At 32.7% G+C, this 59,148-nt stretch overlaps 5 protein-coding genes across 10 annotated transcripts; 2 read left to right on the top strand and 3 right to left on the bottom strand.

Annotated features, from left to right (window-relative positions):
• LOC109358177 (V-type proton ATPase subunit a1) lies at positions 4,245–16,281 on the top strand. The gene is made up of 18 exons (XM_019602263.1): positions 4,245–4,553; positions 6,036–6,080; positions 6,531–6,653; positions 6,849–6,956; positions 7,286–7,399; positions 7,550–7,723; positions 8,057–8,194; positions 8,729–8,836; positions 8,989–9,096; positions 9,224–9,372; positions 10,263–10,416; positions 11,618–11,778; positions 12,366–12,572; positions 12,662–12,845; positions 14,090–14,173; positions 14,517–14,713; positions 14,799–14,858; positions 15,480–16,281. The coding sequence occupies exons 1-18, from the start codon at positions 4,410–4,412 to the stop codon at positions 15,682–15,684; spliced, it is 2,463 nt and encodes an 820-aa protein (XP_019457808.1). The 5' UTR covers positions 4,245–4,409; the 3' UTR covers positions 15,685–16,281.
• LOC109358176 lies at positions 18,335–27,422 on the top strand. 3 transcript variants are annotated; one of them, XM_019602261.1, is made up of 15 exons: positions 18,401–18,496; positions 19,189–19,288; positions 19,768–19,895; positions 20,217–20,370; positions 20,477–20,586; positions 21,351–21,434; positions 21,528–21,576; positions 21,660–21,736; positions 23,803–23,932; positions 24,113–24,192; positions 24,268–24,466; positions 24,581–25,748; positions 26,032–26,145; positions 26,224–26,969; positions 27,162–27,422. In XM_019602261.1, exons 2-14 carry the CDS (start codon positions 19,196–19,198, stop codon positions 26,793–26,795), a joined length of 2,958 nt encoding a protein of 985 aa, XP_019457806.1. In that variant the 5' UTR covers positions 18,401–18,496; positions 19,189–19,195; the 3' UTR covers positions 26,796–26,969; positions 27,162–27,422. The 3 variants fall into 3 exon arrangements, with proteins under 3 accessions (XP_019457807.1, XP_019457806.1, XP_019457805.1); XM_019602262.1 differs by having other exon boundaries at positions 18,335–18,496; positions 24,268–25,748; XM_019602260.1 differs by having other exon boundaries at positions 24,116–24,192; positions 24,268–25,748.
• Positions 28,175–32,663, bottom strand: LOC109358697 (ethylene-responsive transcription factor RAP2-7-like). Of its 2 annotated transcripts, XM_019603090.1 has the most exons (10): positions 31,696–32,663; positions 31,441–31,466; positions 31,292–31,322; positions 31,086–31,173; positions 30,856–31,001; positions 30,547–30,591; positions 30,328–30,431; positions 30,122–30,246; positions 29,480–29,593; positions 28,175–28,700 (listed from the first exon to the last, which is right to left on the bottom strand). In XM_019603090.1, exons 1-10 carry the CDS (start codon positions 32,196–32,198, stop codon positions 28,425–28,427), a joined length of 1,458 nt encoding a protein of 485 aa, XP_019458635.1. In that variant the 5' UTR covers positions 32,199–32,663; the 3' UTR covers positions 28,175–28,424. The 2 variants fall into 2 exon arrangements, with proteins under 2 accessions (XP_019458635.1, XP_019458636.1); XM_019603091.1 differs by lacking the exon at positions 30,547–30,591 and having other exon boundaries at positions 31,696–32,662.
• On the bottom strand, positions 45,583–53,931 carry LOC109357729 (DNA repair protein RAD51 homolog 2). 3 transcript variants are annotated; one of them, XM_019601753.1, is made up of 12 exons: positions 53,773–53,931; positions 53,593–53,706; positions 49,840–49,992; positions 48,562–48,665; positions 48,384–48,447; positions 48,209–48,264; positions 47,666–47,746; positions 47,504–47,563; positions 47,309–47,400; positions 47,114–47,236; positions 46,078–46,221; positions 45,583–45,869 (listed from the first exon to the last, which is right to left on the bottom strand). In XM_019601753.1, the coding sequence occupies exons 1-12, from the start codon at positions 53,854–53,856 to the stop codon at positions 45,844–45,846; spliced, it is 1,101 nt and encodes a 366-aa protein (XP_019457298.1). In that variant the 5' UTR covers positions 53,857–53,931; the 3' UTR covers positions 45,583–45,843. The 3 variants fall into 3 exon arrangements, with proteins under 3 accessions (XP_019457298.1, XP_019457297.1, XP_019457299.1); XM_019601752.1 differs by lacking the exons at positions 53,593–53,706; positions 53,773–53,931 and adding exons at positions 51,131–51,244; positions 51,311–51,469; XM_019601754.1 differs by lacking the exons at positions 53,593–53,706; positions 53,773–53,931 and adding exons at positions 51,131–51,244; positions 51,311–51,469 and having other exon boundaries at positions 47,114–47,233.
• Positions 54,829–58,055, bottom strand: LOC109357835. The gene is made up of 3 exons (XM_019601889.1): positions 56,881–58,055; positions 55,853–56,398; positions 54,829–54,962 (listed from the first exon to the last, which is right to left on the bottom strand). Exons 1-3 carry the CDS (start codon positions 57,817–57,819, stop codon positions 54,858–54,860), a joined length of 1,590 nt encoding a protein of 529 aa, XP_019457434.1. The 5' UTR covers positions 57,820–58,055; the 3' UTR covers positions 54,829–54,857.

The following is a 59,148-nucleotide window of genomic DNA, read 5'->3' as shown; positions in this document are numbered from 1 at the left end:
TATATATATATATATATTATGCCCTCACTCACAAAGTCAGTAATGGACTACTCACTCAATTCATCAGTCAATTTTGCGTTACCGGTTTGGGTCTTTTGGTCCTTCAATTTGGGGACATGTGGTCCCTTTTATCCTCAACTTCATCATCATCAATTATAATCATTGATCTATCGTCACTGAATTGTCTCACTCAATGAATGAATTCTTTTCCCACTCTACTAATTTCAATATCATCCCAATGCTTTTTTTTTATAATAAAAGCTCAATGTAAAATAAGGTTAGGATGACTCATTAGGATTTATTAGTGCAATAAAATTTTCACAACATATATATATATACATATATAGTTGTATATATAACCAAAATATAATATATTGAATACGTCTTATTTTTTATTTTAACCGTATAAAGTATGCATATTTCACCTTGCAATTTTTTATTTTTTCCTAAATTGGTGTAATCTCTCCACTGATATTTAGGAAGTAAGATTCTTGGAGTGGATGCCAGGTAACTACTTACGTATAGTATTATTTCATGAGTTTATTTTCTTCCGGAGTTATTACTTTGAGGAAATTAATTAGCAAACAATGATTGATTGCACTATCAGGTACCTTTAATTGAATCTTATGAAAATTTAACTTCGGTTATATGCAACTGATTGAAGGAAAAAAACATGTGTTTTAAAATGCATGGTCCTGGATGAGGTTATAGTTAAATAAGTTAAGGGACACCATTTCTTTCGCATAATATTGTGTCACTTCATATGATATAAGATGTGATTGGTTAGAAAAATAATTAATAATTAAATTTTTAACTTAAATATTTTTCTCAACCAATCATAATTTATGACACAAAATATGGTAAATAAAATGTGCTCCAATAATTTAATCATAGATTATGGGTGGGGCCGGGGATGTTGGTTGACCGGTCAAATTTATATGAAAGGAATGATAGAGAAGAAAGTTAAAGTAAGTGAGCATGTGATGGGAAAGTGTGGCCAACATCCCAAGGCACAAAACATCTGTTAAAGTTGTTTGTATTAGTATTTAATAAAAAATATGTATACACTGACAGTATATAAAATTTATACAATGAGTTATTCTTCATTGATGTTTAATTATTGTTGACTTTTCAAAAAATAATCCAAAAGAATGGTGAATGATAGTATGCATGTATATAAATCTTTACAGTATCAGTGTACAAATTTTATACTCTTACCATTTTTGTTTGTCAATAAAGAATTTAGCATTCTCACTTCCTGTCCACACCTTTTTTCCACAGAATCTTAACGAGTAGGATACGATGAATTTTCAAACTTCAGAGGAAATATAGTAAAGTGAGATATGAAATAATAATGAAAACTTTGAAGGGTAGATATGAAGGGAGGGTTGTAGTTTACATTTCACTTCATTGTGTAATTTGAAAGGAGGGGTGTGGTAGTGTTACTAAACCTACAAGGCATAGTTGTGTTGGAACTAGTATTAGAAATATTGTACTCATTACCGTACCTGTAAAAGTATAATTTAGTAATTCAACCAATCCTTTATTAATTTAAATGATTATACTCATCCATTTTCATTTAAAATTATATTTTTTTTATGAAAATAATTTAATTTTTACCTAAAAGTTGTTATAAAAATCAAATACACAAATACACAATCATTATCTTTGTTTATACTTCTAAAATATTGACAAACATTGAGTCACATATTTTTTTTAACAAATGTGATAAATAAAAATATTTATCATATTGTTTATTGTTTTTAATATATACACGGAAAAAAATCATCTTCAATAATGAATAAACAAATTCTTGATTTTCCATTTACAATTAAAGATATAAGTATGATATTGTTATATTTAAATAATAATAATGTTCTATCATTTTTTCATGTTGTTTTTTAGGTATTTGTCTTTCAATTAATGGAGAGAATCCATATACCTAAACACTACCACCATTACTGTATTAATAACCTGTATAATGTTAATAACACTGAATAAAACTATATATTAGTTAACAAATATAATAAATTTATAAATATAAATATTATTATTTCCAAAACCATGACTCAATTCGAAAGATAAGTTGTTCCAATGGTTATTTTCTTATTTGTTGGGCTTGCTTGCGCCAGCTCAAATTTTGTGAGCAATCACGCGTTCTGATTTTTCAATATTTGACGAGAATTATGTAAAGCTTTATGGCAACATTTTATTAGAATTTTGAAAAGGTTTATGGGATGCTAATTGAAATGCGTACAAAAAAACGTGAATCGGTATAAAAACTCGTTTTATAATCTTCATTCAAAATTTTGAACGCTCCACTTTCTTTGTTTATATATTTTGGAATGGGCCAATATATTATTGATCCATTGAAAGTTAAACTTTCAACGCAAAGCATTTTGTTGTTGGTCATGACAATTATGTGAATGTTGATCGTTTTGTGGGATTCAGAGTTAGTCCAAGAAAATGGGCCAATGTTAAATTTAGTCATGTGTGGCCCATGCCACTCCACAATAGATCAATGGGCTTCATTGCCAACATGGCCCTTTTCACACCCACCCTTCCAACTTGCACCCATTTTTTAAAGAAAAAAACTTAGATAGAGACGAAATCAACACATCATATTTGGAGACACATACATTTATATTTCTAAGTACTATCATTTAGTAATAGATCCTAATTAGGATTGATTTTTTAATATATTGTAATCATCTATTGACTATCTTTACATAGATATATATTCACATAAGTTTTTCTTTTTTTTAAAACTGAAATCTCTTAGATGAAGAAAAAATAAGGTGTGGGTTGAAAATGTGGGTGGCTAATGCCAAAAGAATCACTCCATACATACATAATAGGATTTTTTTAAGGCATTGGTTAAGAAGTTTAAAATGCAAAATTATCATATGTAAATTTTGTATTCAATAAATTACAACTTAAATTTTTAGATTTTTCTAAACATGTTGTGTTTTTTTAAGTTATTTAATCATTGTCATTGCCATAAATGAAATATATAATAAAAGAATGAATTGAATTATCAAAAGAGGATCCCTAATAGTCAATGAAGTTGATATAGTAATGAGTTATTAAATAAGTCATAATTATGATGGATGCAATTTCTCATTCTCCCTAGAAAACCCTTTTATGAAAATGAAGTTATCTAAATAGTATTTTAAGTATGTTTAAAGACTTACTCCCATCATTTTAATAATATTGAAGAGCTCAAATTTATATATTAAACAAAATTACATGACAATCATGTGATCCTTTGTTTACAATCTTATTTTTTTCCATTTGCTTTTGGATGTTTTGTTTGGTGTTACTAACAAAGACAGTTCCTCGTAATACAGGTTCCAAGAGAATTTTCAAATGTTAATAATTCAATTCCTAAAAACGTTAGTTGTTGAGAGAGCATGAACCGTCGAAAAATATTTGTTTTTTAGCCAAAAATAAAAGAATACATTTGATAGTACAAAAAACATGATCTTAATTTATGTTGATGGTGTTACTCTAATTTAGCACCCCTATTAAATTTTGTAACACTCTCTTGAAAATCACTAGGATATGATTCCATCATTTCTATCTTATATAAACAAATACTCTGAAACTCGAGCAGAACCTCAAATCGAGAGAGGTTATTTATTAGGTTTAAACGGTTAAACTGTCCGATCTGACCGAATGATTCCATATATAATTAATAAATTTTATCTACAAATATATATTTATATATAAATTTAAAACTATATATAATTAATAATTATGTATAATTATATTGAAGTAATATCTCTTTGTATTTTATGGACCATAGTAAATCAAAATACTAGAGCATTGTTTCATTTTATTTTTATTTTTAAGTGAACCGTCCGGTTTACTTCCAGGGTTAATCGAGTTTAACACTATCAGACTAGATTTTCCTCGGTTTAAAACTATATAACTCTCATAACCAAAATTGTTTTTAAATTTAATCATCCATTAAATAAGTGAGACTGTGTGATTTGATTCTCACAACACTCATATATACCATTTATACATTTATGATCACATCTTTATATACATATATATACACTAATGAAAAGCAACATTCTCTTATGTTATAAACTATTATAAACGAGCGCACCGCCAGCTTGGCTAGTTACCGTGAAGAACACCAATAGCGTATGGTGTAATAATTTATTTATGAATAATTTGCCTACTTTATTTATCTCTCACTCAGTTTTTGCTTAGAGACACAGAAATCTTCCGATTCTAATGTCACTTTGAATTGGGAAAGCAAATTCTCCAAAATAACTCTCTCTCTCTCTATCTATCCCACACGAGTAAACACAAAAGTAACAAAACGCACGTTTTTGGAATTACTCAGATCTAAGTAGGAGAATCTCAGATCCATTTTCTCTGAGTTTTCTGGGAAAATGGAAAAATTCATCGATAACTTGCCGCCGATGGATCTGATGCGATCTGAGAAGATGAGCTTCGTTCAGCTCATTATCCCCGTCGAATCCTCTCACCGTGCCATCTCCTATTTAGGCCAACTCGGTCTTCTCCAATTTCGTGACGTAACTATTCTCTCTTCTTCCACATCCAACGTTTCTCTTTTTCTTCTTTCCTTTATTAGTTATTGCTTTTGTTATCGATGTTATGTGTTTTATCTTCTTGTGCATGGTTGAATAACTTGTTTTATGCTTTTGTGTGTTTTCTTTTGCAACTGTTAGTTGAATTGAATGTGCGACTCTGAGAAATGGTGAAAATGCAGTAGTGTGGGATTAATTCAATGTTGAATGCAAATTTGGACGAATCTAGTGCTAGTGTTTTTGTTGTCGTGTTAGATCCTTCATGTATAGTTTATGCAATCCGATCCGGTGTTTAATTGTATTTTGATTTGAAGTGTCTTTAAGAGGTGAATTTAATAATGGTTTGAGACACGGGATGTGTTTTTAGCTTTTGGTTGAATTCAGTGTGTGATTCGATGTAGTACTACGGTACTAATTTCATGCAGAATGCAAATTTTGTAGGAATCTAGTGCCGGTGATTTGTTGGCAGGTTAGTGTGGTTGATTTGGATGTTAGATACTTTCTGTTGGAGAGATTATGCAAACTGATTCAATGTTGAAATGTGCTTTTATCTGGAATTTCTTGAAATGTTGAATATGATTATGATTTGAGACCTGAGTGGTAAGTATTTGGCTGCATTGTAGGTTTATTAAGTTAAGTGTTGGTTGCTTGGGTTATGGAGTACGTAAAATGTAGATGACAAGGCTAAGTTTGATGATTAGGAGTAGGTTCTAGGGACATGGAGTTTTCTCATCGTTGTTGAAGGTGGTTAATGCTTGTCTAATTGGTTCATAGATGATGACTGCAGTTTGAGATCCAACTACTAGATGACTGTTATCTGCTGAAACTTATTTAATTTGTTTTCCTTTGATGTTAGATTCTGTTAACTTATGTTCGAATGGTGATGATAATGGTGAATTCCACTGGTAATTTAGGAAAAGTTGACTATTCATGCTCATGTATCATGTGTTATTTGTGGTGTTAGATTTTTTTTTTTGAATTGTTAATTTTATTTATTTATTTATTTTGTAGAATGTTGTAAATTATAACTTATAAGAGGAGAGACATCTGAAAAAAACATGTTAGAATTGCTATCTTGAGAGCTGTAGTTCTTTTGGGTACAGATCCCAGGCTTTACATTATCTTGATATGCTGGATTTACCAAACTTGATGTCACTTTTATGATTCTGATCTTCTATCGTACATTTCCACTTGGAGAGAGTAACGAGTGTGAATGTTATTTGATTTTTCAATGTTGTATCTTTGTAATATCATATACTTGCTGTCCTATTGCACCCTTTTATAAGTTACTTTAGGTGGCAAAATTACAAGTGTATTAGGAAATATTCGAAGTTTGTTCAATCTTTTTTCTTTCCCTCCCCACACGCAGACTTGTAGAAGTACTTCTAGTCTGGATGTTGCTGGTGTGATTTTTGTATTGATATTCCACTGTTGCATTTTTTATGGACACTCTTTTCTCGTCTGCAGTTAAATGCCGATAAAAGCCCCTTCCAGAGGACGTTTGTTAATCAGGTAGTCTCCTTTTTACTAATTCGAAATCCTGTTGCATTATGAATGCCCTAAATCTTTCACCTTTTTGGAATGGTTGCTTATTAGTATATTTTGTGGGTACTATACTACTATTCTGCCGTTTGGATTTTGAGACATCAATATGGCCAGTTCTGATAACACCATGTCCTGGTGTCATTGCATTTAGAACATGATTTGCTTCTTCAAGTTTTTGAGGAGGTGTAGTATAATCAGTAACATAGGTTGCTTCATGTGAATCAGATTATGGTTATGCTGAAGAAGTAATTCAACTTCATTTTTCTTAAAAAAATTTTGTCTAGAATATGCGCTCTTCAATTTTCTTGTCTTTTTTAATGGACTGTATATATATGAAAAAATCAAAAGTCGTGATTATGATAATTTTGTCTATTATTGTTATTATTACTGATATTAACTGCATTTCTGTTTTGACAGGTAAAGCGATGTGCAGAAATGTCCAGAAAGCTACGATTCTTCAAGGATCAAATTAATAAAGCTGGTTTAGTGTCTTCCTCTCATCCCGTATTGCAACCAGACATTGATTTGGAGGATTTAGAGGTCTCTTTCTATTTTACAGATGTTTTCCATAAGATATGATTTTAGGGTTTGCATTCAAGTTAGATGTTATCATGCTGCCAGCATTGACATACTGCTGTAATTCAAATTGGTGATCAGCAGTTTGCCAGTTTGCTTGAGGATTTTCACTCTTGAATCTGACAATGTATGTTCTGTTGGATATTTTTTTAATATCAGATGCAGCTTGCTGAGCATGAACATGAGCTAATTGAAATGAACTCTAATAGTGACAAACTCCGGCAATCATATAATGAACTTTTGGAGTTCAAGATTGTATTGCAGAAGGTATTTTTTTTCTTTAATATGTTATGCTCAGCATATTTCCGGTTAATTTTTGAAGTTCTAGAGGTGTATATATGCTCCCTGTTATTTTGGTTGCATTAGCTTTTCCTGTTTAATGTCAGTGAGCAAATAATGCAGTTTGTAATCATAATTTAACATGTTTTGCCCCCTCTTTTTAGTTTTTGTTTATTTTATTAATGTATTCTGTCAATTATCAGTATGATAATTTGTTCTTAACTCACAAATGCAACTATGTTTTTCTAATGAATTAAATGTATCTATAGTGCTTTTTTGTACTGGATATATGATACAAATTGGTGGATAAAATTCAGGCTTGTGGTTTTCTTGTCTCAAGTCATGGTCATGCTGTTCCAGATGAGAGAGAACTACAAGAGAATGTATACTCTCATGATGAATATGTTGAGGCAGCATCTTTACTTGAACAGGTTCCTTGTAACCTCCTCTACCATCCTTGATATTTTTCTATTGTAGCCTCCTCCACCATCCTTGATATTTTTCTAGTGCGAGGAGTGCAAGTGCAATTCCTAGTGTTCTTTAAAAAATTTACCCTGTAAAAAAAATTGTTTATTTTACAGGAAATGAGGCCTGGACCATCAAACCAATCTGGTTTAAGATTTATCAGTGGGATAATTTGTAAATCCAAGATTCTTAGGTTTGAAAGGATGTTGTTTCGTGCCACAAGAGGCAATATGCTTTTCAATCAAGCATCTGCTGATGAACAAATCATGGATCCTGTTTCATCTGAGATGGTTTACTTCTTTCTTACTACTTTTAAGAAGACTGATAATTTGGATTGTTTATTTAATCTGTATTTATCATTGTGACCTATCCTATTCCCAGTTGGTTTATTTTTCCATTAATATATTCTCTGTCTAGAGGGTGAGCCTCGACGCAACAATAAGGTTGCTTGCCTTGTGACCTGGAGGTCATGGGTTCAAATATTAGAAATAGCCACTTTGCTTGCAAGGATAAGGTTGTGCACATCTGCCATTCCCAGACCTTCACTAGGTTGGAGCCTCGTGCACTAATCACCCTTTATTTCTCTGTCTGCATAATGACTCAGACCCAGCTTTTCTTTTCAGATTGAGAAAACAGTTTTCGTTGTCTTTTTCTCGGGGGAACAGGCAAGAACAAAGATTCTTAAAATTTGTGAGGCATTTGGTGCAAACTGTTACCCTGTTCCTGAAGATATAACCAAGCAGAGACAAATAACTAGAGAGGTAAGTGTGCTCACTACTCACCTTAGGAAGATGCTCTTCAGTTATGTATAATCTTCATTATAACATAGAGGCAAAATGTGCTCTGTATGAAATTGTGGTTTTTGTGGTTACAGTTTCAGTGAGAGATTTTTTTTGCAGTCGTATAAGCTAAATACTAAGGAACTTCACATTATCTTTGCTCATGAACTACATCCTTTTCTTTTCTAGTATTGTGGCATTGCCAAAGTATTCACATATTTAGTTTCCAGTTGAATAGGTTTATTCAGATGCTCCTTAATTTTTCAGTATGTAGTACCATCTTTTTTTGAAGGCGGTATTTTCCATGAAACTATTCATGGATATTAACTGGTATGAATGGGAAAAAGAGTAGTTTAACACTCAATTAAGGTCGATTGACTTGTTCTTTATGTTCTTGATGTTGCTTTATATTTCACCACTGTTTACTACAATATTTTTTTTAGAAACTGTTTACTACAAATATGGAAAGTTGGAAAATGTGGTTGATGGTTGAGAAGTTTTAGTTTTTGGGTACAGGTTTCATCACGTCTTACTGACTTAGAGGCAACTTTGGATGCTGGGATTAGGCACCGGAATAAGGCTCTAGCTTCTGTAGGGGTTCATCTAGCACAATGGATCAACATGGTAAGAGTTATCTTCTGTATGTTTCTTGTCTGAGATGTTTCCTCTCTGTTTCAACTGCAAAGTAGTCCTAATACCTGATAATCATGTGCAAACAATGGATATTTATTGTGAACCAATGACTCTTATCCTTATCAGTTATCATCTTGTCTTAGGTAAGAAGAGAGAAAGGCGTGTATGATACACTGAACATGTTAAATTTTGATGTCACAAAAAAATGTCTTGTCGGAGAGGGCTGGTGCCCTATATTTGCAAAAACACAGGTATTGTTTTTTCTCTTTTAATTTTATAAATTTTGTTGGATACTCACTGAATCCCTTTAATATTTTAATTGTGGAGGAATTGAGACATTATACACTAATGAAGTGCTTGCACTTAATGATTTTCCAGATTCAGGAGGCACTGCAACGTGCATCTTTTGATAGCAGCTCTCAAGTTGGCATAATCTTCCATCCAATGGATTCAGTGGAATCACCGCCTACATATTTTAGGACCAACATTTTCACAAGTCCGTATCAGGAAATTGTTGATGCATATGGGTGAGCCTAATATTATTGCATTCGGTGGCAACAACATGCATACTTTAATGTCTTGAAATGATGTTTTGGAGTGTTCTCTAGAAAATTATTTTTCTTGAAATTAGAAATGCATGACAATATGCTATGCCTCTGACTCTATCAATAGATTGATAAAAGTCTGATTAGTGTATGTAGAATTGTTAGAAAGAATTTTGACCTAAACGGTATACAGCTGAACCCACATAGAAGCTAGAGGCTTTGGCTGTAGCTAAAGGATTTTGACAATATTCATCTTGCGGATGGCGCTGGTAATTGTCTGATTAGTGTATGTTCTACGTCTAAGCTGTAGAGCTTATTTTTTGAGAATATAATTTTGAGGTAAAGCAAAATTAAAATTTTGCAAGTTCTTGATTATAGAATATTTTTTACATGAAGTTTCTTACGCATCCCCGGATGAAGTCCACAATTGGAACTGTCTTAAGTGTTGTTTGATTGAATAGATAAATGAGGTGAATAATAAAATTTTGTATATTAGGCATATAAAGAGATAGAAAAACTCAGGTTTCAACTTTCAACCTAATTAGTATTCTGCGGATTTTTGTTTACACATGGACGAACGAGCCTTTGTGGACAGAAAATGTCGGAGAGTTGATCCTTTCACACCTCTTTTCTGTTTATGAATGTGTTTGTTAATTTGAACGTCAGTCTAAGAGTATGTAAAACTTCCTTAGCTGTTACATCATGTGACATTCTTATTTTACGTATACTTTCTTTATATTGCTAGCACTTTTTCTTTTCTGGACTAATTCTAGGGATGTATTGTGACTGAAACAAGCTTATTAGCTATTACTTCCTAGGTTTATAATCCATGGCAACTGATAAGATTTCTAATTAGTCCATTTACTTGGCAGTGTTGCGAGATACCAAGAAGCAAATCCTGCAGTGTACACAACTATTATATTCCCCTTCCTATTTGCTGTTATGTTTGGAGATTGGGGTCATGGAATTTGCCTATTGCTGGGAGCATTAGTTCTTATAGCTCGTGAAAGCAAGCTCAACACTCAGGTAATTTCATTCTAACTGTGTCATAAACAATAAAGTAATAATTGAACTGTGGAAGGATTAGGAAAAAAGTATAATGGGCATGTGACATGTCTAGGTTCATCTTCAATGATTAAAATCTTATTTGAGATACATCAAATATGAACATTCTTCCTTTTCCTTCTAATTTTTAGAAGGATTGTAATGGTTAGTTTTCAAAGAATGATGTCAACTAAGCCTTTTACTGTTAGCTGGTGAGCATTCAATATATTTTACCTATGGGTGTCAAATGGATGGATTTGGATTTGGATCCTAATGGATGCCATCCACCAATCCATTAAATGATTTTTTAAATTATACAATCCATCCATATCCCAAATTAATGGATGAATTTCAATCCATTTGATTTTTTTGAGTTGAAACTAAAAACATTTTTTAAAGAAATTCATCCTTTTAAAAACCGCTATTTAAATAAAGTATTTTTTAAAATCATTTAAAAAAAATCACTTTTAAAGTTCGTTTTTATGAAAAATGTGTTTTTTAAGAAAAAAAGTGATTTTTTGTAAAAATTGTTATTTTGCAACATGCTACAAATGTGCATCCTTTAAGGTTCTACCTATAACATTTTTAATGTATATATATATATATACATGCTGTGTTTAAGAACAAACTTTTAATATTAACCACATTCACGTGTCCTACCATTGATATCTCTATCATATGAGCAAGTGCTATTAAGAATATAGGCTAATATGAGAATTTAATTCAATAAATAATCGAAGTAAAAACGAGAAGCACATACAAGAGGAGAAAGTGAGAGTCAAGATAGTGAAGAAAATTGAAAAGCAAAGGTATCCAATCCAAATGGATATCCATTGGATATAATGGATGAGTTTGAATCCATCCATTATTAAAACTATCTATTGGATTATATCCATTAACTTTAATGGATGAATTTAATTTTCTTGGATTTGGATGGATTGTGGATTATGGATAATTTTACCACCTCTAAATTTACCTTATAAATATCCTAGTGATGAGGTGGCAATTTTTTCACTCTAATGTGTTTTTTGTCCATACATATCTTGAAAATCAAAATGTTTTATTTTTGTAAACCTTTGTAGTAGTACATACGAGTTCAAGCAGAGACACAAATATCCTTTACTGTTGTCCTTCTCTATGTATTGCAACAAAATAGCTAACAGTTTCATTTGATTTCTACCAGAAACTTGGAAGCTTTATGGAGATGTTATTCGGCGGGCGCTATGTGCTTCTTTTGATGTCTCTATTTTCAATCTATTGTGGGTTAATCTACAATGAATTCTTTTGTGTTCCTTTTCACATATTTGGCGCATCTGCTTATAAATGCCGAGATAGTTCATGCAGGTGTGTTCAATTTGTCTCGTATAGAGTCTCTAATTTTTGTCCCAGTTCTCAATGTCTTTTATTTTCGTACCAAGATATATAATGCCTTATTAATGTAAGTTTCTCCTTTTAGTTTCTTTGAGTTGCCTTTATACAACAACGACCGAGCCTTCATCCCACTAGTTGGGTTCGGTCGGCTACATGGATTGAACAACACCATAATGTTCTTTCATAAAATATGTTCATTGACAAAGCATTGATCTCTAAATCTTTCTTAATCATTTCCGGTTTCCCCTGTGCTTTATTCCTGTTTATTTTGGGGATAATCACCACTTGCAGCTTTGCATCTTTAATAAATGGGCCTAACTCGTTAAATCTAGCTAATAGTTGTCTACGAACATAATTTATGGTAGGAGATTATGATATTGTTTGATCCAAGTAGCCAATGCCACCTAGTGGAAAAAGGCTTGGCTTTTTTCTAATTTTCGGTATTTATATTTGCTGAGAATCTACACTTTGGAAAGATTTTGTTACATTTTCTGTATTTTTTAGCTGCAAGGTTTTAATTGTAGTGCTGTGTGAATTGTTATCATTCCACCTTATACCAGGGATGCACATACTGTTGGCTTAGTCAAATACAAAGATCCATACCCATTTGGCGTGGATCCCAGCTGGCGTGGTAGTCGGTCAGAATTGGCTTTTCTGAATTCTTTGAAGATGAAGATGTCCATTCTGTTTGGAGTTGTGCATATGAACTTAGGAATTATGTTAAGTTATTTCAATGCTCGTTTCTTTGGAAGCTCACTGGATATAAGGTGTTTCACTCTTCTGCCTGGCCCATGCAGTTATTATTGTGCTATCCTTTTACTTGAATATTTTAACTTACTATTCATGCTACTATCAGGTACCAGTTTGTGCCGCAGATGATTTTCCTCAACAGTCTATTTGGGTATCTTTCCTTTCTCATTGTTCTTAAGTGGTGCACTGGATCTCAGGCAGACCTTTATCATGTTATGATATACATGTTTTTGAGCCCTACAGAGAACCTTGGTGAGAATCAGTTGTTCTGGGGCCAGAGGCCACTTCAAGTATGAATCTGATTCTTTTCTTCATTTTTGCATAACAAGTTGTTCTGTTTCCTGATTTCTCATCATTCTGAATTGCTTCTCATTATGTGCAGATTGTGTTGTTGCTTTTGGCTCTAATTGCAGTTCCGTGGATGCTCTTTCCAAAACCTTCGTACCAAGATATATAATGCCTTATTAATGTAAGTTTCTCCTTTTAGTTTCTTTGAGTTGCCTTTATACAACAACGACCGAGCCTTCATCCCACTAGTTGGGTTCGGTCGGCTACATGGATTGAACAACACCATAATGTTCTTTCATAAAATATGTTCATTGACAAAGCATTGATCTCTAAATCTTTCTTAATCATTTCCGGTTTCCCCTGTGCTTTATTCCTGTTTATTTTGGGGATAATCACCACTTGCAGCTTTGCATCTTTAATAAATGGGCCTAACTCGTTAAATCTAGCTAATAGTTGTCTACGAACATAATTTATGGTAGGAGATTATGATATTGTTTGATCCAAGTAGCCAATGCCACCTAGTGGAAAAAGGCTTGGCTTTTTTCTAATTTTCGGTATTTATATTTGCTGAGAATCTACACTTTGGAAAGATTTTGTTACATTTTCTGTATTTTTTAGCTGCAAGGTTTTAATTGTAGTGCTGTGTGAATTGTTATCATTCCACCTTATACCAGGGATGCACATACTGTTGGCTTAGTCAAATACAAAGATCCATACCCATTTGGCGTGGATCCCAGCTGGCGTGGTAGTCGGTCAGAATTGGCTTTTCTGAATTCTTTGAAGATGAAGATGTCCATTCTGTTTGGAGTTGTGCATATGAACTTAGGAATTATGTTAAGTTATTTCAATGCTCGTTTCTTTGGAAGCTCACTGGATATAAGGTGTTTCACTCTTCTGCCTGGCCCATGCAGTTATTATTGTGCTATCCTTTTACTTGAATATTTTAACTTACTATTCATGCTACTATCAGGTACCAGTTTGTGCCGCAGATGATTTTCCTCAACAGTCTATTTGGGTATCTTTCCTTTCTCATTGTTCTTAAGTGGTGCACTGGATCTCAGGCAGACCTTTATCATGTTATGATATACATGTTTTTGAGCCCTACAGAGAACCTTGGTGAGAATCAGTTGTTCTGGGGCCAGAGGCCACTTCAAGTATGAATCTGATTCTTTTCTTCATTTTTGCATAACAAGTTGTTCTGTTTCCTGATTTCTCATCATTCTGAATTGCTTCTCATTATGTGCAGATTGTGTTGTTGCTTTTGGCTCTAATTGCAGTTCCGTGGATGCTCTTTCCAAAACCGTTTATACTAAAGAAACTTTACACTGAGGTACCACTTGTCACCTTCCTTGTGTATGATTTTTTCCCTAGAGAGTTTGATTCTTTTGTTCAATGAAACCTCTTTGTTACATGTACATATGTTGTCTACATATGTCTGTGGTTTGAGTTCCCCAACATCACTGCTGATTTGGAACTGTTATGAGATTAGTTTTCCTTGGAATTAATATGCTTAAAAGGCAAAACACAACCTATTATTAATTCCTTCCATCTATACAGACAGTTTTTCTGGCTATAGTTGTCTTTGCTCTATAATTTTGTTGCAGATAGTAACTAAGGGGCTGCCAAGTAGTTTGCCTAGATTACTAATCTTTTATCCTGCTGTTATTATATAGAGATTTCAAGGTCGTAGTTATGGTCTACTTAATAACTCCGAGATGGACCTTGAGTTGGAGCCAGATTCTGCGAGGCAAAATCATCATGAAGAATTCAATTTCACCGAGGTCTTTGTTCATCAAATGATCCACTCCATTGAGTTTATTCTAGGTTCCGTTTCAAATACAGCTTCATACCTTCGACTTTGGGCATTAAGGTTTGCTCATGATATTCCCTCGTTGCCATGACTTCCCACTTGGTGGGTTCTTGTTCATTGGTTGACTTTTCTCACCATTTTGCAGTTTGGCTCACTCAGAACTTTCTACTGTTTTCTATGAGAAAGTCTTGCTTCTTGCTTGGGGGTGAGTTTTTATCACTTCTAACCTGTAAATTGATATTGTTCTGTTTTCCTTATCATTATTAGAATATTTTAAAAATGTCCTTTCCTAAAATATTAGAGTACCCTTGCACGTTAAACATGAGATTATAGTTTGTGATGGGCATCAACGTTGATCATAGTTAGAAACAGTATTTTTATTTCCTTAAATAATCTGGGGATACGTCAGTAAAAGATATTTTTATGGCGTGGATGTGGTTTTTCAGATAATGTGTTGATGATTCATTTTGTTGGTGTAATCATTATGAAAGTTCTGTCTGATAAATTTATTTTAATTGATATTGGTGCGGCCTTAGTGTATGCATGAGCATGAAATACAAGCTAGTTTAGATGGCATGGCCTCTAATTGATCCTTATTAAAAATATGGCTATTCTACACATGTTATGGATATTTTACTTGTATATCACTGGAGTTGAACTATAGAAAGTTTTTTGAATTTATAGCTGGGTATAAGATAAAACCCTCAGCTTGTTCAAATATTCTACCTTTGAGATTTAATCACATGTCACGTCTACATTCCTTCATTGCATTTTTTAAATGTTATTGTTTAATCATTGATGCTGTTTGTGGCTGCAATTATACCAGGTATGACAATCTCGTCATTCGGTTAGTGGGGTTAGCTGTTTTTGCCTTTGCAACTGCCTTCATACTACTTATGATGGAATCTCTGAGTGCTTTTCTTCATGCGCTACGTCTTCATTGGGTAGAATTTCAAAATAAATTCTACCATGGCGATGGCTACAAGTTCAAGCCTTTTTCCTTTGGCTCCTTAACAGAGGACGATGAATGATCCATACATATTTATCTTGGTTTTGTGGCAACTACATGCAAATATGTTTACACAAATAGTAGGAGCACACAATAAGAATCTTCAGGAACCAAAATTGGTGGTTGTGCATGTCAGGTTTGCGTGCTTGTATGCTGCTTGATAATTGACCTAGCAAAAGAAATTCTTGCTCATCTTCCTGGGTCATCAAAGGCATCTCTAACAGAATATTTACTTTATAGTTTTTGTTTTTCTTTCTTAACATAGGAAACGGGAAGAGATGAGGGAAATAACTATCTAGCGTAATTTTTGTAAAGAGGGGCTGGGGATCCATCATATAGTGTAGTCTGTAGCTGTTGGATTTTGGTTTTTTGGGTTTACGCACATATCCACGATGTAGTGTGGGTTTGGATGGGAAAGTAATCATTTTCTATGAATTTTATTCTTGTATTGCTAATCACAAGTTATAGAGTCTCATTTTTTTTGTAAGGAATAATCAGAGTCAAGTACAGAAGTCTGAAGCTGAATAATGCCATCTGTATGAAACTTATGTCATGATAACCCTGGCACTAGTCAGGGAATACAATTTGACCTTGTGAAAAAAAACATGTAACTTTTTTATTTCGTGGGTTGTGGCCATTAAAGAAAAAGTTCCATACCGAAATATGTAATTTTCTAATACAGTATTAATATTGTTTTTTTTTTACAATAATTGATTATCTCCAGCTCAGTTCATCAACTAACTTATAATGTAAACTGAATTAGTGGCTCAAAATCATTTGGGCTGTAAATTTATGACTATATAACTATACCCACCTCTATTTATTTTGTTGTAAGAATTTACTCTAAATAAATTGACCATTATGCTTGTTATATTCATCATATCAGCATTGACTCTTAGGTATTGATTGTAAAATGTAAATATCATGGTCCAAAAAGCTACTAGCAATGGCTTAGCATTGATGATTGGTAGTACAAATGGCATGAACAGTTGGCTCGACTTCTCTTCTGAAAATGGTACTAATGATTGCTAGTATAAAACTATAAATCGCATTGATGATTGCTAGTATAAATAAATGGCATGAACATATATACTTTTAATCTTCTGCCTTAACTTTTTCCCTATTGCCATTCCACAACAGCTTTCTCTACTTATATAGGATATGTTTAATGCATTTATTTTGGCCATGAGATATTTTAGTGGGTATTGTTCAGGACATAACTTAGGTACCTTTCTCTAGATACTATTAGTACTGCTTCCCAATCAAAAAAACTAAATGTGTAACAAAAAAGGCCACAATGTGCTAGGTTCCTCCATTGGACTAAGCCATGAGACATCATCAACCTTAATGCTATAATAGTTGTTATGCATGTTGTATTTTTAAGTGGAAAAAAAGAGAACATAAGATAACAATACCTAAGTAATGTCCTATTACTTAGTATGCTATTTTTATTAACAAAATCTGGTTTTAATTTTTAATTGCAACTTTTCTTAAAGTAGAAGCATAACACTTTAGCCCAATCTGTGTGGCTATACTTGTGCCGAGAAGAGTGATAGAAGAAGAAAAATTAATAGTTAACAAAGGAGCTATTCTTGAGGGACCATCTATTCTTCCTTCCTTCTTCTATCTAAATTTGCTCTACTATACTACAAAGGATTTGATTTGATCATAAATTGTCATACCAACATGCCTAATTTTGAAATATATGAGTAAGCAAATTGGTAACTATTTAATTGATGAAATGAATCATTATAATAATTAGAAATAAATTTTCCTCATAAAGGAAATAATCAAATTGAATATTATAATTTTAGTAATTAGGATTTTTTACTGGAAAGGAATCAAGTAAGTTGAAAATAAAAGTAATCATTTTTTTCTAATTATAATAAAAATTAAAAATTAAAAAAAGTCAAAGTCAGTTACCAAAAGTGAATTTATATTTAAGGATACAAAAAGAAAACAGTTCAAGGCTACAAAAATAATAAATAAGCGTCGAATTGCTTAGAAAAATAAAATATATATCAATTATTGTTATTAACTTAATATAAAAATCTGAATATAACGTATAATTAAAAAGAATACCATATAATATATATATATATATGAACTAATACAATTTCTTATTATTCATTTGTGTGTCAAGGAGATTTTAGTAAATTAAAAGTAACTACAAATAAATAAATAAATTGTTTATCATATTATTTGATTAAAAAAATTTCAAATGATAAAGTATTTATCTATTTATTTGCATTTATTAATATTATTTTTTAGGGTTAAAAAGCATAAAATATGGTCTTTGCTTTGTTTTTATTTAAAGGAAGATTTTGTCTTAGATTACGCAGAAAGGGACTTTTCCCCAAACACAATCCAACGGGGATAAAAAAGGTAGTAACCACGTGTCAAGAAAACACTTGATGATGCAAAATAATATTATTAGTAAATAAATAATGTATTAGGCAAGTAATAATAAACATTGACTAAACTCTAAAAAAATACACACGTATGGTAAGACGCACCGTAGAGAATCTAAATTGTGAAACAGTGAATCGTGCTGACTAATAAAAACGTAAAGTGAAACGTGGACAGAAAATGGCACGTTGCGGTAATTAAATGTAGAAAAGAAGGGTATTTAAGAAGAAGGAGAATACATTGAATGACAGCAATGCGTAGCAGCCAAAAAGGCCCATTTCACCACACAAACAAAGCATTCTTCTCTCTCTTTTGAAAAAACAAAGCACTTTCTGGTTTTCGCTATTATCCTTACATCGCTCTTTCTGCGTTTTCCTTTTCTTATCGCTGTGCGAATATTCATTCCGGTTTTCGATCTCAATACTGTGAGTATTGGACTTCGAATCTGTTTACCTGATTTCTTAATTGAATCGAAAATTTCTAGATCTATTACGGTTTCGTGTTTTTTTTTTGTTTTTGATGGTTTTGGCGGATTTGTTATTTTTTTTTTGGTTTAATGTTTGAATTCATAATCCAGCTCTTAAATTCGGTATGATTAGTTTCAAATAATTGTGTTTACGTCATCGATTGCTAATTGTTCTCTTTTTTCTTTGTGATTTATTAGTTGATCTGTGTTTTCTCATGGACGAAGTTCAATCTATTTTGTTTTGACTTTTGATATGATTATATGAATTGTTGCTTTGTTTTTTGTTTGTAGCTTACTTACCTGGTGTTATTATTTTTTGTATGCTGAAATATGTGTGTTATTTACTATCCTGATATTTTTTGTTTGAAGTGTTTTAAAGTGACTGTGGCATAGTGTAAAACTTCAATACCTAATTCTTGCATTAGGGTGTAGATGATAATTTACACGGTGTGATTGTTTTTTGGGTTGATTTTTCTCATCCGTGGATTCTAGTTGCAAAACAGTATTGTCGGTTCTCTAGATGTAGATTGCTTCCTCTTCTATTTATCCATGACTGTAAGGGGGAAAATTGTCGCTTAAATCTGTGTTGAATATTGTCAGTGTTTGCTTGACAGTAACGTGTGCTTCCTGGTTTCCGAAATTTTCATCCAGGGCAATCATGAGTGACGAAGGAGAAAGGACTTGCCCTCTCTGTGCTGAAGAGATGGATTTGACAGATCAACACTTGAAACCATGCAAATGTGGTTATCAGGTTTGATTCAATTTCTATGATCCTCTAATTATGCAATAAGCTGGATTTTTTTATTTATCTCTTGATCTGTTGAAGAAAATAATTTTGTAAGGTCTGTTCACACTTCTTTTTTGGTATATATATTCCTCTCTCTTGATCTTTTAACATGTCTATTCTTCAAGGCTTACTGCTTATCCCTTTGCCCTTTTGCATTCTCAGTCTTATTTTATGTAGTCACAATGTGACATTTATTGTTGAACTGAGAACCGTGTGTTATTAATTATTATGTTATTGTTAACTGAATCCTGTGGTTACTTTGATACTTACCCACTATTTAGTGTCCATGAGATTTTTGACTCGTGAAAAAAAATTTACTTCTTATTTTGCAAATCAGCATGTATATGAGATATAGATCCTGCTCATGTTTTGTTTCTTGAGGACTATTCTATCATAATAAACTCTAATAATGATGACTGCTTATTTCATCTCCTTATTTGTAGATATGTGTCTGGTGTTGGCATCACATAATGGACATGGCTGAGAAGGATGACACAGAGGGGCGATGCCCTGCTTGTCGTTCTCCATATGACAAGAATAAGATTGTCGGAATGGCTGCAAACTGTGAGAGGTTATTCTGTTTACAGTGCATTTCTGTTTGCTTGTAATGTTGTATTGTTTTAGTAGGGTCACTAGGGTGTTTATTCCAATTCTTATTCGGTTATGCATGTATTTTTTTTGTAGAACTATGTCATTCAATAAGTCATAATGTTATATGTTGTAGATACTCTGAAGTTGTTATCTCTTTTGTGTTTGAGAAAGAACTAAGGAAAATATCAGTTTTAAACTCTTTATTTGCTACATTTTTAATTTGAAACATGTTTAGTTATGACAAACCTAACTAAGCCTTTTTTGACCGTTTGTTTCTCTTGTTTATGATATATTTCCTTAGATTGGTAGCGGAAGTTCATATGGAAAAAAGGTTGAAGAACCAGAAAGCAAAATCTAAGTCATATGAAGGACGGAAGCAGCTCAGCAATGTGCGGGTGATTCAGCGGAACCTTGTTTACATTGTGGGATTGCCTCTTAATTTGGGAGATGAAGATGTAAAAATTTTACCTGCTTTGCTTTCAACTGTATCCATGTATTCCCCTTTTTATTTTCTCTTCTTCCCTTGAGGAACTTTTTTTCTATTTTTCACCAATTATGCAGCTTCTCCAGCGGCGAGAGTATTTTGGTCAATATGGGAAGGTCTTAAAAGTGTCGATGTCTCGGACGGCAGCTGGTGTTGTTCAGCAGTTTCCAAATAATACATGTAGTGTGTAAGTTAATGTTCTCATCAAGTTTGTAGTTTAGCCTTCTTCCTTTGTCGTATTGCAGAGTTGTCAATACAGGCGTAGTGGCCACTATAGCAAGTAACAGAGCCAGCCACTCCTGAATGCTTGTAGTAGAGCATTTCACTACGGCGATGTGGAGTGGCACGGTAATGGGAGAAATAGTGGCCTGCTGCTACTGTATTGGGAGCAAAATTCCCTGTTTCAATCTCACTAAGAGTCATTACCAATGAAACAAGCAAAATGTCCCACCAATAGCTCTACCATCAACACCTTTTCTCTCCACAGTTTATTTTGGCTATTGATTCTTCTTTCATTTGAACTACGTAGGTGTCTTCATTCTTTCAACTTATTCTGAAACTCCCTTATCATGCATCCAGCATCAGTTTGTGTACTGGTCCTCCTCTTTGTTATCTTTTTGAATTAGTTAACCTTGAACTTGTTTTACCAGAAATGCCTATTTTTTGCCTCTTCCATCATCCCTCTGTTAGTCTATCTTGATGCTAGTTTTAAAACTACTAGGATTACCAAGTCTGTAGTTTTTTCCAAAAGAAATTAAGTTATCCATTGCAATTGCTTTCTTTGCCCATTGTCCTCTGTGCTTCTATAATACGTTTGGCATAAAACCCAAACTTTTTATTAAAAGAGACTAGGAAAATGATTTCTGCCCCATGTTACATTTAAAAAAATATAATGTTTAAATAATTAATTCTGCTATTGAGCAATTCCTAAAGGAAGTTTTCTTGTTTCAGATATATTACTTATTCAAAGGAAGAAGAAGCGGTCCGTTGCATTCAAAATGTAAATGGATTTGTTTTGGAGGATAGACCTTTAAGGTACTAGTATTCATATCCATTATGCCTTTTGATGTATTTGGGCTCTCATTCATTCTTATCAGTTCTATATGTTTTTGGTTTATACATTTGCAGGGCTTGTTTTGGAACAACAAAATATTGTCATGCATGGCTCCGAAATATGGTTTGAAAATTACTAACTTGTAGATATATTTTTAACTTGTGCCTCAATAATGCTTTTAATTTAGGATTGATCTTGTTGACCAGCCTTGCAGCAATCCAGATTGTCTATATCTGCATGAGATTGGCTCCCAAGAAGATAGTTTCTCTAAAGATGAAATTAGGTACTTTCCTTATGTTGAAGTTTTGATATGAGGCTAATTGTGACACAGGGTATATCCCTTAGATTGGTTTTTAATAACAGAAGATGAAATACGTTCACTATCCACTGGGTACTTTTCTTAAATGATTTTTTATACGAGGGTTACTAGTATTCAGTTGAAAGATAAAACCTGTGGTTGAAATTGGATGACTGTGATCCTGCTGTTCAAGCCTTTTTAATTGGATAAAGCAGAGATACTTCACTATTATTTTCTTGAGAAGATTGTTTCTTTTCATTAGACATGTAAGCATTGCAGATTAATGGATTTCACTACATCAACATGGGAGCTTGCTGATGAGTCAGCAGGATATTCAGATTCTACTGCCTTTCTGACTCTGGCCAGTTTTCCCCACCGGTATCAAAGCCTGTTTCTCTGTCTGTTCATTCTATGCAACTCGATCCAAGTCTTGTATGCACAAGCCTAGGCTGTTCATTACGTTACTGCTACCTCACCTTGAGTGTGCAACTGTGACTCAGGCCTTATCACATTGCCATTGGAAGACAATCATGAGTGCTGAGTATGATGCTCTTCTTGCCAATAGCGCATGGCCTTGGTTCCTCTCTTTGCTAGCAAATTGGCTTTTGGTTCTCAATTGGTGTTCTGGGTCAAGGAGTACCCTGATGGGTGCATTGATATGTATGGGGCTTGGTTAGCAGTCAAAGGTTTCCATCAACAGTCTGGTTTTGACGACATTGAAACCTTCTCACTACTGTTCAAACCTGTGACTGTTGAGCTATCCTAACCTTAGCCCTCAGTAATCACTGGCCTGTCTAATAACTTGATTTTAATAATGCACTCCTCAATGGATTCTTAAAGGAAGAAGTTTACATGTAGCAACTCCATGGGTTGAAAATAAAGAATAATTGCTCTGCCTACTAAACGAGGCTAGATTGAAACATGCACTCATGGCCTTGTTTGAGAGGCTTGCAGATGCACTCCTCAGTCTTGGGTTTCAGTTCAACAAGTGTGACCCTTCACTTTTTATTAACACTGAAGCATAGCCATGCGTCCTTGTCTATATACATGACGTCATCATTATTGGCTGCTCTTGATCTTTAATTAAAAGACTATAATCCAAAATGAATTCAATATTTGCTCTCCAACAATTGTGTAATTTGGACTACTTCCTAGTGATTCTTTGCTTCTCAGACAACAACGAGCAGATCAAAGACCTTTTTGAAAAGGCTAAAGTGGGTGAAGCTTAGGGCAAATCTACTCATTTGCTTGGTGGCGGGAAATTGACCTAGTTTGGGGAGATTGTGTGATCAGTCCACACCTCTATAGGTCAGTTGGTGCATTCCAAGCGCACAATCGTTAGATCTGAAATCTGTTGTAGTGCGAACAAAGTGCGTCACTTTCTGTCATAACCTCGGAGAGATTTTTCAAAGTGGTTAAGTGCGTTCTTAAATATCTAACAGGGTCCTTAACTTATTGTTCACTGCTGCAGCCATTTCTGATTCATCCTCCACATTCTCTGCTGATTTGGGCACCATATCCAGATAATCATAGATTAACATCTTGAGTTTGTTTGGGGCCTAATCTCGCTTCTTGCTAATCAACATGAACATACCAATGGTTCCAAGTTCTTGCACTGAAACTTAGTAACGAAGCCTAGTTAACACGTTGTAGTTACTTTATATTCAGAAACTGCTCAAAGAGCACAGTCCTGGTTTTGATGACTGCCATTATCTATTGCTGTGACAACCTAAGCATTGTTTCCCTGATAAACAATCCAATTTCTCTCTCAAAGAGTACAATATATAGCATTACATCTGCTTATAATCTTGCTGCCTTTCCAACATAGCTGTGACCAACTTATAGTTAATTATTGTTTTGCAATGATCTAGGTGGTGTAGACACAACTATATGTACCTGAACAAAATCAATTTGTTATGATATCTTTAGTTAGATTTTGTCTTTTTTAAATATATTTAGATGGGATTCACATTACCTGAACCCTGCTGCTTTTGAACTGCATGTAGTGATTTTCATATAATAGTCTAGTCACTTGCTTTATTGTTTTGAAGAGGTCGTGTTCAACAAATTACTGGCGCTGCCAACAATATGCAACAACGGTCAGGGACTGTATTGCCTCCTCCCTTGGATGATTGCATGAATAACTCGCCAGGAAAACCCATTATGAAAAATGGTTCAAGTGTAGGACCTTTCTTCATGTTTCATTTAACTCATGTTTTGTTGTACTGCCTCCTTCCTTTTTGGTATTTTATTTCATCAGTTCATTTTCCTAGTTCACTATGTTGCTACAAAATTTTAGTTTGTGCATTTTGTATCTGAAAATGAAAGTCAGTACTAACTTTTTTCTTTTAAATTGTGCAGCAAAGCTCGGCTAGCCTTGTAAGAGGTTCACCTCCTAATGGAAGCTCTGGCAGGCCTATGGCTCTTCCTGCTGCTGCCTGGTAAAACTTTTTATTATAGTTTGAAAGTTGATGTAATTTAAAGAAAATTAGCATCTCAACCTATGTATTTGCTAGGGGTTCACGGGCTACCAATTGTCAGCCTGCTGCTGGAGTTACATTAGGCTCAAATGGCCCATCCAAGCCCAGATCCGATACAATCAGCAGTGCACTGTCGTGCTCCTTAGCTGTTGCAGACACAAATCTGGCTTCACTGCATATTGATGTGACAACGAGGCCTCTGTCCAGTGATGAGAGTCGTAGTATGACATCTAGCGTAAAAAACGAATCGTTGAAACCTGTTATACAGTACAATAGCGTGGATAGCAGTGATGGCGAAAAAACCTTACCCTCTGATGTTTCTCTTGCATCTTTAAATTTGAACAATCAGTTGTCTTCTCTATCATTAGCTGGAGATAGTGATAAAGGCAGTTGTACTTCAACAAACACGACAAATTCTATTGACATCACTGGACAACCATGCAGCTTTGGTCTTGAAGAAGCAATTATTACTACAACTGAACATTTTCATAATTTATCTTCTGAGTTATCGTCAATTAACAATGATAGAAGTGCCCGGAATGAACACTACAGCCTAACTAAACCTAGTACACCACCTTCTGATTCCGTCTTAGTCAAATATTCCCAGTCTCAAGGATTACAGATCAATTCTGACAAATTTGGAGATTCAATGATTACAAATGCAGCTGTATCAGCTGCCACATCAGATAATGGGGTTTGTAATTCAAAGGAATGGTGTGCTTTGAGATTTGATTCTCAACCCCTTGTATTATCAGGTAACGCTGAAGTGGAAGACGATGTAGCATCTTTTGATAATCAACGGCTCAAGGATCCAGAAGTTGTTTGTCGTTCTTATTTGCCAAAGTCGTCTAGCTTCCTGCATGCCTCAAACTGTTATAATCCTCAGCTTCCTCAACATGGTGAACGTGTTGTTGCAAATGCTGGTTCCATATCTATGGCTGATAAAGTTGGGAATGATTCTGTATTGCATGCACCTGACATTTTATGCAATGGATACCCTAAAAAATTGGCAAGTATCAGCTCTTATAGTTTGTCTCATGATGAAGGAAACAAACAATGCAATGGAAGATTAGTTACTGAAGCTGTTAATACTGGAAGTGGTGCTGCTGTGGATAAGGGTGAGAGTACTATAATTTCAAATATATTGTCCATGGAATTCGATGGCTGGGCTGACTCACTAACATCACCTAAGAATTTGGCCAAACTGTTGGGTGACAACACTGATAACCAGAATGGTTCATTGAAGAATTCTAGTACCCGGAAAGTCCTAAGTAACAATCAATCAAGATTTTCTTTTGCAAGGCAAGAGGAATCCAACATTCATGCCTTTAATGTACATCCATCATACAATAGCAGCCAGCAATTTCCAAATAGCTGTTCACTCATGCAGGAATTTTCAGAAAGAGATGTGTCTATGGATAAGTTTGGTATTGCTAATGGCTTCCATGCCAATAGCCTTGAGGAATCAGAAATTCTACGCAATGGTCATTTTCTTGCTTCTCCTAATAGGCCTTCTGGTGAGTTTTTAATAGCTTCCTTTAACTGGCTACGGTTGCTTTTTATTTGTGTTTCTTGTCATTTTCACTTTCATATTTCTTCTGTTTTCGTGCCATTGTTTCTTAAACTTTCTTCTTGTTGAGTAAACTGTATTTAAAATATTTCTTATGCTTGGTGGGTAACACCATTTTTCAAATTTTGACTTATACAGTGCTATATAACAGGATTTAAAATGGCTTAACACTTTATATAGCTGTCTTATCATTTTATAGGCATGTAATGACATTCCTTTTCTATTTTCAGTTGTTTCAAGATCTCAAATTTCGGCGCCGCCAGGATTTTCAGTTCCAAGCAGGCTGCCTCCTCCTGGTTTTTCGTCTTATGAGAGAATGGGTCAGGCCGTTGACTCCTTTTCTGGTAACTTATTGTTTCTTTAAATTTTATTTGCCTTTTTGCATATTCGTGGTTGGATATAATTGTTCTTCCTTTTGACAGGGAATCGGTTGCTTGACCCTTCTTCCTTACGTAGTAACTCGTATCAGACTCCATCAACTGTAAATAATGGTGGTGCTGGAGACATTGAATTTATGGACCCTGCTATTTTAGCTGTTGGTAAGGGGAGACTGCATGGTGCAGCATTAATCAACCCAGTGTCGGACATGCGATCCAATTATCCTCCACAATTAAATTACTTTGAAAATGAGGCCAGACTTCAAATACCTATGCAAAGATCTTTCTCACCACAGCAAAACCTTCGGTTTTCTGAATTTGAGAATAATTTTTCTCTGGTTGGTGATTCTTATGCCATTTCTTCGAGGTTAGATCAATCACAAATCAGTAATCAGGCCTCATATCCTCAGTTATCTATGCAGCAGTCTAGAAATGCAGCTTTGTCAAATGGGCAGTGGGATGCCTGGAATGAGGTGGAGAGTGGAAATACTTTGAATATGGCTGAACTTCTGAGAAATGAAAGACTTGGACTTAACAAGTTCTATAAAGGATATGATGATTCAAAATATCGGATGCCAAATTCTGCAGATCTTTACAAAAGGACATTTGGGATTTGAATCAGCCAGCTATATTATTTTTGTTATTGTTGGCCAGGTTAAGGCCAAGTCAGAAATGGACAAACACAATTCTTCTGCGTTGCCAAAGGTGATGGGAGTGATTCACGATGACTGGTTTTGTTGTTTGGGATACCTAATGATGAAACTCTCGACGTATAATTATAGCTGCAGCTGGTAATCATTAAAGCTTCCATCCTTGCTTCGTTTATGTCTTAATTGGCTTATAATGGGTATTGTATGTTATGTTTGTGTCAAATCTATATTTTGAAGTATTTTTGCAACTCATACAATATATCATATTATCATATGTCGATTATGACATTGCTGTTTCCTTTTCATTAAGTAATCATTATTTTTTTTTTGCAGATTTGGATTTGCGGATGTGAGCTGTGTTGAGATTCAAGATTTTGATCGCCGATCCTTGCATGATCTAATTGGCAAGTAGATAGTAGTCGAGTGTTTTCTTTTAAATACTGTGGAGAATGGGAGCTTGATTGGCATTCAAATTGATTTATCCCATATTTATTGGAATTGTATCTTTTTCCTTCTAGTTTAAACCAGATTTGTGGATATAAATAGAGGTTTCATGGCTCTGATTCAATGGATATGATTTTTGCTGCATCCTTCCCTAGTTGATATGCTATTTCTATTTGGGTTGATCTTGTGGCCTTTTGTCCTGAACATCTTTTACTACTATGTCTTCTTTTTTGTGCATAATTAGTTGTCCTTTTTTTGTTTAGCCAATTTCCATTTTGCTGTTGTGATTTTGTAATTGTTTATCAGCCTAATATAGGATCACGGACAGTGTTGCTTTAGCTTGTGCCACTTTAATGAATACTTTAATACATGTTATAAAGTTACTTTCTGCATTTTTTTGTGTTAAATTGAACATGTAAGAGTTATTTGGAGGATGGTGACGAATGCCATTAATATTATATAAAGTGAAGCACCACCTCCATCGTTCACTAGCGTGTAGCATCTCACTGCACCGTTGTACTGTATTCAGCAATCGATGGCACTTTCTACAAAGGTAGTTTGAATTCCTGAACAAACACTGCACTGCTCTGCTATTTTTCTTGATTTTTTGAAAGATATAATATAATTTTAATCTCTCAATCTTGGAAATTTTACAAAGATAGTTTCTCGTTAATAAACAAAGAACAAATAATAGAAAAAACAACATTTGAGAACTTCCTCTCATCTTCCCGGAAACATTGTGATGAAAACCGTATTGTGCTGGTTAATTCAAGAAGTAAATTAATGGATCAGTCATCGTACCAATACAGTATAATGATTATATTAATTATGCAATCTTAACCTTTAAAATTGATTGATTTTCATGTAATTTGTAGTAGTTATATCGACCAGTTTTCAACGAATACCAAAATAATTGACAACCAACTATTTATTTCGAGTAAAACAGAATTATGACAGATCTAATGCTCTAAAGAAGTACTAGGGTTTTTGTTCACACATTATGTGCGCACAGTAGTTTAACGTGCGAATCAGATGTAAATTTAGTGTACATCGATAAGAACTGAATTATACAAAGAGTTTGAATACGAACACTTGTTACACTTTGCCTTCTGCCTTCCATATCGAGAATGAGAGAGATGGGCAAGAGCAAGACTAGGGTGGTGCCTCTGGGGATTTCACGTGGTAATAATATTGAGGTGCATTACTAACAGGTGCGTTGGATGAAGTGAAACAGAGACTCTGAGGAATTGGGTTCATGGATTTTGTTGGAAATATTGCAGTTGGTGGAAAGGTAGTTGAAAGTGAGAATCCTGATGATGCTGCTGTAGAGAACTGTGTCATTGGGGAAGTTGTGACCTGACCCTGCGTTTGCCACGACCAGTTGGGTAGTCCTTGAGAAGGATGTGGGACGATTCTTTCTGCTCTTTCCTGCGAAATGTTTCAACCATCTTTATTTACATCAACAAGAATCTCCTCCACATAGGACACAAAATTGGAAATAATGCTATTAGAATCCAACCGTGAATCCAGAATGTAGACATGTGAGTAATGCATAATTACATAACTGACCTACTTAGTCCACTATTTGAATTCAAGAGTTACTTAATAAATGTGACGTTTAGTCGATATATTACACAATGCTTTCGTTGACTTTATCATCTAATTCTTAGTCTTAACCGGATTCCATATTCATCTCATTTATTAAATGGTCATTGCCTTGTGTATCTAGAAGAGGAAAAAAGATGTTAATACGTTTATCAAATGCACATAAATGGATGGTTAGTTATTATTGACCCCACATGATAGTTATGGACTGCACTAGTATTTTCACTTCTTATCAATCAATTACACTCGTACTTTGTTATAAAAGAACCCTTTTGTGTTATTGCAAAGGAATTAAAAAGATACAACAACAATCAAGTCTTTATCTCATTATATAGAGTGAACTACATAATCTAATAGTGTTATAATATTTTATCATAAATAAATCATGTTCATCCATAAATCAATGTCACCACATGTAAAGACTCAATATGATTGAATATAAAACTCAACTTTGATCATTAGTATCAAAATCAAAATACCTCTCCTTCTAATTCTAATGTAGACGCTACTAACAACGAAATGATGGCAATTGTTTAGAATTCACAAATTAATGAAGTACTACACTCTAAATGTCAATTAAAGAATACAGAATGAGAACTCACCTCATTGGGGAAAAAACTGGAATATGTGGCATTCCAAACAAATGGACGCTCTTCAGTTACAACCAGCCTTTTCAAAGATGGGTCACCAATAACTGAATTAACATTGGTCTCCATCTGTAAACAAAGAAAGCCACCCACTTATGAAAACTAATTAAGATGTAAATGGAAGTTACTAATTACAGAACTATAGCAGAAGCCAAATGTTAATACAAATGGAAGTTACTAATTACAAAACTATATCAGAAGCCACATGTTTCAGAAAGATAAAGAACTTCAAAGGAAAGTAGGTCCAGATTTAACTACAGGTGTTCCATGAAAAACATCTGCTCAACAACTACCATTTTCTCCAGAGTGTTATGCAACCTAGCATGAGTGCATGAAGTGCGAAAATGTGAATTGTGAAATAAATCTCTGCCCCTTTTATTGGGTTTTCGTAAACTCGGCCCTAATGGTTAAGGTTAAGAAACTAAAAAAGTATGTATTCATTAAAAAACTAAACATTTAATACTTTTTAGAGATAATGGACTTAGATTCTCAATAGGTTTTTATCATTTTTAATTATTTATCAAGGGCTGAGGTAAAAGGATCCCTTTTATTTGCAACCATAAAGTAAATCAAGAATTCAATTTCAACTGTATATACCCTTGAACTTCTTCCAGGGTGCATGTTGTAAGGAAAGGGCTGGAACTGAAGATGCCCCTTGTTTTCTTTGGGTCCATGTCCCGGGGTTGCTATGCCCAAATTGAGGTCTAGATTGTGACTGACACCTGTGTTGAAGACAGATATTAATCACTTGGAAATCAAATGTATCAGTAGAGATCTTGGTATGATGAAAGTCATGAAACTACCTTCATTAATGGCTTCAGGTTTCATGTCGCTTTCATATGTACTTAGCTCAAAGTTAGTGACTGCCTCCCTTCCATTGCACTTGATAGCTGCCTTGTCATAAGCCCTGATTTCCAGAAAATCAAAAGGGAGACATGTGTTGGTTGAACCCTAATGAGCTTCGATAAATCAGGGTAATAAATTCAATGCAAGTAGAATAGTAATTAATGTGTAATTAGGACCTTGCAGCTTCTACTTCGTTGTCGAATAGGCCAAGATATATATACCTGCACGAAAGCATTGCAATCTCTATAACCAAAACACCTTTGCCAATTGTTTCTTTGAAACAGGCATCTTAGACATGTTTCTCCAAACACGGAAAAAGGCAAAAAGCCTAAAGATCCATTAAGAACTAAGCTGAAACCAGATAGCTTTGCACGCCAATAGATACTTGCATTCGTACTACTCTATAATCCTTATATATCTAATCCTACAATAAGAGTAGATAGACCACTAGTTCGGTTTCAGTATACATAAAAGTAGGTTCTCACTTTTTGCCAAGGAATTGTCCCATTCGAGCTTCCCATCGGCCACATTTATGAAGTGTCACTCCTCTGTATTTGGAGATCCCCCGAGAGAAACCAGTGCTTTGGCGACGTAGTATGTGCACAAATTCCTCTTTGGAGAGATTTTTCATCTGTCGTCATTAACAAAATGGTGAAAATCTATTCGCATGGTTCATCTATATTCAAATTCATCAAAACCTTAGTAATTTCCCAACCTGTTTAAGATCATCATCATAATCAATGAGATTGAAATTGATATCAGCATCAACACCCCGGAACTTGATAGCAGCTCGATCATAGGCCCTAGATTATGGAAAATCCAAGTCAACAATTGAGAAGAACGACAATCAAATCCACATCTCAGTAAGACAATAACTATAACAGAGTAACTTGACTTTAAACATGTACGGTAATTTCTTACCTAGCAGCAGCATCAGCGGTATCAAATCCACCTACAAGCCCCAATACCGATTTCATCAATAAAACAAAAAACAGCTAAAAATAGCAAAGAAGCTTAGAATAGAATAAAGATCTAAAAATAAATTAGTGAAATACAAACACAAATTATACCTAAATAAACTTGTTTCCCGCAATCCCTACACAGAACAATTACAAACACAGACCAAAAAAAGGAAGGAAAAAAAGTCAGATGTGGAATTCAAGCAAGTACGACCAAATTCAAATTTCACAGCAAATTATAATTTAATATTTCATTGTCAGTAATCTCTATCATAGGACCTAAAAATAGGGAAAATATACAAGAGATGCAATAAACTGAAAATCAAAACAGAAATCAAGTAGAAAAATGATGTGAATTGTGCAAACCAGATATGTGATTCCCAACGACCGGTCCTTCTATAGAAAGTGACTCCTCTGTACTGTGAACTCCGGGACCTTGGTCCTCTCCTACTCTTCTTCACCGGTTGTTGAGGCGTTTGTTTCTGAGCCTGAACCATCTTCATCGTCCCACTGTTTTCGCCATCATCTAATGAGAGATTCACGCCAGTCTTCCTCGCCGGTAACAACGACGAAGTTGACGGTTGTTGCATCTTCCAATTTCCAGAACTCATCGGAAACAGCTCCTTCGTCGGCGTCACAACGTTGTTCATGCCTTTCACCGTCATGATACCGAAATCGAAGGTGAAAACGCCACTTCCTCCACCGGCGCGTGTGGAGCACGAGTCCACGTCACCTCCTCCGTTGCTGGAACCGTCCGCATTCACGATTGAGGAATTCGAGGTTCCAGAAGAAGCTTCTGGAAACCTTTCCAACACCTCGACTGAGTCATCGTTCTCAGTTGAATCAGCATTCAAATTAAAATTCAACATCGCAGTTAATCTTCAAGGAGTCGAACTCTGATTTCTTTTTTAGTATTAGTTTTTCACTTTACGATGAAATAGTAAACTAATTTCGCTACTAAATCTCCGGCGATGGACGATTCCAACGACGATGATCTTTCCGATAGATTACAAGTAACATAAGCAAAACAGTTGAAGATGCGTAAAAAGTTTTAGAAACAAAAACTGATTCTTCGATAAACAAACATAAATCGAAGAAGAACACAGAAATTGGAGCTAGTTCAGTAACTACGACTACGCCGGAAAATGTTATCGGCGATCGGAAAAAGGAGAAAGAAAATGAGAAAACGAAGTTAGTTACCGCAGTTACGTTGTTCAAATACACGGCGATGAGGTTAGAATGAGAGAGAGTTGAAAAAATGATGGATAATTGGATTCCATTGTAAGGGAGAGATAGAAAGATGGGATGGGTGAAAGGAACAAATGCAGGGTTCAGAAGAGACGGAATATATAAACATTTTCTCTTTCATGCTTGCAACTGGTTGCTTCGGTCACCGGTCACTGAAATTGCCTACTCAAACCAGATTTTTTTCATTTCATTATTTTTGTTTTATTCTACTCTTGTGAATGATTGAATAACGTTCATAGTAAACAAGATTACTTGGAAAAACATTTTCTACACAAGAACAAGATTACTAGGCATTTAACTCCTCTGAAGTATAAGTAACTAAGTATAACAATTGTGCATAAAAACTTGATGGTTAATATTATGATAAAAAATAATTTGTGAGGTTGATAAATTCAAGTTATTAGTTTTTGGATCAATGGTTATGAATCTAAGTGTATTTTTCATTTTCAACCCGTTTCCCCTCCATAAAAAGTACTATCACTAGTTTTAATTTTAATTCACAATAAGCAATAACAAATAAAATATATGAGAAAATGTACCTCACATCCTTATCAATAGCATGTGTTCTCATTTCAATTCAAAAGTGTGTGAAATTTTTGAATAATTAAGATGTGACAATTTTTGCCCTCTTTTTTTTATTTTCTTTCATAATTTGTACAAACTCTAAGAGTCCTAGTTTTTGTAAACTTAAGGAATAACCACACCCACACAATTCTCTAATGCACGCACCACTCTTCAAGTGACTCTAACTTTTGGCTAGCTTCAATTCTTTTAGATGCTCTACCACTTCACACATCCAGCAGCTAAACATATTTCGAGGCCTAAAGCAAATTCTAGATTGAGACTTTTATGAAGTAATTAAAATAATTTATTATGATTTTATAATAAATATTTTATTTCATATTTGTTTAGGTATTGTTAGTTTTATGTAAGATTTTATTATTTCTAGTTTTTGAAAATCCTCTTTAGGTGAAGCAACAATTATTTGAACTGTTAACATTATGCTTAAAGTCACATATAAGTATCTTTAGTCAAGAAAAAATTATTTATGCTTTAAATTTATAGATTTCATGGTTGTGCCGCCCATGTTCACATATCGTCCTTTAAATTATGGAGGGATATGACTTATTAAGAGAGCAAGCATGGGTTGAGATCATCTATCATGAATGGTATTCCACTCATATCTAAAGCCAATCAAAATATGAGATTTTGTTATTTTTTATTTTAGAAATTTTCTTTTATTCATGTGACAAAATGTGATAAGTTTGAGACAAGGAATGAGACATGGTTTGAGACAGATGATCCTTGTCGAGCATAGATATTATTAAGTTCATTTCTTCCCATTTTCATTACCCTTTGAAAATTAGCACTCCTTTTTTTCTTCATCATTTCATAAAATTCAAAGTTTATTTTCAATCATTTTGTTAACCATTTTTTTGAGGAAAATAAAAGAAAAGTAACTTTCAATTCTAAAATAGGATATTAAATGAAATGATCGATAATATTTTAACTTTAGTTTTGACATCAAATTTGCTTTTTGGATTCTATAGTGATTTCCCTCAGTAGAATTGTAATTAAAATGAGATATATTTTTTTATATAACCAATAATATTTATCACCTTATAGATAAAATTTTATTATATATATATATGACTTGTTATCAAAATTTTAATTTTTATATGTTTTCTCGATTTTGAATTTAATTAAAAATTGCTATGAGTTTCAGTAGTACTGATTTTTTCCATTATGATAACAACGTTGATTGGGTGAAGCATTATGGCAAGGATAATAATAAGATGTTCTTAGCAACACTTTGGTGGTCCTACGTAATAGAAATTTTTTCTGCATGGCAGAATAGAAGAAGATTATCCCATTTCTCACCACTTCAATTCATCAGCTCATTATTCAACATAGACAAGGATTTTTCTTATCTCGAATAATGTCCTACTTCATATACTAAGTCAATCAGAGTGTTACTTTTTATTTTTAAAAATAATTTTTTTATTCACATATCACATGTGATTAGCTTAAGACAGGAAATTGGACACGGGTTGAGACATGTGATCTCCATCCATCCAACACATGGTTAGATGGCACGAACAAGATGATGGTTTTATTGCACTTAATGTTAATGGCAGTTCATTAGGAAACTGGTTTTATGGGATGAATGGAATTCTCAAATAATTTTCATGGGGAGCTAATGAGGTTGTGATATGGATTAATCTTGGTGTGAGATTGTGGCTTTAGAAAGGTTCAATGCTATATTGATTCCATGGACACAATTTCATTGATCATATCCGATTTTCTTTCCATACTGATTCATCATCACTACTCAGCCATTATTTTAAGCATCCAAAGTCTTCTAAAGCTTGAGTACGTGGAAGATTAGTGTTTGCCAGTTGCCACATCTTGAGGGAGAAAATTCTTATGCAGACTTTCTAGCAAATATGGGAGCAACGTCTTAGCTTCTATTACCTTTACTATTCAGCTCAAAATTATGTTGTTTGCTAATGTCATGGGTATGTGGTTTCGTAGGACTTAGTCTTGTTTATTATTCAGATTTGTACCCCAAAAAAATTAAAAATTGTAAACTTCCGGAAAAAAATATTTATCTAATAAACATAAATAGATAACTAATATTAAAAGTTAGTAAGTTACTTAGTAATTAGTTGTGTCGGTTACTGTACATATTGGAAAGATTTCATATTCAATTAATTTATCTATAAAAAATAGTGCTTGTTGGCATTTGTACAATACACAAAACAAAATTTCAATAGCTGCCAAGAAGTATCATGGTGCTAATATTTATTGCCATGAGTAAAAGTAAAATAATGGCATTAAGGGGAAAAAATAATCTACTCGCACTTATTTTCTACATGAGTCAAGTGCATTAGCAAAAATGGTAGAATTATCTCAGATTTTGATATTTATTTAAGAGACAATAAACATACATGCATCACCAAAATCAAATAATTTATTGCTAGATTTAGACTGATTAATAGGAAGGTAGAAGAATTTTCACGAAATAAAGATAGAAAAACGTTACATGTTTTAAAATTTATCTCCTGCAAATCTCACAATATTCCTTCGTATACCAAACATATAAAAAAAAAAGAAATAAGAAATGGACGGAGTATATTGCTGAGCAAAAGGGTCAAGCATGACATTTCATATGAATTGATAACATAAATTAAGATAAGGTGTCTTGTCTAATCATGGAAGAAAATAATTGTTGAAAGCTTAGTTTAGGTCCCACTCTTCTTTCATCAACTTTCCTCTCTAGCAAAGATTTTAATAAGGTCAAACATATAAAAGGGGCACCTAATAGTTGGTCTTCAACAATAGCAATAATAAAATTTGAAAATATGTGAAATAATATAATTTTGTTGTCACACAATTATCTACTTCTTCTTAAGGCAATACTTCAACCTTAAAACCTTTTGGTAACATGGTTTTCCATTTCGGGTAACTTGACTCATACAAGCAACCCCTTTCAGTATGATTTGACATTGAAACCGGTTATAGCCGGTCCATGAGAAGACAAAAATGAAAAAAATGGTTCCCTTTTGAGCTCGTTTCTCAACCAATTATTAACTGACACATGTATTCCTTTCCTACACATATTCCTTAACACTATCTCTCCCATTTTCTAGGTCAAGGTTTCTAATCCAACGGTTCATATTGCTTTGTTTCCTATGACTGAGCTATTACATTGTGTAATCGTTCCATGTTTCAGTAATCAACAGTTGGCCACAGAAGACGTATATTATTGATGATATAATAATTTTATATTCATGTCTCATAATATAATAATTTATCGAGTTTAATATTCATGTCAAATAGTATAATAATTTTATATTATTAATATATCATTCACATACTAATTATATTAATTTTAAATATTAATGTAATATAAATCATAAATAATATACTTACTATATAAAAACTTTAGAATGGCACTCATAAATATTAATGACTTGTTTACTTCCCAACTAGCAGAGACATTGATGAATTCATGCATTTTCACCTACTTTAATAATTTAATAAGCAACAATGATAGTGTAATTTTTATACTAAAAAATATTATTCATCATTTATATGTTATTATTGTTGATTTTTAAATAACATTAATGTAAATAAATGATTAACACCATATTGACAATATAAATTTCTTTACCCCAATACTACATATTTATTAAACTTTTTTTGCAAATATTTTCATACACACTTATGCCTAGACCATACTAGAAGTAAGAAATTATAACGTTGGAAATCACTCAAATCACTATCATTAACTTTTTCAACAGAACTGTTTTTTTCTAGTATACCATTTTCAATTTATTTCTTCACTTTACTGTATAATTGTTTTTCTCTCTCCCCAATATTGTAATTTTTTTTGTCTTTATGATAGTATCCTCACATCGGCCGGAGACAATTTTGTCCGAGCCGGGAATCTCCATAGGTATGTGAGACTAACTCTCCCAGCGAATATTTTATTCATCCACAAGATTCGAACCTAAAATCTTGTTTAATGAGAATTAAATATGTATCATTTGAACTAACAGATGTTGGTCTCCACATTATTATAATCAATAAAGAAGTAACTGAATTTTAGAATGACAATCAAATAAACTTTTTTTTATTAGTTTATGTTAATAATTGTTCTTAGTTTGATATAGTCGTATCTCTTAACGATTTTGATTAAAGTAGTTTTTATAAAAATTATTTTATTAAGACATGTTTGTATAATTTAATGTATATTTGATCTCATCACCTAGTATATATAGAACCTTTTGTTGTTATTGTTGTTATTATTATTAATGTTATATGACCTCGCCTAACAGGATAGCAGCTTGATTATTATTTTTTGTAAAGTTAGACCAAATTGATCACTAGATGTTTATATTAGCATAAGAAAAATGAAATTCCAGTATTTTATGTGGACTTTTTAAAACTGGAGTTTTTCTCAAATTTTTACAATTACTAAAAAAGTTTAAATTAATTTTTGAGTTGAACTAGACCCAATTGTTTTTATTTATTGGATATATCTACCCTTAACTGTGAAATTTATTTGATTACACAGTGTACTTTGACCACGACCAATCACCTGGATTAGACCCTATTATTCCAATCGAGTAAAAATATGATCGATGAAAATTTCAAGTGTGTAATGATATTGCTTTAAACTACCAGAAATATGGCTGAGATGGCAAGATCCTCCACACTATACTTGTTATATATAATGACAAATATTTTGTCTATAATGTTTTTGGTATTAACAAGTGTAGAGACAAAATAGTCCCCTTCTTTCGGGAGTCATGATTGTCTCGTTCAATAAGTGTTACTACTAAGAATCGAATCATTGATATTTTAATAATCCTAAAGATCTAATATGATCTTACATCATTAAATCAACACATTTTTTTTAATGATATTAGTGGAATTGAAAGGAAAATGAGTAGTTAATTAGTAAATTCTTGAGTGACGTATGATGCAAGAGCATGAGTGGAACTTCTGTGAGAGAACAATAGTAAATGTACAACAAGTATAAAATCTATTAATTAACTGTATAAAGTTTTTACAATGTGAACACATCATCTATTATTGACTTGTAATACTTCTATTTGAAAGTCCATAATAATTAATATATGAATGATGAAGATACATATTAAATCGAAGTAGAAATAGTGTGGAGAAATGAATGACAATATAAAAATGTGTACTAGACTAACCCAATTGGTGAAGATGCCATTTTGGGAAGAACAGAGAGAACAATGGTTGGTACTAGTTTTGGAATGGTGGCCCCACTTTTTAAAACGAGAAACCTCGGTTTTCCATGTCCTCTAGTACCAGTTAAAAAGAGATGCATCACGCGCCATTGCTGGGCCCTCTACTTCAATTGCATGTTTTTCATGTTCCTAAACTGCATTGCAAGTTACCAACACTTGTTCGTCAAAGTAGGAAGCAACATCTTGTGTTTCAATATTGTCTGTGGAAAAAAAAAGAATTTGATTTCGTGGAACCAAAATTTGAATACGGTGATCAATGATGTCTTTCATGTATTTTAAGGAAATATGTAAAAGAAAAGAGTTAACCTACGTGATTGAAAATTCGAATTTTAAGATCGAATCACTCACAATTCTTAAAGATAAACAAATTCATGTAATTCTGACAAATAATAAGATCAAACATTATAAGAAGAGTGGATTGATTTAATTAACCTTTGTTGCAAAGGTACCATTCTTAGTTAGTTTATTAATTATTTAATATTTCCCTACATAATCATACGATGCAAACCCCATTACCTGCCTATTGAACACTTAAATCATTACATTCTCTTACTAAATTTGTTTACTGATAACAAAAGTTATATATCACTTATAAATTGATTATTAATAAATAAATTATCACATTCTTTTCCTTTGACTATAAAGGTTTAGAAAGAGCACATATCAATTTCCTCATATCACATTTCATGTTTCATAGATGGTGGCAAATAACCTCTAAATCTCTAATTAGCTAGTCCATGAACAAAGGCATTAGTGATAGCTTTCTCAATTACAAATTAATCTTTAATAAATAAAATATTATTTATGACATATATTAGTTTTATGACACTTCATGTTTCATAGATGTTGGCAAATAACCTCTAATTAGTTAGTTTTATTAAAGTGTAATAAATAAAATATTATGATTGCTTTCATATTGTAAGTTGCGTTCCAAGTTGCAAATGTTTAACGTGCAAGAATACTACAGTCTAGATTATGGTTTTATCTTTTTATTTTTATAGAGTTTGAAAAATGTAATAATAAAATAAAAAAAGTATAGTAAGTAATATTAGTTTATCTTTTGTTTTTGGATGGGTACGTTGTCGGCAAAGATGTACTAGGTTTAAGCATAGGAAACGTGGAGGCCTCTTCTCCATGGAATAGTCCTTTATTCAATATCTTATCCCTTGGTTTTGTCAAACTTTTCAATTTTTCACATTATTTTAATAAAAGCATTAATGTTATTTTATTCTGATTATTCCATTAAAATATAGCAGGTAGGGTAGTTGTGAATAAATAAATATTTGCTGTGTCCTAAAGTCGAATTATTGGTTTAAGAATCATACTGTTTATGTAGATGTGGTGAGACTGTTCCTTATATAATAATGATTGATTGATTCCATTTGTGTGTGCCTTGTGCCGTGCAAAGAGGTAAACAAGATAAGGCGCAGACTAATTTGGATCCTCTAGGTACAGGAGAATCCAATAAATTGTAACATGACATGTGACGTTCAAAAATATTCAATGATATAGATTTTAAATAATTTTAAATTAAATTTTTTTAAGTTATCAAATTATTATGGGCTTCACATTCCAGTACCGGAGAGGATCCCAACTCGGCGCAGACGGTATCAACAAACCTACCAATAAAACCAAAAGACACCTGGCACTGTTTTTTTCTTCCTTACAATTAGGACACATTAATTAATTAAAATATTGTTACTGTAAATGTTAATCACTCACTGACTAGTCATATTTACATTACTTTCACATTTGTTAATGTTGTAGAATCTAAGGCATATAAAAAAGGAAAAAGTAAAATATTCTAACGTCAATGGTACACTCAATAAACGTTAACCCTTTATAAAGGGCATTTTCTTCTTTCAAATTTGTGTATAACTGATAATAATTTTATTTATGAGAAAAATATGTATGTACTGACAATATATGAGTTTTATATATTGTCATTGTAACATCTATTATTGATATTTAATTATTGCTGATTTTTCAGAAAAAAAGAAATCCAAATGAATGGTGGATGATGAAGTACATATATATAAATCTTTACACTGTCAGATAATCTAGTTTGAAGTTCATCCTTCCCGCTTGGTAAATAATCCATTTAGTTTAATAATGATTTGCATTCTCTTGATTAGGAAAGAATAAAAAATATTATCTCTATTTTTTAAGTATTTTTTTAATATTACTAAAGGAAAAATGGATTTCTTAGACAAAGTCATAACAATTATAAGAGGGCTTTTGTTCAAAACCATTATAAAAGAAATATTAGTAGGTTTTCTTAATTTAAGGCAATTATCTACGCCAATATTATGAATTTCAGAGAGAAAGTTTGTGACAAGAAAATACAGTTTTCCATACAGATTCCTAAGAGATAAGTGAACATATTTTATATTTATTATTATTTTTTAGTATCATGCATAAAATAAATAAAATAATCAAAAGGTACCCCAACTTTATAATAAATGATTAATGTCAATTTATGGGAAAGTTACACACCAAAAGGTACCCCAACTTTATAATAGCGAGAAATGGTTATTATTATATTTATAGTTTACATTTTTAATCATAACAAATACTTAGTGAAATTAGTACTTGAATTTCTTTGTTTATAATTTCTATGCCTAAGTCATCCTAAAAATTAACTCAGAAAATATAACATATACAAGTCTTACAAAAACTATATTTAATAGAATTAACATATATATATTGTGTCTATAAACTTTTTTATATTATCAATGTTTCACTTATCATTTATTTATATTACTTTAATTTAAGTAATTCAATAATAATTAACATATGAACAATGATGTATGTGATTTTTCTGAAAATATTAGATGACGGTGGTGGATGACGGTAGTGACAAGTGAAAATAAAATAAAGCAAAAATGGCCTCACAAAACTTTACAAGGGAAATAAAAAACAGGGCTAGCAGAAGAAAAAGCCCAAGTCCTTGGGTGGAAAATAATAGTTCGTGTTTAATCAGTTAAAATATTGTGCCACTTGTGATTCCTTAAAACTAGAAAATTAAACAACTAAATGCTTTGCTTTGCTTTTAAAGTCTGCTAACATTTTCGGAGGATACATTTATTCCAAGAGTAAGTTTTAAACTTACTTCTCATTTCAGCTATCAATTTTAGAAAAATACAATAACTTAAATTAGTGAGTAGATCTAAATAATTAGATTTCCCTAAAATTGATAGCTAAGACGAAAAGTAAATTTATTCTTAGAATAAATGGAATCCAAACTCTTCTTTAATATCATATCATTATAAGAACTCCAATAATGCAACTATGCAGCTGACCTTCATAAATATCATTATTCTCACAAACCTAACACACTATATGCAAGTTGCCAACTCTTAATGTTGTTTACACTATACCCAACTACAACTATGTAGGAATGAGATCAGTTGTCCCACTTTTTTGCGTCTCATTGTGTTCCAGTCCAATGAAAATCTGACACATACTAGAAAAGAAAATTAAAACAAATATAACATAACATTTTTATGTGATTTAATGAGATATAATTGAGTTGGGACATGGGGTCGGGAAGATTTCGGAACAGAAGATCCTGGTTCAACTACATAGTGGCATAGGTGTAGTTGACAGAGAAATAAATAGCAAATAAGACTCCATAAAATATAAAAATGCAATATTTTTAGAAGAATTTGAAACAACTACCTTTATGAGAAAGAGAGATGTACTTACGCTTCATTTATGAGTTAAATTTTGAAAAAAAATGAAAAAGAAATAAAAAGAAAATAGAAAAATTCAAAGCCATTTCCATGCCTCAATGAAATGAAATACTAACACTAATTACAAATAAAGATGACGGCACCAAAATATTTTAATTTTGGATGAGGCAAAGTCACTGTAAAAACGTAGGAAGCATGGATGGCACCTTATTAAAATATTCAACAATTTCCATTTACATAAGGTGCCATATTAAAATCTCCAACTTCACATGAATCAAGCCATTCACGTAACTGTTAGGTCCAGTGTCTACGAATATATTATAAAGCCTAAGAATTATAGAATTTTTTTGACACACAACACCCTTAACATATACATTGGTAAGTGAAATTAAATAGAGACATGCATGTTAAACATAATTGAACAGAAAGGAATGGAAGTAAAATATTGACAATTTTTTTGTAATAACAAGGCTATCTCCTCAATTTTTGTGTGTATATTTATCTCTATCAACAAGTATCACTTATATAAATTGAATCATTGACTTTTAGTCTTTCAAGAATCTAGTGGATTTATACTACTAAACTAATACCTTATTGGTATACTAATAAAATGATTTAATATGTACATTGACAATGTAAGTGTTTTTTACATTATCAGAGAATGACCACAATTCATATGTTGACTACTATTGACTTTCAAACAAAAGTAGTACAAATTAATGGCGGATGATGTATTGACAGTGTAATTTTTTTTACACTACACGATAACTTAATTCCTAATCAGGGTCAAAATTCAGAATTAAATCACACAAAATTTACATGTATCTTTGGACTCTGAACCTGAGTTATAGTTCATGATTTTCTTTTCACTCAAGACTACATCATATATGATGCAAAATTCAATTGTTGGCGATTCTATGAACCTGCTCAAGTAATAAACACACCAAAAATTGGTAATTGACAAGCACAAAAATAACAAAAAGAACCATAACAACACGAGGGAAAAATAATAATATTAAATGTTGATCTTGCGTACCGAATATGATCCCACAATTAATAAATTATTGAAGGAGCATAATATTTCGAGGAGGCTAAGATGCCACGTCTATAAATAAACAAAGGTAGAGCAACTATCAGAACAGAACCATATCAATATTAATTAATTATTAGTAGTATTTATTGTACCTGTGCTTATAAGTTATAAATGAGATTCAAAGGCATTATTAAGCAAAGTTCAGAAATCATTCAACTTTTTTTATATTTTGATCAAGTCAGGTTGTAAGTAACCATAGGTGATAGGATCAAATAAATTATATTGGCTCAATTAATTTGTCAATGAAATCATGTGGCATAGTATCACAAATAAAGCATGTTATCTAGTGGAATCTTAGGATTTTCGCCAGTACAAAGCTAGAAGACTCATAGGACAGGCAACTAAGTCCCAATTATTTGACATTTATTATGATTGAAAATCACCATTTTCCCAATTATTTAGAATCTATTTGTAAGTTGAGTGTTGAAGAGGAAAGAAGAGAAATGAAACACTTGATATTCATAAATTATATTTGTGAAATGACTTCAGATCATTCAATTTCTCTTAATTCACCTCCAAAATTCAACCCAATTTAGTTTTGGAGGATAAAGAAAATGGAAAACTTCATAGTATTCTCATAAGTATATTTCATATCTCTGACTCTGGAGTTTACTTTTCTCTTCATTCTCCTAAAAAATCTAACTCATAAATGGACCCTAAAAGTTTATTTTTGAGTTGGGTTTTAGAAAGTAATAAAAAAATAAGGATTAAGAGCTATAAAATATAAATGCGAAATGACTCTGGAGCCTCCTCCACTATTCATTCTCATTCAAAACTCAACTTACAAAATAATAAAAAATTTGTAAACTGAAAGTGGATTCGATGCAATCTTGTTTAAAATCTGAATCAATTTAGATAGTGTTAAAAGGTTGTCATGTCATGATGAGCATATGCAATTCCTAAGATATTAAAGATCAAGATACAAGGTACATATGAACCTTTGATTCAATCGAGAATCACATGCTGTATCTTTTAGTATAATGCCATTATCTTATAGGTTTATGTATTTAGGAACTTGATATCAGTCTTAAATCAGAAGCATTTAGCCGCCATATTAACTTGTGCACATGTTAAGGTACTAATAAATGAAATCACTACATGTACAAAATATAAGGATTTGTCATTCATTTATATTATTGCCTCGGATCCTCTGCGTATACCAGATTTGTATAAAAAAGCAAAATAATTAAAATGGTAATATATTAAAATTGAATTAACAACCTTGAATTGTTATATATGAAGGTTTCTTTCATATACATTACCACGATATAAAGCCACAAATTATTTTACCATGAACTTCTCAGTGATCTTTTACAACCCCATTATCAATCATATGCTGGATATATATTAACATGTTTTCACTTTAGATATTTATTCCACTATACATGATTGTTTTATGGTTTTGTGGTTTTAGAACTTCCATCTATGTTACTTCTTCTTCTTTCCTTACATAGCATATACTGGGAAACTTATATAAAAGCAGCACTTATATAAGCATTAAAAAAATGCTTACATTCAAAAGTTTATTTATTGTTGAGCTACCTCCTAATGCTGATTGTAAAGATTGAAAAACTAATGTGTCACTAGTCCTTGTTAACTTCATAGATTAATCACATTTTAACCATTCAGCATTTATCAGCCTATACTATCTAATCCAAGGTGAAAATATGACCATATGCTGTAAGATATAAGTTATTTATTTTACTAGATTAATACTCACCAGAAATTCAAGCAAGCCTCACATACACACAAAACCCTTTGCACTTCAATATACGAAGTTGTATTCTATGACACTCATGTAGTCTAGACATTTCGTGTGGCTAAAGAACATTACCAAATTACATACTACATTATTATCGCCAACATTTTGAAACAATGATACATCTCTAGTTAAAATTTATATGAAGTTGTCTTACATATTTTTCACAATTCATGATAAATGTCTCAAATTAGGTGGGACAGGATGAAGGTGGCTGAACATAGAACCCAAATTGGCATAAATAGATGTATCACATACCATACAAGGACAAGGCAATGCAAATAGGATTTAACAGGTTAAAGAGGTTAAACGTATGTTTTCCCATAAAAGTGTACCACTCAAAGTGTCATTATGTATGATTGGTCAGAAAAATACTTAATCATTATCTTTTTAACTTCAATGCATTTTTTACAACCAATCACAAGCAGTGGCACATGGAGTGGCACACTTTGTGGTACAACATATGTGTTCCCGATTTAACATGTATACATTGACAATGTAACTCTAAAAAAAATACAAATCAATGGATGATGTGTCGATAGTGTAAAAAACTTTATATTGACGTGCATATATTGTAAACTCATGCACATGACTGTCAGCTACTGTAAGAATCTTAAATCATTTGATAAAATTGAATTAAATTCATGATAAAGGAACTTTAGCCTTAAGAGTGATCAAAGATTTCAGATTCCACTACCATAATAATCTCATGATAATAAGAAAGATATGGGCAGTATATTGTAGTAGAAATAATATCATTAAAGAGTTAAACAATAATATATACATTACAGAAAAGAACTTAACATTATCTAAACTGACATCAGAAAGTTTGAAAGAAAATTAGTGTTGAACTGGTGATCCCAACTAATTTCCTTTCGCCAACAGATATGAACAAAGCTTATAATGGATTTATCATTGGAACCTTAACCCTTAAAAATTAAACAAAGCATTTTGGCCTGCATATTTTTCATGAAAAAATGAAACTTGATAAGTCCAGATTTGAGACTTGATATATCAAAACAAAGAAGATAGGAAACCCTAGAGGGGGAAATGTAACTTTTGTTTTTGAAAACAGGGGAAAATGTAACTTAAAATAGCATAACACAACACAACAAAAGTACATAATTTTGTGGAAATTCACTGCAAGGACGAGCAATGACAAACCTTGGCAGTTGATACTGTTTATTTCAGGTCCATTCATCTCTATCCCATTATCATCCAGCAGAACCACCCCAGATGAAGTTATGTTAAAAGGGAATGCAAGAGGGGGCGATATGGGAGATTTCGCTAACTTAATAAACCTCTGACCTGCAGGAAAATGAGCTTATGAAATTTCAATTTGTAATGCAAATAGTTAAATACATAATCATATACTCATAAATCACAATAAATAAATGGTAATCGACACATTGGAACTTAAAAGAATGTTGTAGATTCAGTGTTAAGTAGTATTATTGAGCCAAGTTATATTTGGTTAGTAAGTTGAGTGGTGAATATTCTAGTTTGGTCTTTTACTAGTTGTACTACAGCTAGATTATTAACATAATAGGGGTATAAAGTCAGTGTTGGAATCACAATTATTCAGACTCTCTTCAGCAAATTACAAGATCTTGTAATCCATTCCTACCTTTCCCACTTTTCATCAAATCGCTAAACTTTCGGCAGCAGATCTCAAGCTCAAATCACTTGCACAATTTTAACCAAAACTTTTAAGAATTTGAACTAAGATCAGAGATATATTTAATCAAACTCATCTGATAAATTCTTATTTAAAAATAGAATGAAAGATTATTAAAAAATAGTATTAATTTCCAACTTCTCTCTTCTTTTGGTTCAAACAGATAGGGAGGAAAAAGATTCCAAGGGTCCAAGCAAAATATGTACTTGGTATCTTGGAAAACATTACAATGACCTGAACATAAGACCTCTACCAAAACCGCCACCTACTCCAACAATTTGAGTTTAAGCCTAGCTAGCATATACATACATTTGTCGAAGAAAAAACAACAACCAAGCTTTGATCCCACTAGGTGGGGTCAACTACATGGGTTGAATGACGCTATAATGCTCTATTTATAAATCATGTTCTACAATAAGACTATAGGAGCTACTATGACTTTCTCTCTAATGTATTCATTTCAAATCAGTGAAAAATGCATTTTAAAATTAACAAGGCTCAAATCAGTGAAAATTAATCTACCAGATTTGGCTTCAAGTACAAGACGGATGGTCACAGCATGTGCCCAGTTAATCCCCAAAGCAGCAACAAGATGAGAATCATATGTAGCATGACTGTCTTTTTTTCTAGAGTGACTCTGTGCTGCTAAGAAAGTATAATGATAGGTTAGTAATATACTAGTTGAAAGCTTCTGAAAACATGATTTGCTCGTCATACCTTGAAATGAATACATGAGAGGTTCATCACCAATTTGAGATCTTACTTGATTTGTCACTACAACTGGAATTCGCGAAAATTCAGCAAGTGACCTAGAAAGGTTCAAAACCAATACCACGCCAAGGAAGAAAACATCACAACCCCTATTTCGTAAGAATCTCACTAGTGTAGAAGTCAAAATGGTAAGGTTCTTACTTAATAAAAGAAACATGCCAACCCAATGCTTGTTGTCTTGAAGCCCCACAATCATATTCACTGAACAGAAAATTTGACCAATTTCTATGCATGAGCATTTTAACAGAGCATATTGGACTACATTATTCACAATCACAATCATTGCCCAAAAGTAAAACTCACCCTAAAACAAGAGCAGCCATGCTATCAATGATGAGCAACTTCACATGTTGATGGATGAGTGATATTTTGATCTGGTGCAAACTGGTAGTGTTAATGCATCATTTAGTACATTGAACAGTTTCAGTAGTCTTTAAGAAACTTGGAAAGAAAAATCATAATAAAATAGAAGAAATAAGATATGTGAGATCCTCTTTTTATAATCTGAGGATGGTATGCGTAGCAAGTTTGACACCAAAAAATTTGTAACACAAACCCAATTGGCACATCTTGTCTACATCTCAACAAGTGAGCAGCTTTAACAAAATTTCTCGCCAGGGATACAGTTTAAATTAAGGTTGTGGATACAATTCAACTTAAAGATGTTATCAGTAAAATATTTTCTGTTAAATTACATAAAGCACTTAATTTACTCCAAAACATGGCATAATCTCTTTAAGATTGCACCACAAGAAACAAAATCTGCGGGTTCTCATCTTTGAACCTGCAATGTCCCTATCATCCTTGCTGAGAAAAACTACCATCAAGTATTATGGAAATTCTCACCTCTCAGCAAATTCAGAAAGTGATGTAGGACGCAAAATCAGGATTCTACCAGCCATCTGTGATTCATCAAGAAAAGATGATTCTAGTCAAGTTCCTAGAGGCTATCAGTTTCAAATGGGACAGAAAACTCAAACAAGAAACTATAGGAAAAGAAAAAGCGAAACAACCTGCATACCTCCTGTGCCATTCCTTTTTTGTGAAATATTTCAGGAAAACTCTTCATTCCAATCTCTATCAATCTGGAAAAAAAAAATTGACTAGTGGAAGATTGTTTTTATCCAAAGTTATAATATAAAAATATATCATATATTATATAATTGAAAGCAGATACAGTACTCATATGCTTCAACTACCTTTTTGAACTAAATTTGGATTCAACATCAATATAAATCACGTGGCCATCTAAGCCTCCAAAATTTGCCGGCAACGAAGCCAGCAGTGAGAGCTTCAAACAAAACTGCAAGAGACAATTCACCGATCCTGATTAATGGTTACTGAAAAATGCTGATAAAAAAAATGGTTACTGAAAAATAATATTAACAGTCAATGGCATTGTTGAATGAAGGTACAAAGCTAAACCCACATGCATAGCCCCAACAATTCATAATAAAATACAGCACATATATTTCCACAGATAAGGCATGAACCACTTCTGAAACTTCATTTGATTTGCAGAAGTTCTATGGAAAGAGGTTAAAATGATAAAAGGACCATATCAACATTCTTTTTCTCAGATAACTTTTTTTAAAGATTCAGTTCCCCATGGATGCATCACCGAATTTCCTTTCTAAATATAAACCTCTTTCGCTTCCTGTTTATAGAATATTCATATCCCTGGCTCTGTGGTTAATTGGCACAAGGCAATTATCACCATAAAGCAAGGTCAAATTTTCGGCAAAACCTTCTTTACTTATCAATCCAGTGACCCTGCTAGTTATACCTGTCAACTTCAATGCACGTTCCCCCACAACTGCTCTGCAGAGCCCTACAGATCATGTCTCCAGCTGGTAAGCTTTTTATTTAGTCTTTTCGATCAAAAAAACTCTATATTAAAAAAATGCAGCAAGGTTTTAAATAACAGTTGTGGTCGTGGTTTCATGAGCTTCCAAAACCATGACGTTTCGGACAATTGCGGGCGTATGCAATTGTTCGGCCACAATTGCAGTCGTGATACGGTTTTAGCGACTCCCGAAACCTTAACACATTGTCGTCCGCAGTGATCGCGAACCCATATTTAGAACATTGCAAGGCATTATTAGGAGCCCTAGTTTAATATAAAAAGAAAGGTTAGCTATCGAGAAGAACTGGTTCTTATAAAATTAACATAATTAGACAGGATGTGTATTTGACACGTTAGTACAACAAATAATGGCAATTTAGAATAACCTTTTTCCTTTCCATACAGAAAAAAGAAAAGGAATAGTATCAGTAACGCACCATGATATGAAGCCATAAAATGGACATGATAACAATGACAGTAAAAAATAACCAAATAACCCGACCCTTGATGCACTTCTAACATGCGATGTGTGAGAACGGTGATGAAAATATCCTCAAACTACACCATTATCCAAACATGAAATAGTCCTTGCATGAATTTAGATGAGCATTGCTACATGAAGAAAATATACCTGTGTTTTGCCAATCCCTGCAGGACCAACCAACTCTGTCAAAACGCCAAATGGTATCCCACCACACAAGGCTTCATCCAATCCCTTCAAACGAGTCGGAAGATGACCGGCCATGCTCTCATTGCATACTCGCTGCTCCATCAGAAGCAATGCCTGTTACAACATTATTACCATCAGATTCATACATTTCTGAACAAAACCAAATTTTGTCTGTGATCCTCGACACTCATAAACTAATCCCTACTAATCAGAGTGAGCTAAGGAGGCCTATTTAAGTGCCGAAGCTCTCATCCCTTCAACTAATTTTTTCATTCATAGGGCTCAAACATAATAACTTACTTTTCAAGCCTGAATCCTCCACAATATAGTAGGCCACCCAACAAATTGAAACAAATAATAATAATTAAAATGTTAGAAAATTATTTTTCTAATTAATAGTTGGGCATCATATATTTTACTAAACTTTTATTCGCTATTTATTTAAAGGGAACACATCTTCTGTCGCACAAAGTGTGTCACTCTATTTATTTAAAGGCTTGATAACTCGTACGACTTTTAGAAACTGATATGAGGAACAATTATGTCGCTTGAGGAATTCCAAGATGAGGTGGTTGACGAAGTCATATGAATACTCTTAAGTAGGGCTGGAAACAAGCCGAACCGAGTCAGACCAGAATTCAACTCAGTTCAGCTCGATAAGGATTGGTTCGGCTCGAAACTCGCCTCGAGTTCGATACGAGTTATTTTTTTAGCTCGAGTTCGGATCGGTTGAAGTTCGCAAACTGTTCGGTTTAGTTCGAATTTGTTCATTTGGACAACTTAAATTGTTAATTAATTTTAAAAAAATACTCCAAAATGTTTTTTATATACAAATATAACATTGTTTATATATATAATAATAACAATAAATATAAAAAATGATACATACATATACATATATATATATATATCGAGCTAGTTCGTGAACCTAACGAGTCGTACTGTATCCGACTCAAGTTCGATTCATTTATTTAACGAGCTCAGTTTTCAGCTCAAATTCGGCTCATTTGGTTCATAAACCAAGTTTATCGAGCTAAATAATGAATCGAGTTTCGAATACCGAGTTGGTTCGGTTCATTGTCAGCCTACTCTTTAAGTCATACAAAAAAACAAGTATGTTTTTGTATGTTTGTTTTATGATCTGAGATAAAATTGAACATCATTAAAAATTGAACATCATTATTAGTCACAAGTGAGGCACTAGGTTTTCATTCAAATTGTAAAAGAGGGAAGAGAGAGAATATAGACATACAGTTTGAGAAGGTGGAGAAACGATTTCACTAATATGTGAAATTGCAGAGATTACTTCACTCATTCCAACGTCCAGCAATTCCATCAACTCAAATTCAGTGTGAGATAATGCATCCTACAATTATTATTAATAAAAATAAAAAGAAGAAGATGAAGTTCAAAATGGAAGAGTAAAGTTGACCTTGGCAGTGATGATGTTACGAGCGGTGAATATATTTGATATGGATTTCGGTAATCCCATTTCGTTGATAACCTTGTTCGCCATTTTCAACCTCCGATTTTGCTTTCACTTTTCACTAACTATTCTTCCGCTCAATTCTCCACACACTTTTTTTATTTTCAAACGCGATGGCTTCAAAATGTACCTTTTCATTTCTTTTATCTTTTACGTTTAAATTTGTTATGGAACTTCATTTAAAAAAACATCCAATTATGAATGCTTCATGTTTAAAGCTTGATTTAAGTTAATTTTGATATTTTAACAGAAGAACTAAAATAGGAAGAGGTCACCTAATACAAAATATTAGAGTAGTGTTCAATTTATTTAAATTTTAAGTAAACTGTCCAGTTTACTTCTCGAGTTATTCCGGTTTAATGTGATCGGACTGGACTTTTCCGGTTCAAAGTAGTCCAACCCTCGTTCGGTTAAAACTGTAAACCAGAACCATTTTTAAGTCCGTTTAGTGGTTGGAGCGGTAGGATCGTCCAGTCCGGTCCAGTTCTCACACCATTTATTTTAAGTGAAAGTACTATCTTTTATAGTTTTTTTCATATTTATTTTTCTCTCTCTGCAAGTGTCAGGTTCAAGTATTAAACTTTGTTTATAATTTTTTATAATACTTAGATGTTGTGTAGTGAAAAAAACAGTAGAGCATATCATTTTTTATAGTAGAAATATAACAGTCAATGAAAAATTGCATGACAATTCAAGGTCCTATGTAACAATTGAGAAGAACGATAAATTGTTTCAAAAAATACACCCCAAGAGTACTGCAACTGCTAATATGTTTGTTGAATCTACATAGACAATAAATAAGACTTGAAAAAAAGTTGTTGAAGATGATGAAACATGACTTGTAACATTATGATCAGAGATAATAGTTCAACGTAGCTATTTTCTTTGTGGACTGTCTCTGATGCAACAAGAGTGTAGAAATGTAATTGAAAGCTCAAGTTGCACCAATAGGCATACACTAGTGTCTTGAAAAATTTATATTGAAACAAGAATGGGAAACAGCTAAAATATATGTACCCTTCTGTCACATGCTACAATTCAGTAACTTCACCATCTCCACAATTTCCTACCATTAAGTACATAGTTGAACTGCTCTTATGTGATGGCATAATTCTGCAACAGTCCCTCCTTGGTGACTGCAACAACAAGTGTTTATGATTCAGTCAGTAACATAATACATTATTGGCATTGATGTGTTGTTTTGAGGGAGGGTTTTGCATCTATCTGCATGTCTTTTATGCAAAATCATACACCCTTTTCTTTGCTTCAATCGGCTTCGTTCAAAAGTGTACCTTTTTCAAGTTTCTATTGATAATTTTTTGCATGATGGTGGAGCAATCAGAAATGACATTGAAATTAATGAACTTGTTTAAAACTATAATGTCTGTTTAAAACCAAGGATACTTGATAAAGATATTCATAAGATATGCATTTATTGTTAGTATGTATGGGGTCTTAAGGATAGAGTAAGTTACCAATATAAGCAAGATAAACTTTTATTCTATCTAATATTTGGTGCACGCTACCCTAGATAACAATGACATTCATATTGATGTGGTAGTGACAATATTAATATTGTGATAGTGATGGTGACACTAGTATTTACACTGGAAGAAAAATAACATTGTCTTATCATGTTCATTTTTAACTCAACTCTCACCTCGAGTTCGATACGAGTTATTTTTTTAGCTCGAGTTCGGATCGGTTGAAGTTCGCAAACTGTTCGGTTTAGTTCGAATTTGTTCATTTGGACAACTTAAATTGTTAATTAATTTTAAAAAAATACTCCAAAATGTTTTTTATATACAAATATAACATTGTTTATATATATAATAATAACAATAAATATAAAAAATGATACATACATATACATATATATATATATATCGAGCTAGTTCGTGAACCTAACGAGTCGTACTGTATCCGACTCAAGTTCGATTCATTTATTTAACGAGCTCAGTTTTCAGCTCAAATTCGGCTCATTTGGTTCATAAACCAAGTTTATCGAGCTAAATAATGAATCGAGTTTCGAATACCGAGTTGGTTCGGTTCATTGTCAGCCTACTCTTTAAGTCATACAAAAAAACAAGTATGTTTTTGTATGTTTGTTTTATGATCTGAGATAAAATTGAACATCATTAAAAATTGAACATCATTATTAGTCACAAGTGAGGCACTAGGTTTTCATTCAAATTGTAAAAGAGGGAAGAGAGAGAATATAGACATACAGTTTGAGAAGGTGGAGAAACGATTTCACTAATATGTGAAATTGCAGAGATTACTTCACTCATTCCAACGTCCAGCAATTCCATCAACTCAAATTCAGTGTGAGATAATGCATCCTACAATTATTATTAATAAAAATAAAAAGAAGAAGATGAAGTTCAAAATGGAAGAGTAAAGTTGACCTTGGCAGTGATGATGTTACGAGCGGTGAATATATTTGATATGGATTTCGGTAATCCCATTTCGTTGATAACCTTGTTCGCCATTTTCAACCTCCGATTTTGCTTTCACTTTTCACTAACTATTCTTCCGCTCAATTCTCCACACACTTTTTTTATTTTCAAACGCGATGGCTTCAAAATGTACCTTTTCATTTCTTTTATCTTTTACGTTTAAATTTGTTATGGAACTTCATTTAAAAAAACATCCAATTATGAATGCTTCATGTTTAAAGCTTGATTTAAGTTAATTTTGATATTTTAACAGAAGAACTAAAATAGGAAGAGGTCACCTAATACAAAATATTAGAGTAGTGTTCAATTTATTTAAATTTTAAGTAAACTGTCCAGTTTACTTCTCGAGTTATTCCGGTTTAATGTGATCGGACTGGACTTTTCCGGTTCAAAGTAGTCCAACCCTCGTTCGGTTAAAACTGTAAACCAGAACCATTTTTAAGTCCGTTTAGTGGTTGGAGCGGTAGGATCGTCCAGTCCGGTCCAGTTCTCACACCATTTATTTTAAGTGAAAGTACTATCTTTTATAGTTTTTTTCATATTTATTTTTCTCTCTCTGCAAGTGTCAGGTTCAAGTATTAAACTTTGTTTATAATTTTTTATAATACTTAGATGTTGTGTAGTGAAAAAAACAGTAGAGCATATCATTTTTTATAGTAGAAATATAACAGTCAATGAAAAATTGCATGACAATTCAAGGTCCTATGTAACAATTGAGAAGAACGATAAATTGTTTCAAAAAATACACCCCAAGAGTACTGCAACTGCTAATATGTTTGTTGAATCTACATAGACAATAAATAAGACTTGAAAAAAAGTTGTTGAAGATGATGAAACATGACTTGTAACATTATGATCAGAGATAATAGTTCAACGTAGCTATTTTCTTTGTGGACTGTCTCTGATGCAACAAGAGTGTAGAAATGTAATTGAAAGCTCAAGTTGCACCAATAGGCATACACTAGTGTCTTGAAAAATTTATATTGAAACAAGAATGGGAAACAGCTAAAATATATGTACCCTTCTGTCACATGCTACAATTCAGTAACTTCACCATCTCCACAATTTCCTACCATTAAGTACATAGTTGAACTGCTCTTATGTGATGGCATAATTCTGCAACAGTCCCTCCTTGGTGACTGCAACAACAAGTGTTTATGATTCAGTCAGTAACATAATACATTATTGGCATTGATGTGTTGTTTTGAGGGAGGGTTTTGCATCTATCTGCATGTCTTTTATGCAAAATCATACACCCTTTTCTTTGCTTCAATCGGCTTCGTTCAAAAGTGTACCTTTTTCAAGTTTCTATTGATAATTTTTTGCATGATGGTGGAGCAATCAGAAATGACATTGAAATTAATGAACTTGTTTAAAACTATAATGTCTGTTTAAAACCAAGGATACTTGATAAAGATATTCATAAGATATGCATTTATTGTTAGTATGTATGGGGTCTTAAGGATAGAGTAAGTTACCAATATAAGCAAGATAAACTTTTATTCTATCTAATATTTGGTGCACGCTACCCTAGATAACAATGACATTCATATTGATGTGGTAGTGACAATATTAATATTGTGATAGTGATGGTGACACTAGTATTTACACTGGAAGAAAAATAACATTGTCTTATCATGTTCATTTTTAACTCAACTCTCAAATGAGATAATAAAAAATATCATTAGGATAAGATAGGAAAATATGATATACATATTATATCTTATTGATTCACTAAACTCTATAAACATATATTATCTTATCATATGCACTAAACTAGTTCTAATAACTTATCTTTTGTGATTGATGGATTAATTTTACATTCTTATTTTCTTATTCATTGATCTTACTACAATAGTTAGCAAAATTCTTCCTAAAATTGTATATTAATTTTCTTCCCTAGCATTATGCAAAATGTGATAACATAACTATCAAAACTATCATAATATATAGTTTTTGGGGAAGACTTACTGAAGAATGAATAGAAATGAAGAGGTATATGAATGTTAGTGATAGTGAACATCCTTACCCTTTTCCAGCGCAAAGGTTCAGGACTTTTCATGACAACAATGGATGTGATTTTATCAGGTGATTCCATTCTCCAGCGACAGAAAGGAGATTTTGAATACTTGTGACGCAAGTAAACACCAATAGTTTGTTTCTTGGTTGAATCATAATGAGTCCTACTCATATAGTAAACAAAAGGCTTCTCACAAGGGTGTTTGTAAACAGGCCTTGTGTTGAATGCATATGCAGTGTAATCAGCTCTTTTATACCAATTCAGAAAGGTTCTTGAAGGCATTTCTAATTCTCTAGGGGACATAACTCCCCTTAGGATTTGAACAACATAGCCCCATGATATTGAGATGGACCAATACCTGTTTTTATCATAGCATATTGATTGTTGCATTATGCTAGCTGAATCCTGGTTCACTGATTCCATAAGGTGCCCTAAAGATTTTACTCTTGTCATCCCTGGGAATATTGGTTCCACAACATCAAGGTGGTGTAATGATACTAATGGAGTCACAGGGTGTGCCCCTAGAAGACCTAGTAGGTCTCCATACACATCATACTGCATATAATGGGCAACACAATCAAAATCACAAAGCACTCCCAATAATAATATTAAGAAATAAGAATAACTAGGTGTAAAATTTTGGGTTTGCATGAATAAGAATAACAGCAAACATTATTAAGATTTGAGTAGTGCTAGAAACATACTCTTTTCAAGAAAAGACACCCTTTGTTACTGAGTGGAGTTCATATAATTAATGGACCTTATGTGCATTTCATATGAAGTAATAACATTCTCTCAATTTTTCTCCTACCACACTTTTTATACATAATTTATAATTATTCATCTATAACAATGTTGTTTCTAAAATAGACATACATATGAGTATATGGAAAAAGAGTGTGAAACAAATATTTTACATAATAAAGTATATAATGAGGAAAATATATGAATAAAGAATATAATGAGAAAAGTAGCATCGGTTTGGGCCAGAAAATAAGACACCGTTTAAGACAGATATCTATGTCCTAAATTATTACCTGGTGAAAGCCAGGTTCTTTGGTGAGTGGGACCCCTAGTTCAGCCATGCAAGCCTGCATTCTATCATCACTGCCATACAAAGCAGGGTACCTCTGAATGCAACGATCTTGCATCTTTGCTAACTCCTTAGCCAATGGATAACTTATAGCAAATCCTCCTCCACCATAAGCCATAGCATATGAGAAATGTATATTCTGAACATGACTCTCAGATGAACTTCCAACATAATAAAAATGCCTATGATCATATTTATTAAGAACATTAACCACATTATCCACCATAAAAACAGTGTCATCATCACCCATCACAAACCATCTCACATCCTCCATCCCAAGTTTCAATGTCTCAGACACTACCCTTGATATTCTCAATGCAGATCTTTGACCCTGACGATTTGTATAATTGAATTTTGATGTGTCACTTGATATTCTAATCTCGGGTAATTGTTCATTGCTTTGGGTTGGAACTTTTTGATCCAACCAAACAACCCCTCTAGTTTCTTTAGGCCTCCACCATATTTTGATGTATTCTTTTCTTGTGTTCCATAAGTTTGATGAAGCTGCTATTCCAAAAACAATGTGTCTCAGTTCAGTTTCTTTTCTTTGAGACATTTGTTGTGGTGTTAAATGAACCACCACAGGTGATTTGTTTTCTTCTTCTGCGTGTGTTTTTTCTTCATCATCATCATCACCATCTTCATCTTCTTTACGTTGTAACTTGTCTTTTATTATTGGATCTTCTTTCTCTTCAACTTTACTAGCTGAGGATGATGTATTTGTAGTAGTTCTCATGAGAAGTTGTTGTTGTTTATGTTGATGTGTGGTAGTGGAAATGGAACAATCTGGTTGGTCATTTTCATAGAGAAGGTTAGTGGAATAAAGGAAGTATATTACAATAGTGGTTAAGATCAACCAAGTGATAATGCTTCTAGAGTGCATTTGGTTTTTTTTTAACAAAAGCTTATGAGGTTTTTTGTTTTATGTTCCTACGATCTTTTGTTTTGTTTAAGGTTGTTGCTTTTTTTTTTACCTTTTTGTGATTCAGGTGTGGGAATAGAGAAAGGTGGTGGAGTGAAGGAGCTTCAAGTTCAGAATTGTTCGGATCACACTAACAGAGAGAGAGAGAAATTATAAGAGGGTATTATCTTACTATTATTTTTTTATTTTTCAACCTTAATGTTATTTTTGGTGCTTCTAAGTGTAGTTTGTTATGGCTGCAGGCGAAGTTAGATGCGTTTAAAATGGAGGCAAGGTTGAAAATTGCATTATAGTGGGGCACTCTGTATTTTTTGTGTCTAAGATATTTTTTTATTAATGAGAGGCCAAAGATCACATCTCATTCTCATCTCTATCTCAAGTCTATTACATTTTCCTACGTGAATAAAAGAAAAATTCTAAAATAAAAAATAATAAAAAGTAATATTTTAATTGTCTTGGAGCATATCAACTATGACTCGAGAATAGAATAGAGGATGTTCATCCTCTATCCTTATTGTTGTCCATAATGATGTCCCACCAATCAAAACGTGTTATTTTATTTAAAGAAAAAATTATAAGAATATAAAGTAATATTTTTATATTTATTTTGTTATACTCCATTGGATAAGGACAATATACGGTTGTGTACTTGTGTTTGATAAATAATTTTATTTGAATAAGACAATAATTTATAAACTTTCTAATCCTTGTTCTTAATAACATATTAATGATAATATATTTTTCCTATTGTTATTATTAGTTTAGAATGTTATGATTGTATGTTTTGAATAAGTTATTATTTAAATTTATATAAGCCTCTCGATCATGTTCTTTTATGTCTTTCTATATATATCATGTTCATTTATGTCTTTCTATATATATTACCTTCTTTTATGTCTTTGTTGTTGAAGACTACACCTGATGATAATAGTTAAAAACGTAAAAGAATTAGAATACAGATCCATAAATTTCTATAAGAAACATAAGAGATTTATTTTGAACCTCAATTTGATATTTAAAAAGTTAAAATATTGATAAATTAGTATTAGATAAGGATTAAAGTATGATCTTTGATTCAAATGATGCATATCTGATTCTCATTAAGTAATGTCTCATGTTTGAACATTGTGGATGAAAAATGTTCGTTATAAGAGTTAGTCTCACATACTTGTAAATATGTTCGGCTCAGATAAGATATCTCCAGTGTGATGATACATGCGGGAAACAAAAAAATAAAAGATTAAAATATCCAAAAAAAAAAAAAAAACAAAAAAAAAAGAAGAATTTATT

Source organism: Lupinus angustifolius, chromosome LG10 (genome assembly GCF_001865875.1).
Source record: "Lupinus angustifolius cultivar Tanjil chromosome LG10, LupAngTanjil_v1.0, whole genome shotgun sequence".
NCBI lineage: Eukaryota > Viridiplantae > Streptophyta > Magnoliopsida > Fabales > Fabaceae > Lupinus > Lupinus angustifolius.
This window is presented reverse-complemented; position numbering and strand designations above follow the sequence as displayed.

What these genes read in the sequence shown, in the direction of transcription:
- LOC109358177 (XM_019602263.1), top strand. Translation starts at nt 4,410, where the DNA reads ATGGAAAAATTCATCGATAACTTGCCGCCGATGGATCTGATGCGATCT. An exon ending in TCAAGATTGTATTGCAGAAG is followed by an intron (nt 6,957 to 7,285) that starts GTATTTTTTTTC and finishes GATAAAATTCAG; the next exon opens with GCTTGTGGTTTTCTTGTCTC. An exon ending in TAAAGAAACTTTACACTGAG is followed by an intron (nt 14,174 to 14,516) that starts GTACCACTTGTC and finishes GTTATTATATAG; the next exon opens with AGATTTCAAGGTCGTAGTTA.
- LOC109358176 (XM_019602262.1), top strand. Translation starts at nt 19,196, where the DNA reads ATGAGTGACGAAGGAGAAAGGACTTGCCCTCTCTGTGCTGAAGAGATG. An exon ending in TTATGAAAAATGGTTCAAGT is followed by an intron (nt 23,933 to 24,112) that starts GTAGGACCTTTC and finishes TAAATTGTGCAG; the next exon opens with CAAAGCTCGGCTAGCCTTGT. An exon ending in GGCCGTTGACTCCTTTTCTG is followed by an intron (nt 26,146 to 26,223) that starts GTAACTTATTGT and finishes TCCTTTTGACAG; the next exon opens with GGAATCGGTTGCTTGACCCT.
- LOC109358697 (XM_019603090.1), bottom strand. Translation starts at nt 32,198, where the DNA reads ATGTTGAATTTTAATTTGAATGCTGATTCAACTGAGAACGATGACTCA. An exon ending in CGGGAAACAAGTTTATTTAG is followed by an intron (nt 31,323 to 31,440) that starts GTATAATTTGTG and finishes TGGGGCTTGTAG; the next exon opens with GTGGATTTGATACCGCTGAT. An exon ending in ACCGCTGATGCTGCTGCTAG is followed by an intron (nt 31,174 to 31,291) that starts GTAAGAAATTAC and finishes TCCATAATCTAG; the next exon opens with GGCCTATGATCGAGCTGCTA.
- LOC109357729 (XM_019601753.1), bottom strand. Translation starts at nt 53,856, where the DNA reads ATGGCGAACAAGGTTATCAACGAAATGGGATTACCGAAATCCATATCA. An exon ending in TCTCATGTATTCATTTCAAG is followed by an intron (nt 47,237 to 47,308) that starts GTATGACGAGCA and finishes ATACTTTCTTAG; the next exon opens with CAGCACAGAGTCACTCTAGA. An exon ending in TGTACTTGAAGCCAAATCTG is followed by an intron (nt 46,222 to 47,113) that starts GTAGATTAATTT and finishes ATTTTCCTGCAG; the next exon opens with GTCAGAGGTTTATTAAGTTA.
- LOC109357835 (XM_019601889.1), bottom strand. Translation starts at nt 57,819, where the DNA reads ATGCACTCTAGAAGCATTATCACTTGGTTGATCTTAACCACTATTGTA. An exon ending in AAGAACCTGGCTTTCACCAG is followed by an intron (nt 56,399 to 56,880) that starts GTAATAATTTAG and finishes CATTATATGCAG; the next exon opens with TATGATGTGTATGGAGACCT. An exon ending in AACCTTTGCGCTGGAAAAGG is followed by an intron (nt 54,963 to 55,852) that starts GTAAGGATGTTC and finishes TTGTTGTTGCAG; the next exon opens with TCACCAAGGAGGGACTGTTG.